Genomic DNA, 72,089 nt, shown 5'->3' on the forward strand with positions numbered 1-72,089 from the left:
CCCTAATGTATAAAAGTTCAAAGCGTGATTTTGAGTGACGGAAATCTTTATTTGGACCTTCACGCGTACTATTGCTTGTCTGTTTGTATATTTCAGCTGTAAAGTGCCACAAGTGTCAAATATGACTGAAATATGATGCCATTTACAAAAATTGTAAATCTTCCGACTAATTTTGGGCCACCTTGTACTATACTTATATATAAAAATTAGGTTTCTGCAGGCGCTGTGAGAAATGGCTTTCCATAAATTGACGCGTTGTCCCGCTTCTGAACCAAAATTGGTGTTGGTGGAAAATATTTTCACTTCGATAATTCACTTTGAAATTTTTAATGGTGTATGGTTTTTTAAAAAGTTTAGTTTGATTTACACATACAAAAATTACATGCAGTCACTTTTTATTGAAAAATTTTATAAAATTAAAAACATAAAAATCATTGGCCGAGCTCTTCCTCCAACTCGTGTCATGCGTCCTGTTGTTGTTCCACAAATAAGGGGATCTACAGTTTTTAGGCGCCTCCGAACGACAAATGGTTTTTATGAGCAGCTTTTTCATGGCAGAAATACACTGGAAGGTTTGCCATTGCCTGCCTGAAAAATTATATTCATATTCATATTTCACTTTGTAAAGCCATCTAAAAATAAATAAATAAATAAATACAAAAAAGTTCTTCGGGCTAAAAAATCACCAAGTACAATACAAGTTTAATTTGAAATTTTAGAAGAAATTTAAATTTTTCTATTAATAAGTAAAAAAAAAAATGTCAGAGATGTATATAAATATCATATAAATATGTATAGACCCTTATTGCTCGAGAGCATAAGCTGCTCAAATGCTTTTTAACTCAAGTCAGGCGGTTACTGATTGTGGCCACAAATGTATGAGAATATTGAAATCTCATTAAGCAATAAAAAAAAGAAAAAAAATAGAAAAACAATTGTTTGTAATCAGTTCGACAGAATCAATTATCAATATAAATTAAATGCTCTGAATGTCCGATTTGTTCAGCAATTGCTTCAATTACTATATTGATTTTTCAGAGTAATTTTCAGAGTTAAAATAATGCTCTCACCTGTTTTAATTACAATAAAATAAAAAGTAAACTAACTTTGTATTAATATATTTAATTACAAATTCAAAAGTACATGCAATAGTTTATTTCATTTGTAGTTTGGCCTTAATTATACCATAAGCACACACACACAAATATTTTCTGCCATTCAAAGTCCAAGCTACATGCGAGTACATACTTATATACATATCGCACCCTAAATACAAAAAGGTCACAACTCAAAATGTACTTCTGCTCAAATATGAACGACACGTTATCAATAAAACTGTCCGCGGAGGACATATGGCAAAAATAAATTTATTGTTTTTTGGTAGGACTGTTATAATCTTACATGACAAATTTCAGCGTGATATATCACATAGTTTGTTTTCTGTGCTACTGTAAAGAAGTCAAGCTCGAGTGTGGAAAATTTTGAGTTGTGCCCCTTTTGTATTTAGGGTGCGATATGTAAAGCGACAAAAATAAATGTCGGATATGAGATTTGTTGTTTAGAAAATCTCCAATAACAATTTAGACTCAAATTCACTTTGTTTACTTTTTTAATATAATCTTTTTCTGACATATTTATACAAGGGGGGCCTTTTATATTTCGGGATTTGGCAACCCTAGTGTTGCAATCTGGCAACTGACAGCTGTATCGCAAAGTTTGACATTTTTTGGCTTTTACGTACTCAGAACGTTTTGAAATACCAGCGCTATTTGTGTTGTTTACAGTAACTTAAAAGATTCATCTCGGTCCAAAAATGGAATTAAATCGTGAACATTTTCGTGCGATTATTTTTTACAACTTTCGACGTGGATTAACTCAGCAACATTGCATGGATGAACTTAATTCATTTTTTGGCGATGAAGCTCCATCAAGGACCAGTGTTTATCGATGGTATGGTGAATTCAATCGTGGTCGTAGTTCACTCCAAGACGAATTTCGTGAAGGTCGTCCAAAATCAGTTGTTGTTCCGAAAACCATTGATGCTGTGCGCGAATTGATATTGCAAGATCGTCATGTGACCTATCGTGAGATTGAGACAATCTTAGGCATTAGTGGGACCAGCATACATTGCAAACATTTGACTGTCAAAAAAATTTGTTCGCGTTGGATCCCACACAATTTGTCAATCGCTCAAAAAAAGGCTCGTGTCGATTGGTCGAAGGAAATGCTCAAAAAATACGATCGTGGGGCTTCGAAACATGGATTTACGCGTATGAGCCCGAAAGTAAACAGCAGTCGACTGTATGGGTGTTTCAAGATGAGCCAAATCCAACAAAAGTTGTTCGCACACGAAGCACTTCCAAGCAAATGGTCGCCTGTTTTTTCGGAAAAATTGGACATGTCGCAACCGTACCACTATAACAACGCAGAACAGCAAATTCTGAGTGGTACACAACCATTTGTTTGCCAGTTGTCTTCCAAGAAATTAGGAAAACCAATCGCCAAAGACGGATCACTCTTCACTAGGACAATGCGAGCTCTCACACATCGGCTCAAACAACTGCATTTTTGAGCACCCAAAACATCGAATTAATGGGTCATCCGCCGTATAGTCCTGACTTGGCACCGAATGACTTCTTTTTATTCCCGTACGTAAAAAGCAAACTGAGAGGTCAACGTTTTTCGACACCTGAAGAAGCGGTTGCGGCATTCAGAATACATGTTTTGGAGGTACCTCATTCAGAGTGGTAAAAGTGCTTCGACAATTGGTTCAAACGCATGCAAAAGTGTATATATCTTCATTTTGAAAAACAATGAAGTGATTTTCGATGATTAAAATTTGTTTTTGTTCTCTAATCCCGACATATAAAAGGCACCCCTCGTATACTAAAAGTAATGATGCTTAACCCTTAAATACTTTACTTAGTTCAAGTTCGTCTTATGCTATAAAGGTTATCCTGAAACGGATACCCACTGTTCTGAGCTTCAAAATAAAACTCAGTTAGTCCCAACTGTAGAGAATCATGGTGAATAAATGAAGAAAAAGAATGATGACAGCGGTTTGCTTATGAAGAAACTAAAACTGTGTTGTTGATATACAAATAAAATCTTCGCTCATTATGCTTCATTGCTGTCTGAACAACGATTGAATGGACGAGAGCAGCCGAATCCCCAATGACGTAGCAACCGAAGTTACTCGCTCAATTTCTTGTCCTTGTTGGAAATCGAAGTTCAGAAACAAACATACTTCATAGCATATGAGGATCAGCGTGAACTTCAAAAGAGGTTTTTATGTACGTTAAGTTATTTCTCTACACTGATAGCTGCAAGTTGCGCTACCGTATAGGTGCAGGATTATATTAATTTCGGGAAAAAGAAATAAATTATTTTCTCGATAGATCGATAGAGGGGTGTATCTCGTAAAGTATCGATCAAACAATGTAAAGTTTATGCCCGTTGCCAAGGTGGCAGTTTAAACTAAAAAAATTCTTTTGCTGTTTTTGTGGTTGTTCCATTCAGTTGTGGATGTTAACAATGGAAGACTACAAAGAGAAAAATCGGTACATTTTATAGTTTTTCTCTAATAAAGGCGAAAATATAAGCCAGATCGCTGAAATTGTGAATAGTATTTATGGTGCCGATACTGTAACAGCAACTCACATGCAAATTTGGTTTCGTCGATTCCGTTCAGTATTTTTGATGTTAAAGAAAATGTCGATAAAATCGCAGAAATAACCGAAGGTAACTGGCATGTGAATAGTCGTAGCAGCGCCCTGGAGTTAAAGATCGACCACAATACATGTTTCAACCATTTGCGCAAAAATTTTATGCAAAAATTATGGATTTCTTTTTAGAACATCCTGGCAGGCTCTAGCAGTTCATGCAAACACTAATTAACAAGCCGATATAAAACCATAACTACAAAATCTTTAGGGAGCAATAAAATGTATACTCAAACATTGTTGCCTGCATTAGAAAATGTGTTCTAGGTTGTAGGGAGTGTAAAGGAGCCCGCTTAGACCTGGAGACCCATTTTGATATCCACAACTTGAATTCCAGTTCCGTCTTTAATTCCCAATGCATCTCTCTAATAAATGATAAAATATTGTAGATGGTTGCGTATACTACTGACATCCAAAGAAGTGAAAAAGTTTAGATGTTACGTTTTGCTTAGAGTGAGACAGTGGCAGAGGAACTGATCAATGCCCTCCACCTGCTCCTCGTGCTTGCAGTTGCAACAGAAGTCATTACAGGGAAACCCCATATGTTTCCCATAAGCGCCCGGTGATGATACCAACTACTTTACTAATGAAAAGCGCCCCTAGATTGATGAGGGACCTAGTTCCACGTCTGCTCCTTCTATGCCAGATCTTTATAGTTACTGCATAAGTAGGCTCTGTGGGTCATCTACTGTTGGCTTGCGCGAGGTAGACCGACCTGAACCAGGACTTGCTTGAGAATGAGGAATGCCCACATATTAGACAGAATTGATTGATTTAAGATTAATTCCCTTCCAGGTATGTCTCTGTATCCAGCCGCTAAAAATTTCAACTTTGCATTTATCAGAATGACGAGCCGTATATTATTATGCCTGGCTTCTTCTCTTCGCCTTAACGAAAAGCTTTTTTCTATATCGCTCATCGTACCGATTTGAGAGTGATGTAGTTTTAGGCACTCTTTTATTTTTTGGTATTAAGTCGTAACGATCATTATAATTAAGTCATCAGAGATCTATCCTTCTTTACATAGCTTCTGAGGTCACAAAATCATCCTTATCATTAGCTTTAAAATTCTACTGATCTTTAAAATCTCAGAACAACAAAAGCAAAAAAACAAAAAGGCTCTCGACATTCCATAAACGATCTATAAAACCCATATTTGGGCTTCAATCACTGCTGAATTTTAGGTTCACAAGAATTTTACTTAGCTTGCTTTTTAAATTGAGAAACTTGAGGGACACCAAGAACTTCAGCTTTCTCAGAAGGGAGTCTTAAAAGGCAGGAGGAATTATTCAGAAAGTAGAAAACCATTTTTTTTTATTTTACTCACCCATAAAAATGAAACAACTCTTCCAAGAACTTGCCACATTTGGTTTATTCAGCATAAAATTTAATTTAATATGTAAGAGTGTAATTTTAAATAACTTAAAATAATATTTACATGCTTAGTTTACTTATTAGAGTTTTATGAAAAGAAAAATTGATGCAATCGAAAAATGATTTTGAATGTACCTAAGGAGTGCAGCAATAAATTATAATGACGCACTATAAATTAATTATAAATTACCGTTAAGTGAAACACTTAAGGAATATTAAAGCAGCTCACTAATACAGAAATGATTTAAAGAGTTAGGTGTATGACTCGAATAGTTCTATCTTCTATTTAAAAAAAACTAATTAAACAACATTTTGTGTGCATTTTTCTGTAGTAGTGAAATATTTTCTATGTAAGATGGCATTTCTCGGCATCAAACCAGAAACACCACCCCTCGATGGCACCGCTTGCGGTTTATAGTAAAGCTTACGTACGCCCCTGATTTCTGGTCCCACATGCACTGGCGGCCCAACAGCCAAAACCCCCAACAATACTACGAATTGTGACCGAATTCATCATCTATAGTTTTGCTAACTCTTAGGTGCTGCTGCTCGGTACTGCGGATTCCGTTGCCAATCCTCCTTGATGAGATCGGCACCCTTTTCGCCAATCATAATGACCGGCGCATTTGTATTGCCACTGCTAATGGTCGGCATAATACTGGCGTCGATTACACGCAACCCTCTAACGCCATAAACGCGTAAACGTGGATCGACGACTGCCTCGGGATCCCAAGCCGGTCCCATTTTGGCGGTACCACATGGATGATAAATCGTCATAGAGATGGTGCGCGCTTGACACTCCAAATATTCATCAGAGTATATTTTATATTTACTGCAATTCGGCAAAGGTCGCTGATATAAGCGAGAACCGAATTGCTTGAAGACTTTAGCATTGGCAACCCTTAGCGCAATCTTTCCTCCTTCGACAATTGTTTTCACATCCAACGGATCATCAAAGTAGTTCGCATTAATGAGCGGATAGTGGAAAGGATTCGCTGAGGCGAGACGCACCCAGCCACGTGAGCGGGGGCGCAGCAGTAACGGCATGATAGTCCAAGTATCTTTATTGGCGATGGGCTTGAAAACCTCCTGATATATCGACTCCTTGAGGCCGAGTACTTGCTTAACGCGCGCGCCATTGTCCGAATTAATGGAAGCTGGTGCCATGTGGAACTGTATATCGGGCCAATCGATGGATCTGTTGGAGTAGGGCGTGTGCACAAAAGCCAAACCTTCTACGCCGCCAAGCGTTGTCATGGGACCACGTTCACGCAATACATACTGCATGGTGAGCGCTGTGGGATTGAAGCGATCTTGCACGATAGCCACGGGTTTATCAACCAGAAATGAAAGACCGCCCATGCCAACGTGATCCTGCATATTCTCACCAACTGGGAGGTCTTGTAGTACGCGTATGCCGTGTTTCTCTAATTGTGCCCGCGGTCCAATGCCTGAGAGCATCAGTATTTGTGGGGTATTGATGGCACCAGCCGACATAATGATCTCACGTTTGGCGCGTATGCGAAATACCTTACCATTTTTGACGAACTCCACAGTATGCGCGCGCATTGTGCTTGGCTCTATCACCACTTTGGTGACATGTGAGTTCATGGAAAGATGGAAGTTTTTGCGCAATCTAATGGGACGCAAGAATGCTTTTGCGGTGCTGCAACGTGAGCCGCGTCTTATGGTGCCCTGTGCAATCATAAAGCCGGTCTGTTTCTCGCCATTGATATCGCGGTTTTCATAGCCAATCTCCCGACCACCCTCGACAAAAGCCGCTACCAGCGGTGAGTGCCAAGGTGATTCCTGTACAGTCAATAACCCACCGCGACCATGATAAGGGCTATTCGCCAAATAGGGATTGCGATTATCCTCCGATTTTTTGAAATAATGTAACACGTTATCATAACCCCAACCGGTATTCCCCAGCGATTCCCAGTGATCATAGTCATGACGATTACCACGCACATAGAGCATATAGTTGAGCACACTGGAGCCGCCAAGCACCTTACCACGCGGCCAGTTGCACTGATTATTCTTCATGCCCAGACAGGCTTTGTTTGAGGGCTGCGTCTTGTACTGCCAATCGAGTTTGCTCAACTGCAGATACGCCGCCAAAGAAGGCACATCTGAGATTTCATTTTCATCTGGTCCCGCTTCAATGAGTAGCACGCGCCATTTGCGTATTTCCGTGAGACGATTGGCCACTACTGCACCAGCCGAACCAGCGCCCACTATAATGAAATCATAGTCGGGACTTAGATTCAATTGATCGATGGGTCTGGACTCCGGATCAACACTGTCGTAGCGGTAGTAGGTGATGGCAGCGAGGAGCAGTGGTATAAGCCAGAGACCGGTGGTGACTACGCCAAACGTGGACTTTATCACAGTTGTTATGAAGAGTAGATTGAGTACCATTTTCTTTGGATTGTGAGAGTTATGCGAATGCGCAAAGTGCTTTGTGGCTTAACTTAGTGTTAATGATGTAGCTGTTGATTTTTTTTGTTGTTTGAATATCACGCGGTAAATCGTTGCAGCAGTTTTTTGCGCTTGCTCATTGTAAATATGTGCGCGTATGTGCTGTAAGGCAGACGAGATGGCTTCTGGCTGGAGAGCTGTAAAGAAGTAATAAAAAGAGAAATACAAATTGATTAGCTTACGAACGGAGAGCCTGGAGCAGCAGGCAAGCGTTGAAAGTAGAATAAGTAGGTAATAAACGGCTTGGGAAATAATTTATGTGTAGTTAATGAATGCCAGATAATATTTTTATTGCCATTAAAAATAAATAATAGATAAATAATTATCGCATCTAAATGAGTTTGATATGAAATAATTTTATTTGCATAGAAACTGTTAAACTGTAATTAATGTGCTTACAATTAATTTCTCAATCTATAATTGCTGTTTTTATTTTTCTTTCAGGTGAGATAATTTAATCGATTACTACGGCTGATAAAACTGGAGTTGCTGCTTGAACGGATTCGCTTGAATGCGGATTAGAACTCTTAGCTGCGTCAATACTTGTGTACATCAATTTTTGATCCATGTCATAGGTGACAATTAAAATATTTATTATATGCAATTACTTTAAATTATAGTTCACTTGAAATCTAACATACCAATTTCGCTGTTTTAGAAAAATAAGTATGTAGATTCAGTGGCAGATGCCGCCACTGATTGCTGATTTGTTTAGTGCCATTTTTTGTATTACGAGGGGTGCCTTTTATATGTCGGGATTAGAGAACAAAAACAAATTTTAATCATCGAAAATCACTTTATTGGTTTTCAAAATATTCTCCATGAAGATCTATACACTTTTGTATGCGTTTGAATCAATTGTCGAAACACGTTTGCCACTCTGAATGAGGTACCTCCAAAACATGCATTCTGAATGCCGCAACCGCTTCTTCAGGTGTCGAAAAACGTTGACCTCTCAGTTTGTTTTTTACGTACGGGAATAAAAAGAAGTCATTCGGTGCCAAGTCAGGACTATTCGGCGGATGTGACCCATTAATTCGCTGTTTTGGGTGCTCAAAAATGCAGTTGTTTGAGCCGATGTGTGAGAGCTCGCATTGTCCTGGTGAAGAGTGATCCGTCTTTGGCGATTGATTTTCCTAATTTCTTGGAAGACAACTGGCAAACAAATGATTGTGTACCACTCAGAATCTACTGTTCTGCGTTGTTCTAGTGGTACGGTTGCGACATGTCCAGTTTTTCCGAAAAAACAGGCGACCATTTGCTTGGAAGTGCTTCGTGCGCGAACAACTTTTGTTGGATTTGGCTCATCTTGAAACACCCATACAGTCGACTGCTGTTTACTTTCGGGCTCATACGGGTAAATCCACGATTCATCACCTGTCACGATGTCATAGACGTGTTTCGAAGCCCCACGATCGTATTTTTTGAGCATTTCCTTCGACCAATCGACACGAGCCTTCTTTTGAGCGATTGACAAATTGTGTGGGATCCAACACGAACAAATTTTTTTAACAGTCAAATGTCTATGCAATATTGAATGTCTGCTGGTCCCACTAATGCCTAAAATTGTTTCAATCTCACGATAGGTCACATGACGATCTTGCAATACGAGTATCAGTTCGCGCACAGCATCAATGGTTTTCGGAACAACAACTGATTTTGGACGACCTTCACGAAATTCGTCTTGGAGTGAAATACGACCACGATTGAATTCACCATACCATCGATAAACACTGGTCCTTGATGGAGCTTCATCGCCAAAAAATGAATCAAGTTCATCCATGCAATGTTGCTGAGTTAATCCACGTCGAAAGTTGTAAAAAATAATCGCACGAAAATGTTCACGATTTAATTCCATTTTTGGACCGAGATGAATCTTTTAAGTTACTGTAAACAACACAAATAGCGCTGGTATTTCAAAACGTTCTGAGTACGTAAAAGCCAAAAAATGTCAAACTTTGCGATACAGCTGTCAGTTGCCAGATTGCAATACCAGGGTTGCCAAATCCCGACATATACAAGGCACCCCTCGTATATACATTTCAGACATTTTGCTAAAATTTTAATCGTAGTTTCATTAAAATATAATCGTTTCTTAAAAATTCTAAGACAAAAGTATTTTTTTTACGTTAGCGGTTAAAATTTTTCGTGGAAAAACATAAGTTGGTTTAATTTTCAAATATGTTTTTTAATTACTTAAGAAAATTTTTTTACCGTCTACCACCGACTTTATTTCAGAATGTAATTTTCAGATTACATTTTCAAATTTTAATGCAAATTTTTAAAGTATGTTGCATATTAGAAGCTGAAACCTTTTTATTGAAGGTGATATTAAACACTTTATCACACATTTGATTTTGATCAAAAGATGGTTTACAAGCTGGTTATAATTTTTCTTTACTATCATACATTCATTCCTCTTACTTTTGCCAAAAAATGTATGATGTCCACTGCGTGGCGTTCTACAAATTTCCAAGCAAATGTTTTTATATGTTGAAACATGCGAACAATTTTGTAGAGCTTAATTATTTTTTCCCCTCTCAAAAAATATTTTATTCTACTTTTTGTGTTTCATGCCTATAAAATAAAAGATCTTAATAAAATTTCTGCGTCAAGCTGATGTTCCGCATACAGTCTGTCATGAGCCAACTAATCACTGTTTTGTATTTTTTCTTACCTGCATAGGAAAGTATTGATGTTGATGCATTACAAAAATCTAAAAATATCAGATGCGTGTTCAATTCATTCAGGCTCCTCAAATTTAGCAAAATGATGTCACATTTGATTGTTTTGCATGAAAAAGCCTAATTGACAAATGCAATAACAATTAGAAATATGAAAAACAAGTCTAAAGCTATGACAAAAATTACATAAATACACAAAAAAAAAAAAATGCACAATAGAAAAATTGCAAAAGCTTTGCAACCGGCGTACGCAGTAGAGATGGCGGGGTTGCCAGTAGAACACAACACAAAAAGAAGTAATGAAGTAAATGAACAACAATGAAATTAGAAGGCAAAGTATAACAAAGCCAAAGAAGTAATCAAACCAACGAAAATGCAGAGGCAAAATACAAAAGTGCAATTATCGAAAATAGTGGACAACATAGCGAAAATAATCAAATTTTGTAATAAACAATATTCTATTTTCACTAATCAATATTTAAAATTTTTTGGGATCTCGAGTTGAATACAAGCTAATCCCGAAATTTTCGATGTCTGAAACCTCCATTACTATCCACGTATTTTTCAAAATACTGCACTGCCTATTGCCCAGAACCAATGGCTAATCTTTTTTAATTGCCCAAAAACTGATTTCTAGATACTTCTACGACGATAGTAAAGTATGCAAGCATTGTTCAGGTAATTCAATACAGTTATTGAAGCGGATTCTCTTGGCCATTGCTATTAACTTTTTCGAATGGACAAATTCAAATAACAAAGCGAAGCCGCACAAAGCGAGACGAAAAATCAAATACAATTTTTTTTGTGCTTTGTTTTTTTAAATAAATGATTATGAATAGCCGTAAAATCGCGACTACGTGACTTCAAATGTGTTGCGCGTGCAAAAAAAACCAAATTCAATTAAATGCTTAAAGCATGACTATTAAAAGTTGAAGGGGATGATAGAGAAATTAATGTGAGATCCGTTCAAAATGAAAATCATTTATAAGTGTTGCAGTGAGGTAGAGATTACACGCACTTTGCAAATTTTTGTAATCCACTAAGTAAAGACTAGCAGTAAACATATTTGTTGGTGGCAGCGAAGTGCTAGGTAATTGACAAATAACACCAAAAAGAAAAACAAATAATGAAAAAAGTTAGTAATTCATGCATTCATAGTATTCGTTGGGTAGGCGGCAAGATCAGCATAAATATACATAGTACTTTTTTTCTATTGAATTTTCACAACTTCACTGTTTCTAGTCTCCCTCTCATGATTTCTATTTGTGTTTATTTTTTTTTTTATTTCTTTTATTTATTTTTTTATTTTTTTTTTTATTTTTTTTATTTTGTTTTTTGATTTTTTATTCTTTTTTGTTTGTTTTTCTTTGCTATTGTCGCAAGTTTTGCTGCTCTAGAAACTGGGTCAATAACTATAGGAAATGAAACAGCGAATCACGCGTAAAAAAACGAAAGACTTAAGCAACAAACCCATTGCTCGCACTCGTATTAGCAATTGCCGCTGCTTATATGCAAATTCAATAATATTTTACTTAGTTACGCATGCGATGATCCCGTGAGGTTAATAAACTTAATTATGCGCTTATAAATATCGAAAAACTATTTTTGTTAGACATTTGACATGCAACTCGAATGATTCGTGTAACGAGTCAACAGAAAATCAACAATCTACGCGCTTTCGCACTTCTTCGCTTACTAACGAAAAACGATATAGAAATAACTTGAGACTTTAAAATGTTCGCTGGTTATTTTATAATTCAATAAAAAATAAATCGGATATATTTTAACATGCAAAGCAATAAGCGTGTGTTGGTTCATATTGAAATTTTGATGTGCTGTTTTGCGCGTGCCCTTGCAGATTTGCATTTACGTTGCGATTTGGCTCACATTTAGAATAATTATGACTTAAGAAGACACGTCGGGTGGAGTCGTGGTTAAAATATTTCGAAAAATTGTATTACATTTTTGCCCATTCCAAGACAAGTAGGTTGATTGTAGTCGGTGACTGAAGGCAACGACACTTTTATGTCAAAAACAAAAGTTCTTTGTTCCACTACCCTCTTGCTAAGGTCATTGTTATTACTATTATTTTTATTAAATAGAATAAACAAATATAGAATTAAAAAAAAATTTTTTTTTGTCGCGACAACTACCAAGTACAGCACTCAGACAACATTAAGTCCATTGTATTGCACTCGGTTTCCCTTTTTAATTTCCATTAAATCTACCCCAGCTCCGAAGAAATCTGAGTAGATCTTGTGGTGCCAACGAGCCTTGTGGTCGCTTCTTACAACATCACATCCAAAGACCTCAAGCCTGCTACGAGCGAAAGCCGGGCAGACGAACAGAAAGTGGTACACCTTCTCATCCTCTTCTCCACATGCTGGACAGAGTTGCCTACCTTTTCCATGTGCTTCGCCCATAGAAAGTGGGCCGTCATCAGTCCAACCATCTGCCTGTACTCCCTTTTGCTTAATGACAGGAGGATCTGCGACAGTTGGTCGGGCATGACAGGTGAAATCAGTTTTGTCCATGTACAGCCTCTCTCAACCTGCCAAGCTAACTTGTGGGTTGAAGTAAACCATTTGTTAACCGTGGCTTTGTTGGCTGCATAAGGGAATGGTCAGAGTCAGAGGTCTCATTACCCACGATACCCACGTGACTCGGGACCCATGTTAGCACCAGGATATTATGTCTACCGACATAGCTAGGTTTACAAGACTCAACTACCCTTGAAGTGGTTGGAGGACTGTCTAAGGTCATGAGGGCAGCTTTGCTGTAGCCAATTCTCTCTTATTCCAAAAGAATATAGCCTGAAAAGTCCATTGAGGTGGAGACTGTTCCATTTAACAATCACACTCAGAGGTCGGTGGTAATCCAGCGCAGCCTAGATATCTCTTTTTATATATTCAGTTCCAGTTCCAGTTCCCATAGTCACTTTATTTCGGCAATTAATTTGGTATAGTCACAATTGACAAATAGAAATCATCATAAAAATCCATATACAAATGATTTTAAATAGTTTTCTGACTAATATTTAATTCCTGAGCAATGGAATAAGTCGAAGGTTTGGGGCCGTTCAAGTATTACGTAAGCAGATTTATTACAATTATTTACCCCCCCCCCCCCCCCCCCCCCCCCCCCATCCCCCTTGTCAGCAAAAGTAAGCAAAGCTTTTACCTCCTCCCCTCATGCTTACGTAAACATTTTTCAATTAAAAAATGTATTTTTTTTATATTATAATTACAATATAATGTTATAATTATAATTTTAAAAATAAGAAAATAGATTTAGAATAGAGATTAGATTTTACTGATGCAGTATTCAACATAGAGTAAGGGATAAACATATTATAATCTTACGAACATAACAAACTTATTTTAAATTTTGGGTACACATATTAAATTCAAGTTAACAGTCTTCAGTCCATGAAACCCGAATCCATGATTCTAAGTTTTCGATGACATTGGATTGCTTGGATTGCTGCTCAGTGTTGTGAACCGCTCACTTTCATCCGATTTTGGAATGTCTACGTCGTTCTCATCGAGCCATTCAACATCATGGTGCTCTAAATTTTGAATAATGCACATCAGTTCATTAGCACGACGAGCAGCGACTCTTACAGGTCTAACTTTCCTATCAGTGTGCGTGTTTGCTTTTTTATGGATCTTCTCGATGTGACGATTTAGTGACTTGATGGAAGCATGATAAAGACCACACGTTTTGCATGTTCGACTTGATAGCCTCAATTTTACCGTCGGACAAAAATAATCGTAGGGCATTTGCAGGAAATCTTTGAGTGAAACACTTAAGCGTAGAGCTAAATTGACTGGAAGATCAAGAAATTGCCCTCCTTCATCCAAAACCAAGTCATCAACTGTTTGTTTTACTTTTACAGGTGGTGGAAGAAACCTGTTATCTAGTAATCTGAATAGGCCACTTCTTGGCCCACAGCATTCTGTATTTCTACATTTTACAATTTGAAGCAAGTATTGGCTTTCACGCACATGTTCTGAATACCATTTAATGTCTGGAAAATCAGGAACATCTTGTTGACCTGCCCCAACATATTTTGCAGTAACATTATAGCCATCAATTTCCATTGAACTCCATACTTCAGCTAATACATTTCCTGCAAATTCGAAATTAGATCTTTCTAAATGTTCATCAATTGTAACGCCACGTTCATCCAAATGAGACCCAAAATGGTCATGAGGCAATATTAAACCAGCCAGTTCCCGACTAAGAGGAGCCATTCTGGGCTCTACTCTGTTGTACGCACTTCTTCCAGGAGCATTGGTAGCTAAAAACAATGCATCGAGATCATGTCGCTTAAAGTGTTGTATAGCAAACCCTATGACTTTTTCATAACGCGGATTTTCATCTGGCCCTCCATGAACCGTCATGATTACCACAGGTTTTACTAGTCCATGGTCAGTTTTAGCTAATGGTCGAAACTCTTCAAGTTCGAGTAGGGTCTCGAAATCCTGAGCATGAGTATTAGCAGTAGATGAACTATGCTTTCCACTTCGAATAGCGATGTATGTTGGTTCAGAATATCCAACGGCTTGCCCTAGCATACTGGAAGTGATTTTGATACCAGCGTAAACAGATGGTATTAATTTATGACGCTCAGCGATTACCCAATCGTGGTCAGGTAATTTGATTCTATATTCCATGTGCATTAGAAGAGGTGCTTGCTTATTTGCCGCAGTTACGCCAATAGGGACTCGAGCTTTATCATCTTGAGATATGAAAAATACTTGATCTGGTCCAAGTATGGATGCTATGTTCTCTAAATAATGGATTGATGTTTCAGCGAACTTCATATCTAAGTGGCTCTTGTGGTGATCAGTTTGAGCCCGAATGAGCTTAATAGGGACTGTCGATACATGTCTTCTGCAGAATTAGACTTTCTGGCAATCAAACGAAGATATGTCCCACTGCGACTAATGTCAAATCCTATTTTACGTAATTCTTGTGTGAGTTCATCAAGAGTTTTTACGCTGCGAATAGATTCCGTTCGTCTTCTATCATCTGCTGCACTCCCAAATAAAGCTATATCCGCAATTGTTTTCAATAGTGATGGTTGATTGCTTTCAAGATTAGGACGTCCCACTGAATCCCTCAGAGATAGTCTTTTTTTATTTCTGGATTTTCATGACAAATATCTTCTAACTTTCTTTTCATACCATCCCTGTGTTTCTTCTGGGCATCTGCGTTTTGAATCTTCCTGGTTAAAGACTGTTTTGCTGTTTTTATTTCCTCACGCAACTTAATGATCTGTTTATCAACTTCAGGACGGCTTGGCATAGTATCTCTGGTAGAATACAAAGCGTTCAGATTTTTTTCGAGTAGAGCAATCTTATTTTTCATAGCTTCCTGAGAAGGTTTTGCTCTCTGTTTATCTGTTGTGATTCATTACCGGGTTTTATTTTCTCTTCTTCCTGTTTTTTAATATTTGAAGCTGGCTGTATAATTTGTGTTTTTTCTGCAGGTTTACAGGTAGTCGTTGCCTAAAAGTACAAATTTTCCATTGGTTCTGCTAAAGATTATCTTATTAAGCTACATAGGTAAATACAAAGTATGCAATAAAAACTGCGTTTAAAGATTATTTAAAGCCATAGTTCGACATTTACGTGTATCACCTTCCCCCAGAGGGAAATTGCAAAATTCGCATAAATTTTTAATATTTCTAGTACTCATAGGTACCTAAAATGATTTCGTCACTCACCTTGGAAAAAAAAATTTAGTAGATTGGATTTATTCTTAGTCGCCGCTTGCAATTCTTCTTCAATTCTCTTAGATACAATGATATCTAGTTCCTTGTCGGACTTTGCTTGTAATTTATAATTTCGCCACACTTCGTTAACTAACTTTTGTACATTTTGTACTTTCGTACTTGTATGAGATTTTTTAAAACTTTCGAACAATTTTTGGTATAATTTGGATTTGTCTATTTGAAACGACATCTTATTTAAACGTTAAACTTTGGCTAATGGAATCAACGGTAACACAAATATTGAGTTGCGTGGTATCCGAACAAAACAAAATTTAGACAAGTGAACAGCGCGCGGCAATTCCCCGAATCGCGTATGCGTGTATATTTGCGGGAATCCCCGAAAATGCGTTTCGTTTTCAAGCATAGATAATGTGAGGGTTGCCATTCGTGTAAAAAAGTAAATAACTACTGATGACGTAATCATCATCTAGACTCCCCAACCCCCCATGTCATCCAAAATAAGCAAAACAAAGAACCCCCCACCCCCCCATAGTGCTTACGTAATACTTGAACGGCCCCTTTTCGACAAAAGCGACACAACTCAAAATTAACTCAAATTCGTAGTTTTGCCGTTAAAAGCAAAAATCAACTACAGAGTTTATATATTTTTATCTGGAAAAGCGTCATAAGCGAATCTTGAAGCAATTCTGAGAGATGGCGTTAGTGTCGTTTTGTCAGGTGATCGAATTGGCGTGTCACTTATCTAGAAAACTGACCCAACTCAGTATTTTTTATTTTTGAATTATGTCACTTTTCTCAAAAACCATCAAAGTGCTCGCATGCCGGTCCTACTCGACGAATTCCATGATTTGATCAAATATTTTCGTTGATTGGCATACCAAAACGGAATCGTTGGATTCACCGATTTGCTGTTGCATTCGTTACAGCATTGGGACCATAAACAGCACTTAAGAATGAAAAAAAACTTACAAAACATATTTACAACAACTGTAATGTCCGAAGTGACGGACGCAACCATGATTAGGTGCAAACGGAAAACGATGCTCGACAATGTTCTAAGTAACATTTCTTATTAAAAAATCTCAACTCACAAAATAATCATTATTTCAGAGCGCAAGTTTTATTTTGAAACCAAAATTATATTGTAGTTCGCTATGTGACTCCATTTTTTAAGCGATTAATTAAAACTCGAAATGGAATTCTTAGTAATATTTTTTGTGGATTTCGCTCAACAGAAACTTTTCTACGATACTTAGAAGCTTTTGATTTTGTTCATTTAAAATTTGATCTCGGTCTCTCGATCCAGTACGCCTGGTATTTGCGCTCAATGTAAACAATTGGCAATTCAGTGACTTCGTGTTGCTAAATAGGACATTTAAATAAATTCAGATTTAAATGAATAAAAAAAATGACTTTGAGCTGTGGTTGAGGTGCGTATAGTCATATGCCATTCATTACATCGTTACGTAAGTTGTAGTACAAACAAATTTCGAACATTAAAACTTAGTGTGCAATGAACTGTGAGTTAATAATTGTTGTTTTTGTTTTTGTTTGTAATTACTGGATTTACTTTTTCACAACCATATACTTGGCAGGCAATTATTTATTATACTTTTCACCTCTTATTAGAATTGTTAGGAAAATTTCTAACGATTCTGAACTCTTGAAACTTAGTCAAGTAAATGACTATGAATTACACAAATAAACATGGTTTTGGACCTGAGCAACTAAACGTGTTTTCTAAGGTAGTTTTATTTTTGCTTTGTCGAAATGCAGCATTACAGAGTAATTAGTAATCAAAAATGAAGTTGAATTGAATCGTTTATATGAGACATATTCCAACTCACAATGCGCCAACCGTGATCTCTAGGAGTTTTAATAGCGAGAATCCGGGATCCCGTACTATTTGCCATCAATCCCAGGGCTTTTGAGACTTGAAATTTCTTATGAAGTACGTGCTGCGCCATCTTTTATGTCGGTATGAAAACATTGAATAACTTTGAAAAAAAAAAAACAACTGATTTGTATAAGTGAGGTATTTTTAATTGGTTTGGTTATTTACAATTTATTAAAACTATTTTTTGAATAAAATATCAATCAAGTGGCCACCATATTAGCAATCACAAACTGCGATCTTTTTTCTGCTTTCTTCACCACCTTGTCAGGAATTTCGGGTTTTATAGCGTCGATTTCAGTTGCTTCGGTGTAAAGCGATCCATGGTTGAAATTGCACTGAATTGACGTATCGAAAACGTGTATGTTGAAGTCGATCGGTTGGTAAATGACGAAGTTATTCAGCGTTTACCTACCGACACAAAAATACATGTGAAATGGAAATGAAAAAGATCCCCTTCATAGCAAAAAAAGAAAAAAACATTTAAAAGCACTTTGCATTTAAAACACTTTTGTGGTAAAAATCAGCTGGGTTTTTTGTGTTCAATGCTCAGCTGTTCAATTCATTGAAATATGTATTAGTATTCATATTGTATCAAATGGTTGGTTAAAGTGGTGATTCATCCAGAATCCAACTAGGTCTTCCGCGCCATTTTGTTTCCACGTCCTCGCTACCAACTTGTTTGATGGGTGCATGACTATATCCAGTTTGTGCGCTTTAAGAACCTAATTAGGTTGTTGACGTCTAAACCAGACAGTTGTTCGGGACTCTCGAACAGATGTTTGCCCAGGGTTGACATTCTTTCCTTCCATAAGGCAGAATATTCACGATTTTTCTTTCCAGCGGCCCGCTTCATTTAGCCTCAATGTAGTCATAGTTGCCATCTTCTTGATATTATCTACGTGCATTAAGAGCCTAAATAAGACATGATCTCATTATCTCATTGCACAGACTGATCTTTGTATTCTGCCGAGTAATTTCATGTTGTAATCTCTCCCTAGAGCTTTCCACCAAACTCCATACAAATACGATAAAATAGGTCGTATAACCGCCTTCTTCGTCTTCTTAATTGGCGCGATAACCGCTTACGCGATTTTTGCCGAGTCGTTTCTTTCTCGTGCTAACCGGCGCCAGTTGGACACACCAAGCATACGTTTACAGGCGTATAAAGCAATTTCTGCTTTCCGTACCCGGTTTCAATGTTTAATTTCGAGCTAAGTTTGGAGTACAGAATTACTCCTAAGTACTTTGCACTGGGTGAAAGTTAGAGACTTTGTCCATTGTCCTGGTGGTGAAAAGCATAACTTCTGCTTTACGCGGGTTTAAACTTAGGCTACAGCCTGTGGCCCAGCTGGTAAGCTCGTCTAGCGCCCTTCGAATGATTTCGCTGATCGTATTAAGACACAGTTCTGATGCCATTAACACCACATCATCAGCGTACGCAATCACTTTTACCCCACCTATATTAAGTTTTATTAAGATTTTGCTAATCACACATAATCAAAGAAGTGGAGATAATTCTCTCCCGTGTGGAGTGCCCCTATGGACGGTCCGTCTTAGTTATGTTGATATTACCCATATTAGCTTTGATGATCCTGTTTTCTAGCATAGAGATTATACAATTGTCCACCCCGTACGTCTATCAACGCCCGTTGGATGGCATCAGTACTAATATAATTAATCCATGGTATACTGTTTCTTCTCTAGAGAGTTCTCTATTGTTCGAATTACCTCGTGAAGCGCTGTCTCCATACATGCGTACCTTCATGTTGTGCAGTTGATATACCACAGCTCTCCAATGAACTGCTGAGGTGTATATCCACAAGCCTTTCAAAAGTTTTTAAAAAAAATGACGGAGGATTGATTAGTATAAAACCCTTGGCGGATTCATGCCTCTCCCACCTATTTTTGGTATGGAGACGGCCTTAACTAGTTTTGAACTATCTGGAATATGACCTAAGGTTGAACACGATTTGAAAATTTCCACTAGCCATGGTAGGATACAGTTCAGGGTTTCCTGTAACATCTTTGGGATGATCCCATCAAGGCCCGGAGATTTAAATGGTCAAAAGGTCGTAATTGTTGCATCTGCAAGATGATTTGAATCATATTGGCTCCGCCAAATATTTCCACTTTCGTGGGCGCTGCATCCCGGGAAATTACTGTTTAACAGAAGATCTAGCTATTTTTTGTCATAACACTCCAAGTGTCATTTGGTTTTTTGACCCAAGAAGCCATTGAGTGATCCTTGGAAGTTCAGTTTTCCCAATTTCCCGTCGAGTAGCTGAGGTTAAAGCTTGATCTAGAGTTTTCTCTTAGTTTTAAGAGCTCACTGCTCCACCAAGGAGGGTGTGTTTTTTTGCTGTATTTTATAGGACAGGACGTTTTGTCTTCTCTAATGCTGTAACCTTACTCTCAAGGTTTTCCGAATCTTTGAAATTGAAAACATTGGCAAACACAGTGGTCACCCAACATACCCTCGTACCGAAATCCTTCCTATCGTTGTTTTCATTTTAAAATTTTTGAGTTAGTCCCTCTCATTGTTCATCGTTAGTCTAGTTGGGAATGCAGGAAATGTAAAAGGTTCTCCATTTAAAGTGGAAGCATCGAGCCACCTTATAACTCTATTATGCCACGAAAGTAAAAAAAAAACAAGTTGCAACAGCGCAAAATATGGCAGGCAATCCTCGAATCGTTCTCATATGTGAGGGCCAAAAAGTTGAGCAGAGTTTGTTGACTTGTGTCATTCTGTACATAAATTGTTGAGATTTATAGGCGATAAAAAATCAATAAATAACTTGGTCAGTGAAATGTAATTTGTTGTAATGAACTTCAGTTAATAACATATTTGGACCACAACAATTCCAATTCCTCGAAACGATTTAACTGATAATGACAGCACGCGCTTTGAACCCAACGGGTTCGGGCCGAATTCCTTACCCTGATTGTTATCTTGTTTTTTTCGATGACTGCTGAAAACTATCAGGTCAGTCCATAAGTTCGTGCGTATTTTACCCATAATTTCACTTTTGTACGATTTTTGCATACAAAAAATTATTCGCGGAATATAACGCAACTATTTATATTTTCTTTGATATATTGTGGATAAAATGGAATCTTCGAAGGCGTATAAGAAGCATATTTTGTATTTTTTTTATAAAAGTGGTAAAAATGCAACAACTGCTGCTGCAGAAATAAACACTGTTCACGGAGAGGATACCGTGAGTGTAGGGACTGCGCAAAAGTGGTTTTCAAAATTCCGAAGTGGTAACTGCGACGTGAAGGATGCCCCGCGCGCTGGTCGTGCTGAAGTCTTTAACTCCGACGCCTTGCTCGAACTCGTGGAAGCTGAGCCAAACTTCACAGTCGATATGATAGCTCAGAGGTTAAATTCATCGCATGGAACCGTTCACAGGCACGTGGTTCATTTGGGAAAGCTTGGTTCAAAGCTGGGAAAATGGGTTCCGCATAGACTTTCCGTCGGCAACCTTCAGCAGAGAGTGAATGTGTGTTCTCAGCTGCTGCAACGGCTTGAAAATGAAAGTTTTTTGAACCGTATCGTTACTGGTGATGAAAATTGGTTCCTTTACAATAAACCCGTACGCAAACGCCAATGGTTAGATAAAGGTGAAACACCAGAACCGACTCCTAGAGATGGCCTTCACCCCAAGAAGATTCTCCTGTCTATTTGGTGCGATATGGCCGGTATTGTTTATTATGAACTTCTGGAACCAAACCAGACGATAACTGCTGAGTATTATTCCCATCAGCTAGCAAACCTGAATGAGGCACTTAAATAAAAATCGACCGTCTTTAGTGAATAGATGCAAAGTTTTGTTTCACTACGACAACGCAGGACCGCATACCGCAAGGCAAATATTAGGCAAGCTGAACGAGCTCGGATGGGAGCTACTGCCGCATCCACCATACCCTCCGGATATTGCACCTTGTGATTATCACCCTTTCCTTGGACTTCAATCCCATATGTGCAACAAGAACTACTCCCCAAAAGAAGCTATAAAAAGGGATATCGAAGCGTATTGTGGCTCCAAGGACAAACAATTTTTTTTGGGAAGACATAGTAAATAATGAGGGAAAATATATTATTGATTAATAAATACTGTAAACATCCTTTTTATTAATTTTAAAACCACCTTTAAAAAACGCACAAGCTTAGGGACCGTCCTGGTATTTTAAAGCGTGTTCCATTTTGGCTGCCTATTGCGAAGTTTGGAAAAAAACGCATTTTTTTTTTTAACTTTCATGTTTTGTATTAAAGAGTGTACGTTTTGAGGTTATGTCTGAGGCGTACAATATTCGATAAGTGGTCGCATTGGTTCTTTTGCGACAATGTTTGGATGTCGTTTTGGCCAAGTGCCAAAGTCAATTCCATGAATGATGTTTTGAAAATTACCTTTGAGTTCAGGATCTTGAGTTTCAAAACTCCAAAAAGACAAAAATTACAGCTTGCAATCATATGGTTCTGCTGGAAAATTCACAACGCCAGAGTTCGATTCTTATTATCTTATTACTTCGGTAGTGGAAAAGTTGTTGTATCTTCGATGACTAAACCTCGATATTCACATTTGATAGCTGTGAAATAATAATACTGTGTGTTCTACAAAAAAATCCGTTAAATCCTAAATAGACGGTCCTAAAGGAACATAGAATATTTTATAAGTGCATTGAGGTGCCTATTAATTTTATTGCTTTGTTATTAGTTCGAACTTAAATTGACTGTTATCTGCTCAGCCGACTGTACAATGTGAAAATTATACATATTTCAACAGCCTTTTCCTTTCCACTTCACACACGACGAGAGAGTTAATAATTAGTATTCTTTGTGAAATCTGATATTGTATGGCGGTGCTTCAATATGTGATCTAAGTTTCATGCGAAGGGGAAGAAAATATGGATGAGTCTATGCACATTCACCCATAATCTATAATTGTAGATAGGTCGAATGAAAATAGCCGGTGGGTGGGAAGGATGAAGAAATATATATATATATATATGTATGTGTGTAGAAAAAATACAGATATTTATGTACGAGTAAACTATGGATCGGATTGACAACTTGTGCTGTGCGAATGGGCTATCGGCAAATCCCGCCAAGACTGGTATTGTCCTCTTTACCAGAAGGATGAAGCTTGATGGACTCGTTCTGCCAAAGCTAAAAGGAGTCACAATCCAGCTATCCAAGGAAATTAAATATCTTGGAGTAATCCTCGATAGTAAGCTCCTATGGAAATCACACGTTGAAACAAAGGCATCCAAAGCACTGACAGCTTTCTGGCAGTGCAAATGTGTCTTTAGGAAAACGTGGGGTATCTCTCCTAGCAAGGTCCTATGGATCTACACGGCTATGATAAGACCCATTATCACCTATGCATCAGTGGTCTGGATGAGTAGACTCTCTCTAGTGGGAGTCAGGAGGACCTTATCGAGACTACAACGCACTGTGGCCATATGTGGCCCGGAACTTTTCCGACTACTTCAGGCCCGGCATTAGATGCTCTGATTGGTTTACCACCACTTGATGCTTTCATCCAAGGAGAGGCCTTGAAGGCCATCTGCAGACTGAAACACAGTGGGAACTGGTACGGCCCTTGTCCGGCATTGGAACACAGAGAAGGCATGGACATCGATCCAACGATTCTCTCCATGCCCCTTGACTCCATGCCATCAAGAGTCGTACTTGAAAAGAGATACAGTGTTGTGCTACCAGAGACTCAGTTGTGGGAAGACTCAGAAAATGAGCCCGGCAAACACTGTTTTTGCATTTTTACGGATGGCTCCAGAACCGAGCATGGCTCCGGCTCTGGGGTCTACGTGGAATCCAGCGGGACAAAACTGCACTTTGCTCTTGGAATGCATGCAATTGCAATTCAAGAAGCGATGAACTTTGTTGTGGAAAAGCGATGGAGAGGCAGATCTATATGTGTCTGCAGCGATAGCCAAGCTGCGCTTATGGCCTTAGGCAGCCCTCCAACCACATCAGGGGTAGTCAAGTCCTGTAGATCCATGCTGAACTATGTCGGTAGATATAATAGCCTGATGCTAACATGGGTCTCGGGACACGTGGGTATCGCGGGTAACGAGACCTCTGACTCCTTAGCTAAGATGGGCTCTGAGGCCAACTTCTTTGGCCCGGAGCCCGTTTTGCCACTCCCTTCTGAGGCCATCACGGCCACGGTTAGCAAATGGGTAACTACCACCCACAAGCGAGCTTGGCAGGCTGAGAGAGGCTGCAGATGGACAAAACTGATGTTACCTGTCATGTCCGATCGACTGTCGCAAACCCTTCTGTCATTAGGCAGAGGGGAGTGTAGACGGCTGGTTGGACTGATGACGGGCCACTTTCTGTGGGCAAATCACATGGAAAGGTTGGGCATCTCCGACAGTGTACTCTGCCCAGCTTGTCAAGAGGAGGATGAGACGGCGGACCACTTCCTGTGTGTCTGCCCCGCCTTCGCCCGAATCAGGTTTGAGGTCTTTGGCACTTATGTGTTAAGAAGCGACCATCTTGGCTCCTTGGCACCACAAGATCTACTCAGATTTCTTCGGAGATCGGGTAGATTTAAAGAAAATTAAAAGGGAATCCAAGTGTAGTACAATGGACTCAATTAATGTCTGAGTGCTGCACTTGCTAGTTGTCCCGACAAAAAAAAAAAAAGAAAGCCAAGCCGCCGTGATTCTTCCTTCCCTCATTGTGGGATATCGCTGATTAGAGGTCTACTAAAGCTTTCGAAATAGTGGATCACAAGTAAGAAGTGAAGCCTACGCCTCCCGTGAGGTCATTGTTGGTCAGCCAAGGTATTCTAAAATAACAAACTAACCTGTTGAACCTCTACACGAGCATCGAATAGCATAGTGTAGATGTTCATTATTTGTGGAGCTAATATATTTGCAGAGGTTGGTCTAGACGTCTAATATTCTGTCGAAAAGTGCTTGCAGATAGTGCTACATGGAAGTCAGCTCGTTTTACATCACTAATGTCATAAAACTGCCCAACGATCGAAAACATGTATTTTATTCTCCAAAAAATATTGATTTTTATTCAACTTATCAAATTAGAAAAAAAACCTTTACCCTTGAAAAATTCTGATGCGGATTTTACCTTCAGAGCCTACAAATTTAATTAGAAAATATGTATAAATGAAGTTCAAATTTATATAATACTATATAATCGAAGCGAACTTGATGTGTGGAGCAAATTCATATCTTACGAACTCAAGCAAATGCGAAAAACACAAATTCGAATTGAAGAGTAAACAAATTAACAACTAATGGGTATTTTTTTAATTTAAAATTTATTAACGCTGCAAGTCGCACAAATTCTAGTTTAGCTCTGCAAAATTATTGTATTTTTAATATACGAGGTGTGTTCAAAAATTAAGGTGACTTTTCATCTTGATTTGTTTTTTATTTTTTTGTTGTATTGGTACGCGTGTGAGCGATTTCATGTTGATTCAAGTAATTTGGTTTATTTTTATGCTTGAGTATAACACAGGGTGGGCCATATAGGGTTTGCTTTTTGAACCACCTATTTTTTTGAGAATGGTAACACAAATGACATGTTAAATGTGTTCATAATTTACTTAAAGGTTTGACAAAATGTGTTCATAATTTACTTAAAGGTTTGACCTATTTCCAAAGTGGTGAGTATTCAACTCAAACTGTGAAAAACGAAAAATCATCTTTTCTGATGAAGCTCATTTTCACATCGGTGGCTACGTCAATAAGCAAAATTGTCGGATTTGGGGCTCAGAAAATCCACACGTTACTGTAGAGAAGCAAATGCATCCACAACGAGTCACTGTTTGGTGCGGTTTTTGGTCTGGCGGCATCATCGGGCCATTTTTTTTTCGAAAATGAGTGAGGAGCCGAGGTTAAAGTAAATGGTGAGCGTTACCGTGACATGCTCAACGAGTTTTTGTTTCTAAAAATTGAAGAAGATGACATGGACGACATTTGGTTTCAACAGGACAGTGCAACTTGTCACACTGCCAAAGTTACACTCGAACTTTTGGCTAGCGTTTTTGAAAACCGAATTATCAGCCGAAATTCCGATATCAATTGGCCGCCTCGGAGCTGTGATTTAAGCCCGTTGGACTATTTTTTGTGGTAGCCGTTAAGGACAAATGCTATGCGAACCATCCAGAGACGATTGCGACAATGCTTTAAAATACGAAATCGAAGTTGGCATTCATGAAATTGGAGCCCAAACAATCGAAAATGTGCTTAAAAATTTAGTTGATCGAATGGCCTACTGTAAAGCCAGTCGTGGCAGTCATTTGAACGATGTTATTTTTCATTCATAAATGAACATGTTCAATCTTCAAAAGAAAAAAGAAGTTTGAAAAAATATTGATTAGCTTTTTTATAGCCGATTCAAAAAGCAAATTTTACATGGCCGCCCACCCTGTATATATAGCAAGAACTAAGCTAAAGTAATAATAAGCTGAAAAAGTTAAAAAAAAAAAAATTAAAACTTTTGAGAATCATTGAATGCTGAACATTTTGGTATGAAGGTTTTTCAAGGCAAATATTTTCGCTTCATTTTTAATTTTTAGTTTTTTATTGTTTAATATAAAATATATTTAAAAAAAATTATTTGAACAGAATTTAGTTTTTTTGTTCAAAATGTTTGGGAGAAAATTATTTATTTTTGGGGAACAAGTTATATTAGCAGAAAAAATTAAAGCTTTTGAGAATCATTGAATGCTGAACATTTTGGTATGAATGTTTTTCAAGGCAAATATTTTCGCTTCATTTTTAATTTTCTTAGTTTTTTATTGTTTAGTATAAAATATATTTAAAAAAAAATAATTTGAACAGAATTTAATTTTTTTGTTCAAAACTTTTTGGGGGAATATTATTTATTTTTGGGGAAAAAGTTATATTAGCAGAAAAAATTAAAACTTTTGAGAATTGTTGAGTGTCGAAACTTTTAGTAGGAGGTTTTTTAAAATCAAATATTTTCGCTTCATTTTTAATTTTCTTAGTTTTTTATTGTTTAGTATAAAATATATTTAAAAAAAATTATTTGAACAGAATTTAATTTTTTTGTTCAAAATTTTTGGGAGAAAATTATTTATTTTTGGGGAAAAAGTTATATTAGCAGAAAAAATTAAAACTTTTGAGAATTATCGAGTGTCGAAAATTTTAGTAGGAGGTTTTTTGAAATCAAATATTTTCGCTTCATTTTTAATTTTCTTAGTTTTTTATTGTTTAGTATAAAATATATTTAAAAAAAATTATTTGAACAGAATTTAATGTTTTTGTTCAAAATTTTTGGGAGAAAATTATTTATTTTTGGGGAAAAAGTTATATTAGTAGAAAAAATTAAAACTTTTGAGAATTATTGAGTGCCGAAAATTTTAGTCGGAGGTTTTTTAAAATCAAATATTTTCGGTTAATTAAAAAATATATTGTATTATTTTTTTATTGCTTAGTATAAAATATACTATAGCATCAACTGTAATTTTTTTGTCCAACATGTGTGGGAAAAAACTATTTTCCTTCATTTGGGGAAAACCTGTCCGCTCAGATATTTTTTCCGTTGATGAGCAAATCAGAGTTGGCAGTAATTTTGAGATTTATTCAGTGTTGCCGGATCTGTAAACATTTTGTTTGCATATACAATTAATTTTTTTGTGTGCAAAATTTCTCATCATTTTAATTTAATTTTTGAAAAAGAACATCCTCAGACTTTTATTTTATTTTTTCATTAATAGCTGATGCTATGGACAGTAGACCCTGAAAGGTTCATGATGGAACTTTTCGTTATAAGTATTCAAATACGTAACCGAACCCGCGGTGAAGAGAACTTATCCTTGAAGTGAACCAGTGAAAAATCGGTGCAAAATACTGCTCTAAGGAAACGCTACATATTACGTCTATTAACAAATCGATCTACGTATATTATTAATCAGATGCTCGGTATTTTTCAATTTTGTTATTTTTTATTTCGCTGTACGTGCAATCGTTTAACTCGAAAAGTTAATGGAATCTCACTGTGACACTTCCAGAGATTACGGAGCATAGACTAAGCTATTAATGAAAAAAATAAGAAAAAAGTCTGAGGGTTGTTTTTTAAAAATTGAAAACAAAAGAAAAAAAATTGTAAGAAATAAAAAGTTTTTCTCCAAAAATTTTTTTTGTCACCAAATTAATAATCCTTGCAAAAAAATTATTTTTAAAAGTATATTAAAAAATTACAAAAAAAAAAAATATAAATGTGGTAAAAGGATCCGACAACATTGAAAAAATCTCAAACATGAAAGAAGGCGTTACAAAGGCGCTCTTGTTAGCCTCTATCAACTACGGGACGGGTATGTGGCTAACATATACGACCTCAAGCTGCTAGCGTCTCTTTACGTTACTGCCGTCCGACGATCCTTACGTGCATTTCTTACTTCGCCAATAAAGTACATCCAGGCAGAATCAAGTCTACCGTCGCTAGTTGACAACGTGGAGGGAGCAGCAAAGAAAAGTTTTAGCCTATGCTTGGTCTCATTTCTAATGTTTTTCTAAAAAAAAATATGATACTTTCATTCGGCTGCTGTGCGTAGAAGACCTTCTAAGACAGCTTCTTCAATTTACAAATGCGCCTCTTTTGTAGAGAACAATGGATTACACTTAAGATTATTATCCACGAGACATGGTTATCATTCGTCATGGAGGCTGAAAACATCATACTTTGTAAATGTTTTAAGTTACCTGCCAAAATCTACTAAACGACATCGGCAGAGTGCCTAAGCGCACGTTTCTTGGAAATTTCTTCTCACCTTAAAAGCTCTTGTTTGAAGCTAACCTTCAACGTCGTTGCCAAAGCGAATTACACTTCCTTCGCTGTCGTGATAGAAAGTGGAGAGCCTACATCGTTCGGAGTACTATTTCCGTAAAAACAACACCAGTTCTTTATGCAATGCAGTATGCATTGAAATCGAAAGAAAAGTTCACCATATGCACAGACAGCATGCCTTTTTCTTAGGCCATAAAAAACTACAATAACTCTAATCACATGAAGCCATGAGAAATATCCTGAGTTTTCAAGCCCATAAATTAATTCAGCATCATGTGGGTACCAGTAAATTCATGCATCAACGTCAATACAATCACTGATACTACTGCCCAAGGATATGAGTACGATATTACTCCCACCACCACATCAAATTTCATTTGAAAAAGTGATGTTTAGCGACTCATGGAGCAGCAGAGACAAGCCACTATAGCCATCACTACTTCATGATTAATTCTAATCGTACTAAACCAAGCTACCTATCATCCCTCCCATCTAACTGTACTACGGCCTACACGCACGGAATAATCACTATTGCACACCTACTACAAGGGAGGCAACCAATCCTGATCCCATTTTGAAATGCTACAGCCAATATATTGCACTTATTAGTATTTAACCCTGGACTAGATGGACAAAGATGTCAGTATTTTGACGATCATGATACACTATCATCCTCTTCTTCTCCGTCCTCGCATGGTCCGTTAGTTGGGGTCGTCCCTCCTCGTATGCAATATTTAGGTTACTCGATTTGAAGGTTCGGTCACGTCCCATTGATGGTAGCCACTGTGTGTTACGAATTTCTTTGTTGCATGCTGTGCCAGTCTTCTCATAATGCGCCCATACCAACGCAAGCGATTTGCTTTCAATTTCTCAGTTATAGGAGCCACCTACCTCTAATGTGTTTCTTGTCTTATCAAGTTTTGCTACGCACGATGCACATCGCAGCATTCTTATCTTCGCCACACGGATTCTTTGTTCCTGTTTAGCAGACAGCGGCCAGCATTCTGAGGTATACGCCATTGCAGGTCTAACCGCAGCTTTATAAATTTTGCCACTTAACTTCATTGGCATCTTTATGTCACACAAGACTATTGACACTGCGCGCCAACTTTGCCACTCGGCTTGTATGCGGTTCGTCACTTCGCGGTCTAGTAAGCAATGGGGTCAAGCTATTTGAAACTCTCAGACGCGGATACCGTTTCAGCATCGATATGAAATTTTAGAATCTGATCACAATCATTAAAAGCGAAAGTGATGTGACGTGCTCTGTTTTCTGTCTGCTTATGTGTAAGCCATTTGTTTCCAAGACTTCTGCCCACTGTGACAATTTATTTTGTAAAGCATCAGCAGCCTCAGATAGTAGCGCGAGTTTATGTGTTAGAGCATCTATAACCAGGTTGAAGATAAGAGGACTGAAAGCCGAGCTTTGATGTACCCCTACGTTTATGTAGAACTTCTCAGATACACCGCTAGCACATAAAACTTGTGATATCGTCTCCTGGAATATGCTTTTCTCTTCTTTCTTGTACGACTAATTAATACATCTGATTCCAACATTTCCAAAATCTATAAATTTCTGCAGAATTCCCATCTTCTACGACGTACACAAATCAGCAATTCTTCTTCAGCCAGCTGAAAGCCTCAAGCAATGGCGGTGTGTTTCGTTTTGTTTATTTAACAATTTTATTTTTATTTAAGCTTAAAAAAAACGAAAAAAAAGTATGAAAAAAGTAAAAGTTTGATATGCTCTGCGATTTTCTGCTATCGAATTTTTTAAATTTTTTTTTTTCAAAAAATTTTAAAATTTGTGGCCAAAAATAACACCGTAACCTTGCCTCGCCTCAATCCCTTTACTCACCGAAGTTGGCCATTTGTAGTTCCCAAAAAATATAATACCTATCAAAGGCCAGAGATTTGCCGCATCGTTCAGGTGTGGGAAAAAGCGTTGGCACCAGTGTAATATATCTGAGGCGGATTACTTTCGAGCAAGCGAAATAAATATTTTCGAGAAAAATACTTTTGGAACACACCTCGTATTCTTAGAAAATTCATAACATTCCAGGTAGCGCAGGTTGGTCTACTCTCGACATTCTACATACATAAATGCAATATTCTTGAATGAATTCTATTTGAAGTAAACTCACCTTGAACTTGTACCCATTTTTTAATTAATTTAGTATACATATTTTTGCATAAGAATCAAGTTTTTTTTTTTTCATTTCAATAATTAGCTAAGCGAAAAGTTTCCAATGATCCTCACACGTATGTGTATATGTGTGTGTATTTTGATTAGCAACAATGACTTGTTTGAAATTAATGCCTTTGAAGTTCAAATTAGTTTTGATTGGTGGGTTTATGTTTGTGTGCAGATGTGGCTTAAGAATTAGTTGCCTAAAAGAAAAACCAAAACCAGTAGTAAAAGGCCATTTATTAGTCGGCTGCAGAACTCGACGCTTGCGACAACGCGCCATCAATAGATTAGCATTATTTTTGTATATATATTAGTATGCGCGAGAATTATGCTTGCACATTGAGCAGAACTGAACTTGACTTCTGTTTCCGGATAGTTAAAATCGCTTGGTAAGGTCGATTGTGTTTATTTATTTCTTTGTTGCATTTTTCTATTTAGTAATTTCAAAGTGTTAAAGCCCCATTGAAGTGTGCGTGCTTGGCTTGGCTAATGCCGATCATTTGCTGAGAATTGTTGCTGTTATTTATTTTATTTTATATTGATTTATTACTGCGATTTATACTTGAGTTAACATTTTTTAGTTCTTTCCATTTATTTTTAAAATTTTCGAAAAAAAAAAACAAAAATTTAATCAAATGGAATAAAACCAAAATTAGAATTACTTAACCCTTTCACTGCCGCAGCTAGTCTACAAATTTTACTGTGGGCAAAAAGTAAGGTGAATTTATTTGTCAAACTTCGCAGGATTTAAATTTCGCTCTAGTTATTTTTTTCATGAGTTGGCAGCACTGTTAATAACATCTGGGCCAACTTTCATGTGAATGTCATTATCAGTAATATATTTACGCTTTTGTTTACCAAACGACTAAGAGTGTATTTTTCGATTTTTACAATGTCCGATTTGATTGAGCAGAGAAGTGCCATCAAATTTTGTTTGCGGAATGAAATTTCGGCTGCGGAAACGTTTAGCATGTTGCAGAAGGCATTTGGTGATTCGACCATGTCGCAGAAAAATGTTTATAAGTGGTACAAAGACTTCAAAGAGGGTCGAGAACGTGTTGATGACTTGGAGCGCTCCGGACGACCATCGACGTCAACAGATGACCAACACGTCAATAAAGTGAAGGAGTTAGTGCTCAAAAATCGTCGGTTGACTGCTAAAGACCTTACTGATATGATCGGAATATCAGAAGGATCTGTGAAAACCATTTTGAAAGACCATTTGGGTCTACGAAAAGTCAAATCTCATTTGGTACCGAAAACTCTCAATTTCTTGGAAAAAAGTCGTCGCGTTGATGTGTGTGAAACAATGCTTTCAGACTATCAGGACAAGCTCAAATGCATCATTACGAGAGATGAGACTTGGATTTATGCTTACGACCCTGAAACAACCGATCAATCAAGCGAATATCGTGCTAAAGGCGTGGTCAGACCGAAAAGAGCACGTCAAAGTCGTTCAAAAATAAAGGTCATGATGACAGTTTTTTTCGATTTTCGTGGTGTGGTGCACTATGAATTCCTTCCACCTGGCCAAACTGTTAATAAGGAATATTCGGCCAGACCGAAAAGAGCACGTCAAAGTCGTTCAAAAATAAAGGTCATGATGACAGTTTTTTTCGATTTTCGTGGTGTGGTGCACTATGAATTCCTTCCACCTGGCCAAACTGTTAATAAGGAATATTATTTGAGCGTTATGCGTCGTTTGCGTGAAGCAATTCGTCTAAAAAGACCAGAATTATGGGCCAACAACTCTTGGTTTTTGCATCACGATAATGCACCGTCTCACACTGCACTCGTTCTTCGTGACCATTTCGCCAAAAATTCCACGCATATCGTTCCGCAACCACCGTATTCGACTGATTTGGCTCCGTGTGACTTCTGGCTATTTCCAAAACTCAAGAGACCACTCCGGGGAACGAAGAAGGTGCTGATGGCTATACCGGAAATGGACTATTTGGCATGTTTCGGGGATTGGAAAAATCGTTGGCATAAGTGTATTTCATCAAAAGGGGATTATTTTGAAGGGGATGAAATTGATTTACAAGAATAAATAAAAATTTTTCATTTTACAACCAAATTCACCTTACTTTTTGCCCACAGTATTAAATGGAAAAAATTTTCTAAAATGGCAAAAAACATTTTGTTTTCATAAAAATTTTTAACAAAAAAGTAATGAAAATTTTTTTCCTCCACAAAATTGTAACAAAAAAGGAGTTAAAACGAATTTATTTTCGTAAAATTGTGTTATAAATAGATAACAAATGCTATAAATAACAAAAGTAAGAAAAATTTGTTTGAAAAATGATAAAAAAATTCTTTTTACAAAAAAGTAATCCGAAAAATTTTTTTTCACAAAAGTAATGAAAAGAATTTGTTTTTATAAAAATTTGTTTAATAAAAATGTAGCTAAACAGTAAATTTTTTTAAAGATTACTGAGCCTAATATCAGCTATAAATGACAAAAGTAAGAAAAATTTGTTTGAAAAATGATGAAAAAATTCTTTTTACAAAACAGTAATTGAAAATAAATTTTTTTCACAAACATTATAATAAAAAAGTAATTAAAAGGAATTTGTTTTGATAACAATTTTTTAACAAAACAGTAATTAAAAATATTTTTTACAAAATTTTTTAATCAAAAAGTAATTAAAATTTTTTTTATTTTAATTAGAAAGAAAACAAAAAAAATTGCAAAAACTGAATATTGTGCACTTTAGAGAACTCTATACACAAATTTTCAATATCAATTCATATTATTAAATAGTTTTGAAAATTCTTTCAGTTCAATAAATTTGAACAAAATTTTAACAAAAAAGTAAAAACAAATTGTTTTTTAGGGATTACTGTGCCTAATCTGAGCTATAAATGGCAAAACTAAGAAACAAATTGGCAAAAATTTAACAAAAAAGTAATAAAAAAACTTTTAAAAATAATCGAATTTATTTTCACAAACATTTAAAAAAAAATAAATAAATAATTGGCGCGTACACTTCTGTTAGGTGTTTGGCCGAGCTCCTCCTCCTATTTGTGGTGTGCGTCTTGATGTTTTTCCACAAATGGAGGGACCTACAGTTTCAAGCCGACTGCGAACGGCAGATATTTTTATGAGGAGCTTTTTCATGGCAGAATATTCCATATTCCGAATATTCCATAAAATCGGTTGTGGTACAAGAACATTGACTCAAATATTATTTGTTTTTTAAAACATAAATGATTTTAAGTGGAATTTTTTTTGAAGAAATTTAATTTTTCTTCTGGGGTTTTAATCAATTACTAAAAATAAAATCAATTCTGAGGAAAGCTAGTCAAGCCCCACATGGGCTGTTGTTGTATCAACGTTTTTCACAAAACCAAACGAGGGTTAATATAAATGTACTGTGTGTGCTACATAAACTGATTGTATTGGTAGGCGAATAAAGTAACCTAAATATAAGTCTCCCATTGTTTGGTTTTTTTAATTTAATTTTATCTCTTCTTCTGTCGGTAGACATTGTTTTGTTTGCGTCAAGTGTGCGCAAATTTATTATCTGAATATTTATAGCATTGGCTATTCTGAAAAATTTATATCTATAATTGATGAGGTCCATATATTGAATATTCAGTTTATCGGCTCAAGTCGCTGCCTGGTATTTTTGGCATCAAAAATATTGACTTGCTAATTACTTTAATTTGTATTTACTTTTTATGCAAAAATTAGAATCACATCTAAATATATTTATTTTTATTAATATTTTTAAATGCCGAAATAAATGGCAACTGCTTTACGGTGGCGAGTTAGCCGATGAAATTTTTTGTCAAAGCAAAAATTAATGATTGAGACTTCACCAAGCAGTGCAGACTATCACAAAGGGGTAACCAATGCAGATATGATGTTTTTTTAACACACACAAAAAATCAAATTTCCACAACGAAACTAATCTTTAGGGGAGGGCGAAAAGTAAAAGTGAGTGTGAAAGACTTGTTTTTCCAGTACAGTTCTAGGTGGTGGTATCAGTGTGTTGGAAGGCATTTGATAGCAAAATCTTTTCTATAGCAAGGATTTAAAGACCATGAACGCTTTAAAGATGTAATAAGAATCATACCCATGTGGAGTTTACTGATTCTGCTATGGTGAGCTCCATATACTGACTATAATTGATGGGCGAAGCGACCTAGCAGGTGTTTGATATGCAGGCAAACCAACACAAGCCTTTTTTCTCTACCTGTTGGCTGTTGCTGATTACAAAGGATTTATCTCGGAAAACTGGCATGCGGAAAACAGGATGCAATTTCAATTCCAATTTGTAATTTGGGCTGAGCTAAATAAATATTTCTTTTCGTGCTGCAATTTGGAAGAGGTTATGATTGAAAAGAATGATTAGTGCAAGGACTTTCTGGCAGTGTGACTGTATTACTAATATTGCTGGCAGAAAAACTGCTGGAAAAACTGCGGTTCAATGATCCTTCAAAGGGATGAGTAAATCGCTTAGCCTACCAAGGCTGCAGTGTCTTTTGGCGGTTAAAACAGTCAGTTGAATTACCAGATAATAATAGCGCTATTCACTCAAGGACGGGGTCAACTATATAGTGACAGCCAGTTTGATGTAAAATCACTAAATTTGCACTTCTTTTTCTACTAAGTGTAGGATGGGATTTTTGTATTTTAATGAGAAGATATGCTTAGGCAAGCAACGAACGAATCTTTAGAGGGCAGAGTAAAGAGTGGAGGATTTATCAGTAATTTATTCGTAGCCACATACATACATCCACGTACCGATGCTTCGAGCGATTGGCAAGCAGGCGTAATATACATATGTGTACGTATGCTAACGCTTCACTAAAGCCGTATTTTGCACTGGTTTTTCACCGGTTCACGGCAAGGATGAATTCTATTCACCTGGTTTCGCTGTACGCATTTCAATATAACGAAAAGTTTAAATAAACGAAAAGTTAGCATATTCTCATCTACAAATGACAAAAATAAAGCTTTTTTTTTTTAAATGTGAAGAAAAGTGTTATCACAAAGCTTTTTAACAAAAAATAATAGTAAATTTTTTAACAAAAAAATTAACAAAAAGTAATTAAAAACAATTTGTTTTTACAAAATTTTTTAACAAAAAAGTAAATTTTTTTAGGGATTACTCAGTCTAATCTCACCAATAAATGACAAAAATAACAGAGAAAATTTTTCAAAAAAAGCAAAGCAGAATTTTCTCACAAAATTTTTTAACAAAAAGGTAATCAAAAAGAATTTGTTTTCATTCAATTTTTTAACAAAAAAGTAATTGAGAAAAACAAAAATTTCACAAAAATTGTAACAAAAAATTAAAAGGAATTTGTTTTCATAAAATTTTTAACAAAAAAGTAATTGAAAACCAAAATTCTACAAAAATTGTAACAAGAAAAAATTAAAGAAGAATTTGTTTTTTAACCAAAAAGTAATTGAAAATAAAATTTTGTTAGCGTTACTGAGCCTTGTCCCTGCTATAAATGGAAAAAAATTTCTAAAATGGCAAAAAACATTTTTTTTTTCGTAAAAATGTTTAACAAAAGAGTAATTGAGAAAAACAAAAATGTTCACAAAAATTGTACCAAAAAATTAAATAAAAACAATTTGTTTTCATAAAATTTTTAACAAAAAAGTAATTGAAAAAAAAAATTCTACAAAAATTGTAACAAAAAAAAAAAAATAAAGAAGAATTTGTTTTTTTGTTTTTTAACCAAAAAGCAATTGAAAATAAAATTTTGTTAGCGTTACTGAGCCTAGTCCCTGCTATAAATGGCAAAAATAGCAAAGAAAAATGTTCATAAATGGAAAAAAAACTTTTTTTTTATAAAAATGTTTAACAAAAAAGTAATGAAATTTTTTTCCCCCACAAAATTATAACAAAAAAGGAGTTAAAAAGAATTTATTTTCGTAAAATTGTGTTATAAATAACAAATGCTATAAATAACAAAAGTAAGAAAAATTTTGTTTGAAAAATTATAAAAAAATCTTTTTACAAAAGAGTAATTCGAAATTTTTTTTTTCACAAAAGTAATTAAAAGAATTGTTTAATAAAAATGTAGCTAAGCAGTAAATTTTTTTTAAAGATTACTGAGCCTAATATCAGCTATAAATGACAAAAGTAAGAAAAATTTGTTTGAAAAATGATTAAAAAATTCTTTTTACAGAAAAGTAATTGAAAATAAATTTTTTTTCACAAGCATTATAATAAAAAAGTAATTAAAAAGAATTTGTTTTGATAACAATTTTTTAACAAAACAGTAATTAAAAATATTTTTTACAAAATTTTTTAATCAAAAAGTAAATAAAAATTTTTTTATATTATTTTAATTAGAAACAAAACAAAAAAATTGTAAAACTTAATATGTTGCACTTTAGAGAACTCTATACACAAATTTTCAATATCAATTCATATTATTAAATAGTTTTGAAAATTCTTTCAGTTCAATCAATTTGAACAAAATTTTAACAAAAAAGTAAGAACAAATTGTTTTTTAGGGATTACTGTGCCTAATCTGAGCTATAAATGGCAAAACTAAGAAACAAATTTCGAAACTGGCAAAAATTTAACAAAAAAGTAATAAAAAAGTTTTTAAAAATAATCGAATTTATTTTCATAAACATTTAAAAAAAAAATAAATAAATAATTGGCGCGTACACTTCTGTTAGGTGTTTGGCCGAGCTCCTCTTCCTATTTGTGGTGTGCGTCTTGATGTTTTTCCACAAATGGAGGGACCTACAGTTTCAAGCCGACTCCGAACGGCAGATATTTTTATGAGGAGCTTTTTCATGGCAGAAATACACTCGGAAATACACAAACATTTTTTAACACTAATTAAAAAGAATTTGTTTTCATACCACTTTTTAACAAAGGTTATTAAAAAGCAATTTTTTTTCACAACATTTTTTAACCAAACAGTAATTAAAAAAATATTTTTTAAATCTATTTTAATTAAAAAAAAATGATAAAATAGGTTTCAATTATAAATAAATCTCTAATTATAAATTTTTTCCACATTTTTTTAGTTTATTTCTTACTATCCTAAAGTCTTGCAAATAAGCCAATTTTCAGAAATTTTTTTAACAGGGTTCACAATAATTGAATTATTTTAATATTAACTTTTTATTTTCACAAATAATAACTCAAGTGCCATTTCTTAGCCATCCAGTGTAACCAAAATCTGAGCCTACTATCCAGAAATTCTCCGTATACCTTTTACCTCCACTTTTTAGAGTTAAAAAAGCAAGCCTCGCAAATTTTACGTGTCCATTTTCACCCAGGTAACCCTATTGCTCTGAACTTCGCGCTAGACTCGTAGTAGCTGTACTAAGAATTTTGTAGTTTTCTATACTTTTTTCAAAACAAATAATTTAAAAAAAATTTAAATAAAACTGTATACTTGTATTTTGGTGTTTTTGTTTTTTTAGAGTTTTATATTTTTTCTAATTTTGTTTTTTTTGTAGGTTAGTGAGTAGCGGTAGAATTTACTACGTTTGCTTATAACGCAAGTTTTAAGGGAAGGGGTTTAATTTTATATATTCTCCTGCAGTGTTCATATCCGTATTCAGTAAAATACTATATTTTAAGCCCGCATATATGTTTGTGTGTTTCATTAATGAGATAGCCTCTATCTGTATCTCATTCAGCCTCAAAATAGGCAACAAATTTTTCCCCACACTGCGATATAGCTCCGCACTTATCTGTTGCCTGATTTTAGGCGTTTTGGTTTGTGGCCTTAACTTTAGCTAAAATAAGAAATTGGTTTGTTTGCAATTATGAATTTGTATTCATTTTAATAGGCCGATAGCCTCCGCTGCTAGTGCCTTGATTTTGTAATGTGATTATTTATAATTACTATATTTCAAGTAAATGAAAAAATAAATATGTGTATATGTAGAAGAGAATGGCATATTTAAGCGCCTAAAGTGAAATTTTAAGAACGCCACCTTGTATTTTATTCTTTTAAATTATTTTATATATTTTTGTAATGAATTTTATATCTAATTTTTATACGGAGTTTACTTCAATTTAATTTTTAAATTTATTTTATTTACTTAATTTTTATTTTGTAATTGTATTTTTGTACTTGTACCGTTTTTTTTTTTTTAATTTTTATTTTATTTTATTTTTTTATGTGCATATTTCATACAGACTAATTAACAATTATACTTAAATTAGGGCATCGAATTCAGAATATCTGTAAAAATTGTGTTAAGAAAAGAAATCTCAAGATCAATCAATTTTTTATTTTGCCTCTTTTGATTTTATTGTTTTTATTATTTCTGTTAAATTATATTTTAATCAATTAATTAATTAATTTTATTTTAATCAATTTTTCATGTTTGCTAAATTTCATTTTTTGTTTTATTTTTCAGTATATTTTTGATTTATTTATTTAATTTTTAATTTATTTTTACTTATTTTATAATTTTGTTTTGTTTGCTTTATTTAATTTGTTTTATTTCGTCCTTTTTTCGTAATTTTATTTAAATTTGTTGTATTTTATTTACTTTGTTTTATTTTATTTTTATTATTTAATTTTTTTCTTTTATTGTGTTGTTTTTAATTTTATTTTAATTATGCTTTTTGTTGGCTTTACTTAATTTGTTTTTATTTTTTAATTTATTTTGTATAATTTTACTGCATTTTAATATATTTTGGAATCGAGAAAAAAAACACTCCTCTCAAAAAGACATATCAAACACCGACTTGCCTTTGCAAAGCCCACAAGGGCAAATCTTTTGGAAAAACGTACTTTGGACCGACGAAAACAAAATAAATAAGATGGGACCAGATGGGAAAACTATTGTACGTCGTCCAAAAAATCAAGCGCTAAATCCTAGGTTCACAAAAAAGACGATTAGCACGGCGGCGAAAGCATCATGGTTTGGGGAGCTTTTTCGTGGCATGGTGTTGGGCCGATTGTTCGCATGGTTGGTAAAATTGATAGATTTCAGTATCTGGATATACTCCAGAATAAAATGGAGCCATTTTTGTTTGAGTTCATGCTTTTAAATTGGGCATTTATGCAGGACAATGATCCAAAGCATACTGCAAAGACAGTGAAGCAATGGCTCAGAAGAGAAAAAATTGATGTCCAATAGAAAATTTGTGAAATGACGTTAAGGTCAAAATCGCTAACAAAATGTTTTTAAAATTTTGATGATTTGTGGGCCGCAGTTGAGGAGGTTTGGTACTCGATTTCAAAGGAAAGATGCCATAAGCTTGTATAAAGCATGGTGCGACGGCTTGAAGAAGTAATCAAAAACGGTGAATATAGTACAAAATACTAATCTGGTAAAACAATATTACAACTTAACCTATCTGATTTGTTTACTATTTTTGCTTTTATTTGAAATTTTTTAGGATGTGCTTTTTATGTGTCCAGGAGGTTTCGTGAGTTATCAACGATCTCCCAAATTAAATCAGACTGAAATTCTTTTTGACCATTTTTTTGTTTTAAAGTGGAAGTGAATAAGTTTTTTATTTTTTATGTTGCTTTTTCCCCAATAAAAAATAATTATATAAAAACATAGTCAACTCTTTGCTTTCAAAGTCTAAATGTGGTATTTATGTATATCACCATGACAGTATTATTATTATTATTTTTTTGTTTTTGTTTTTATTGTTTTATTTTAGTTCATTTTATTATTTCTTAATTTAAAATAATAACATTTGATTAAATGTTTATTTTATTGTCGTTTTACAATAAATTCCGCTCCACTTTATTTCATTAGTTAAGTGCTTGTCTAAATAATCCTTCCCCTATGTATGCAGATATCTACAAACACATGCTATGCACAGGGAAGAAGACAATTTGAGTGCAACCGTTGTAGTAATTCATGGTATGCATTGTAAAAATGCGTGCATGTATATGTAAACAACTAATTACTCATACCATTGAACCGGCTTTTTGACCCACTTCCACTAACCACTTACCACTTTAGCAACTAAAACCACTACAACTTCAATTGGAATAGCTCGCGTGTCAACAACTTTGGCAATTGTTGTGCTTCTTTTATTTTCCCACCGCTTTTTTCCCCCTCGCTCTCTCTTTCTCTCCCTCTCTCCATCTCCCCACACCTGTTCATACTATTTTTTCTTCTCTCTTCTTATATTCATCTGGCGCATTGCCAAATCCACTCTCGGCTATTTGAAAAAAGACTAACAGATAAAGAGCCAAGTTAACATTGTAAGTGGTCCATTTCAATGCGATTGCAGTTAACAGTTTGTTACAATATAATAGGAAATTTCATAAATATTTTGGAATTACCGTTAAAGCGATTTATTTGGCAAGACATTTTGAAGCTGGCGTCAGAGCGCCACTATTATCAGACGTCTGCGAAGACAAAAATGCATAGGCCGGTGAGTGACGATTGCCGAAATGCTCGTCAGCTGCTACAGCGATGATGTTAAAAGTGTCCGTGTGTGTGTGTTGCTGTCGCTTTGCCTCCGACTCTTCGTAGTCAACAGTTATGTCATCGCTTATCGACAGTGAAATGATTTTTTATTTATATTTTTTATTAACATTCATGCTGTGCTTGTATGCGTGTTTACGTGTGTATATCTCTCTTTGCTTGTTGTTTTGGTCAGTCTGTCAAGGTCGTTTCGGTCGATCATTGGTGCTTTGCGTATACATACATTTGTAAATACAATATAGCGTCATGTGTGTGGTGTGTGCAGCACATTGCGTGCCTTAAATACATTCACATGTGTGGTGATAGTTCCCCTTATAAATGGTGGCCAATTAAGAAATGTAAATGAAATGGGGAATTTTAATATGGTAAAATGGAGAGCGTATACAATTTACAGTAGGATGAATTCAGGTTTTTGATTTGTTGATGGCTGACCCACTTTCTGATGCGATTGAGAGTGTATGGAAAAAGTATAAGTTAATGAATATATGAATTTCATTATATCTGCACAATTTGTATCACATTTCGTTTTTATATGTGGAAGGGAAAAAATCGATAACCCTACAGTTTTTAATAAACTGTAAAAATATTACCTTTAAATAAGCTGCTTGCTCTATAAATTTTGTATACATTTTTAATATTTTTGTTTTTCATTACTTAGTTCAGCTTAATAGTAGCTACTGTAGATATAAAATTATTTTTAACGACACATAAGCGCAGTTAATCGCAGTAGACTGCCTTTGAATAGTGATATAGACTTGAAGGGGTGTGCTGCTATATTTTTTCCTCAAGATAGCAGAACCGAATGGAGTTGTTGCGCACGCTAAATACTTTTCAATTGTTTGAAGAGTTCCATTTGTTCAAAAAATCGAATACCAAGCCAGACTCCCTGAGACTGAAGTCACCCGGCTTTAATGCATCCAAGTGTCCTTAAAGACCTTAGATGGTTGATGTAGCAATGAATAAAGACCTCATCTAGAGGGTCCGCTTTCCCATTATTCGATTTTAAGTACGTTACCGGAACAAGCAGGATTAGTTAGTTAGTTTTTCAAAATTAAGCATTTCGCATCCAATACGGCGGACGACTTGTAAATATAACCATCCGATGTGAGAGTTTTTGTTGTCACTGATTATGAATCTGAGGTTAGTTTTTCAAAATTCAAAACGGAATTTGTCAAAATGTTTCAATAAATTCTGATTTCGAGGACAACTATTTTAGCGATGCCGAAGACCGTCCGAGTTTCCTGTAAGGACCATTAAATTGAAATTGAATTATTAAGCAGTGGATGACAATCAATCTCAGAAATGATACAACAACAAGAGAAAACAGGATGGATGTTCTGCTTTGAGGTGTTTTTAAGTTCATCTTGCACCCTACGATGGCAAAGGTTCTGAAAAGAGGAGTGAACGGAGTGCAATGGTCGAGACTCTTTCTAAGCGCGCCTAAGCCGATTAGAGATGCCTGTTGTATATAAGACATTCAGTAAGATTTAAAATTTCCTATTAGTAATAATCTCAACTCGCTAAAACCGCCACTGCGCAAATAAAATTGTCAAAGTTATTCAGTAATTCCATATCAGATTCAGTTGCCCCTCCTTTTATGAACATCAATTCTCTTTTAATTCAAATTAATTTACAAATTTCTTCTAATCTCATAGTAATAATGCCGCTCCTCATGGCATTTGTGTTTTTTTTTAGCTTTTTTTTTGTTTTCGCTTTCACAAACAGGACTTTGTTTTGTTTAAATTGTAAATTAAACCATATACTCGTATACTCGTATGTATGTATAGCACCTGCAAATATTTTTTGCTTTTAAGGTGTGTTTGCGTATAAAATTTCAGGGCTTGCCACAGGAAAATTTACTTTTATAAAAATTAAAAAGCAAGCGGGACATTTCCCATCAATGCTTATTCGTCGAAAATTGTTTATTTATTTTTATTTTTTATCATGCTGAAACGCGCAATTTATTGGTTCTGTGAGTCTACAAACTAAAGTAAAGGAAAAACATGTACGAGCAGTTGGGCGTGGAAGAAGTAAATGTTCAGGTATGAGATCTTTGTGTTGGCGGAGAAAATAGTCATATAATTTTTTCATTTCTTATGGAAATAAATAAAGTGTAAAAAACGGTTTTTGATTGCACATCTTTGCATTGATCTGCTTGAAATATTTGTTTAAGACGGCCCAGCTTTCATTTCCAGACTTTTTCATTGACGAGCGATTATTAATTTATTATGATAAAAATGCCAATAGCTATAGAACAACGTGTTATTTTTTTGAAAAATTGATTTTTTGATAAACTGCGGGTAAACATTTTTTTTTACAATTTTCAAAAAAGAGCAGCCGAAAATTGTTTGTAAAAAAAGCCAAAAATCCTACCGTACTTCCTTGCAGAATGTAATTATGAATATGCAATTCAAAAGATGAGTCCCACTTCGATATGCGTGTTTTCCTCTGAACAGCCAGCACTTCTATATTTATATATGTAGTTGTATGTATCCATTGTGCTTCCAATATAAGTGTGTAACGTGTTCGGGGGGGTTGTGCTCATGTAAAATAAAAATTGTGAGAACCAAAAAAATGAGCCTCTTTTAAAGAAATTGTCAAAAATATAGCATTTCACCACGATGGAGAGAATAATGAGAAGGCGTCTATCGTGGTCCCGTTACTTTGCTCTCAGCGAATTTGACAACTAGTTACGTGATTTTAGCTCCAATATGGCCAGATTACCATTTTCGTAACTTGATTTAGCTTTTTTTTTTTTGTTATTTAGTCTCGGAGTTTTAGTTCTTTCTTCATGACATTTTTCTGGCCTGTTCTAATTAAAATGTAATGTTTATAATTTTGTAAAATATACATTTTTTAATAATTATTTAAATAATTCACTCAGTTTTATTTAGCTTTACTTCTTTTTAACATCTGGTGGCATTGCCGGCGATTGCAGGTGTTGTTGGTGTTCTTCTGCTTTCGGCAGTCAAATCTCTCTCTCGCTATTGCAGAGTTGCCTAGCTTTGGATATAAAAACGCACTAAAATGCCCATTTAAAGAAAATACAATTATAATTTTTTGTTAAATTACTTCAAGAAATTTGAATGCGTGACAAACTGTGTTTAAATTGTGCGTTTTTTCAAATAAATGGTTTATAGTTATGTACAATTTAATTTATGAGTTTTTTGTTAAGAGAAACTCTTTTGTTAAGAGAACGACTTTTTTGATATATTTGAGGTTATGTAACAATATAAGGTACTCTTTTTGTAAAAATGTTATCATGAATACCCTGATGCTCTATACCCCATTAAGAATTAAGGACCGGAAGAAATGATAACACCTCTTTGGTTTTAATTCGCATTTAGTAAATTTAGACGCCTTTTAAAATGTGTAAAAAGGTTTTCAATCTTAAGAAGAGTTGAGAGAGGGACATTTAATATTCTTGCATAACTTTAAAAAGAGCAAACAATTAAATTCACACTTTCAAAATATCAAATTTTATAAGAATATAATTTTCATTAGCACTAAAATCTTCTTAGAGTGGCTTTTTTTAACCTTCTTTTGTACTATATAATAATACAGTTTCTTTTAACTTAAAGTTTCGGTAGCTTTAAATTAAAAAAAAAGAAACAAACACAATACTTCAGAATTTTCGCATTTTCGCATTTTCGGTATGAAAAAGCACTAAATTTATTGCGAAGAGCAAATGGTTGGCAATACTGCATAACTTGGGAAAACGTGACGTCACGCACTCTTGATGGGCGCAATCTTCTTTCTATCATTCTTGGCATTTCACATTATGAAAGAGAAAGCAAATGGTTATGGAAGCCATCGGTCATAATTTGTTTGAGTTATGAGTCTGGTCAGCTTGAAAAATTTAGTTTCGAGAAAGGCTAGTTTCATATTTTTTTGTTTAATAAGCATCAGATTGCCCATTGGACTTGCCTGCGCCAAAATTCAAAGTGAAACTATTTAGACATTTTTCCTACCTTAACCCGTTTAAGTAATCAAAAAATTGTAATTTTAATTTCTAAGTGGCCACCTTAATTTTTCTTTTAGAAATTTTTGGCTTAAAAGTATCTTTTTTTTAACAAAGAAAACATATATTTTGGAATTTTTACAGTGGGTGAAATCCCTTAAGTATTTTTTGACTTAGTGCCATTTATTTTAATTGAATGTTACTTAAAATTAATTTTATTAATATAGTTTGACTGTTAGTTATTAAGCAAATAAATGCAAAAAGATGATTTGTCACAATCAACCCGAACGCATTTGACGGAAGCTAAAGACGCCATACCTTTGTTAGGTCAAATTTATTTATTTATTTTTTGTTGTTACTTTATTTTGTTTATATATTTATTTATTACTATTATTGTTTTATTTATGTATTTTTTTTTATTCTTTTTTTTAATTTTTTTTTTGAGATAGAAAGAAATAAAATGAATTCATTTTTTATTGGGTTTTCTTGTTTTATTTATTTTATGTATTTTTATTTATTGTATTATTTTATTTATTTATTTTATGTGTTATTGTTCTATGTATTTATTTATTTTATTAATTTTTTTCTATTTTTTTTTAAATAATTAATTTATTTTTTGTTGTTATTTTATTTAATTTATTTATTATTATTATTTGGTTTTAGTTTTTTTTTTGAGAAAGAAAGAAATAAATAAAATAAATTCCGCTTTGTTTTTATTTATTTTTATTTGTTTTATTTTTCTAATTTGTTTTTTCTATTTATTTATTTACTTTTTGTTTTTATTTTATTTACTTATTTATTTATTATTATTATTATCGTCACACGCCACACGGCGATTTCGATTTAATCGATTTTTGATTTAATTTTTTTTTTTTGGAAAATAAATCCATGTCTGTTTACAATTTCAACAATTAACTTGTCGAAGTAGTCATTTATGTAAAACTTAAAATGAACTCATCAGTAGTGCAAACAGACAGTTTCAGGTCACTGTATTAATTTGTGTTTTATTTTTGGTAGGTTAATAGAGAATGCTAACTTAAATGACATTTGATATGTGATTGATATGAGTTGACAGCAGCAGTCATACATACACCCATACTTATGTGCATAACTAGAAACCCTGCAGGAAAAACCTGAACTAGTGAAGACAATTTGTGGAACAACATCAAGACGCACACCACAAATAGGAGGAGGAGTTTGGCTAAACACCTAACAGAAGTGTAACAGGGCAATTATTGTTTTTTGTTTTTTAATGAAACCAATTTCTGTTTTTGGTTTGATCAATTTTTATCAAAAGTTCAAAGTTTGTAATCCGAAAATCTTAAAAAAGTCTGGGTACGTAGTTCTATAACTCATTATATTTGAGTGTAACAAAGTGCAAATTTGAAGTCCCTTCAAATTTTCGTTGAGTTTTGATACTTTTTTTCCTTGACGATGTTTTGTATTTTCTCCGCATAAAAAATGTTGCAAATTTGAAAGCAACTTTCAACTTTCATGCGAATCAAACTAATGATCCCTTGACGGAAGTATGGGAACTTAGCTGTTCCATGTCAAGTGATCTAAATATGTGGGCCATGGTATTTAATTTTTCTGAAAATTGTTTTATTTGAAGTTTAAGTACAAAAAGAAGTAAACGAAAAAGTTTGAAAAGAAAATTTACAATTTTGAGAGTTTTTCAATTTTTTAACATATTTATAAATGTTGTTTTGTATTTAAAATTTTTTTTTATTTAAAATTTTTTTTTTTTTAATTTTTTTATATATTTTAATTTGGTTATTTATTTATTTTTATTACCAACTTTTTTTATTTCTTCTTTTTTATTTTTTTAGCATTGCATTTTACTAAGTTCGCGTTCCACGTAAAATGACTGTCAAAATCTATACGAAATGGATTGCGTGAAAGCTCACGCCGTGAAAACACTGTGCAACATGCCAATAACATGATGCGAGCAGCATTTTCTCACACCTATTTAAAATGCAGAAAATGCTATTTAAAATTGAGCGAAAACTGCCATTTCGTTTGCCAGTAAAGTGCCTGAGTTTGAGTACTCTGAAGGTATGACATTTTGAAGCGAAATGTCTTCTCAAAGAGTGCATGTAAATCTTCTTTATATTCTTACGCCAAGATACATATACGGGTATGTATGTATGTGTATTAATTTTTTTTAAATCCTTTCTTAACCAAAACTAACCAATTGCTTCTGGCGCGTTGCTCATAAATTTGACGTTTCTTCTCATTGGACAGTCAATGTTGCCAGCAATATTTCACGGGAAGCCAAATGCATATTGTTGGCGAAATTTTATGGCAGTGAAGTTAGTACTAGCCTTTAGGATAAAATACATGTGCGTATTAAATTTTTTTTTTAATTTTCACAAAAAAAAAAATTTGTTCAAAATTCCTGTGTAATATTTTTTTGTCTTTTGTGAAAAATTTTCCCCTCGGAGCTTTTGCCCATTTTAATGACTATGCTCAGATCAGACTATGCTCAGTGCACCCTGAAAGTTTCATAGTGGAATTCCATAAACTTTTGGAGTTATATTAGTAGAAAATCCCGTTAAAGTTATAAAATTTTATAAATTTTATTTCATATTTTTTAACAATATAATTGAAGCCGTGAAAATTGGATGAAAATGTTATGAAATTCCCCTAATTTTTGTCCAAAATTAGAAAATTAGATTCATAGTGCCTTTTTGTTAAATAATTATACTTTTATAAAAAAATAATAAAATAATAACATTCAAGGAAAAAATAAAAATGGCCAAAATTAGTCAAACTGTTGATGCGCTATTGTTTTGTCGCGGGGTATACGTATAAATCGCACCCAATTTTATATTCTAAATAAGCAGCAAGGAAATTCACGCATACCGAATGGTGACCCTTTAGTGGCTTCAGTACTTCGGTTTTTCTTTCTTTTCGACGCATTCAACTGGTGGATTGTGCTTCTGATTGTTCTAGAGAATGCAAATTTTCCTCGCTAGAACCGAACTGGTGCTTGATTCGTGCAATTTTATCCAGTATCAATTGTGGCTGATGGCCAAACTACTACTTATTTTGACTATTCTACTAAAATTACAACTTTACTTGGGATTGCTCTACACAACTTTCGTTCGTTGCTGCGTTTTTATGGAAACCACATTATAAATTTGCTTTGATAGAATCGGGCGAACTCATAATTTCACTTCAATCATTTGCCCCAGAATTTCAATTTACTTCAATTATATCTGCAATGAAGTAGACAATTTCACTATCCCCAGTTTTTCCTAAAGGGTATACTTGATTATGTTTATGGATTATGATCGATTTCATGGCAATTTAACAACCTAAAACGCTCTGCAAATGTTTACTTTAATGAGTGGCATCGAATGTGTTGGTTGGCAGGTATATATTCGGGCGAACAAATATTCACGCGTGCTGCGTAATTTGTTTATTTAAAATTGTCGAAAAACGCAGGTAAAATCTCACACAAAAGTGCTTTGGTGACACTAATAGCCGTTGCCATGGCAATTAACTTTAAACTTGAACCCTGAATTACAGGAGGGGGCTCAAGGTATCGTAAGTGGCTGAAATTACCACGATTTACTGGTGGCAAGATGTCAGTGACACTTACACTGGGTGTCAAATAGAATATATTCATGAAAAAAGGCTGCTCAGCGTTTATAGTTTTAAAGACGTCCGGAGTAGACGATGGGATTTGTGTGTGTCTATCATTCGATTAGTTCTGAATTAGGTGTCCATCGAAACATCAAATTATAGCAGTCCGCCTATTGGCAGACAATTGGTAATGCTCCGAGCACATTTTTGACAGGAAAAATACTTCAAGCCCGTCTGCCGCCCTGAAGTGGCTTAAAGTCACCGGTGCCGTAACCATCTTTGGTTAGATGATTGGCCGATCTTCTTCTCCAATTTGTGTTGTGCATGTTGTTGCTGTTCTACAAATGGAGGCACCTTCAGCCTTACAGTGTCGGAAATCGTTAGAAGCAAATTGATAATAGAAATTGTGTTCGATAAATAATGGAATGATTTTTCTATCTAACAAGATCATAATATGTGAAAATAGGGTATTTTTGTGAATTTTCTTTCATCTCAAAAAAATAATTTTTTTTTTTTTATCAAGAGTTTAGGATGGTACATCGGACCTAGAATATTATTGTCGTACTTTATCTTTCATATAAAAAGTTAGAATATCAATTTTAGCTATTCGGTTGGTAGATGTCGAGGCGCTTACCCTCAAGGTTGATAGATTTACTAGGCTTGCTCTTTGACCATGGTGAGAAAGGAAATTGTGAAGGGAACGCTTTACCCTACGTTTTCTCTGAACTCTGAATGGTAGTCACGCACCAACACATTCAGCTACGGGGCCGTTTTTATAAGGTTAAATAAGTAAATTAATTAATAAAGTATTTAAGTATTAATTAAAGTAAAAATAATAATTAGTTTAAAAAAATTTAATAAATTAATAAATAAATTAATTAAATACAAATTTTTTTTAATTAATTATTTTTTTTACTTTATTTAATTTATTTGTGTTTTATTTGCATATTCAAATTGGCTTGAGCTTTTTTATTGTAAGTAGATAATTAAAAAAAATCAGATATTTTAGTTTATTTGTTCAAATCTGAAATTCTGGAAAAACTTTATCTTGTACTACATATGAGGTAATTTAAAAAGAAAACCGCTTGTCTCAAAACATTAATTAACAGTTAAAACTTTGAATCTGGCAACAGTGAATACCTATAATACACCGAATGCTTTCAGCTGGGAAATTTGTTTGAAATCCGTACTGAGCTCACTCAATGCACTGAGCTCTGATATGAATTATAATATTATTTTATTTCAATTGATGGGATTTATTTTATATTATTATTCTTTTTTTCTTTGTGAAATGCTTTTGCCATATTGTACTAATTTTTTTCTCCATTATGTTAGTTACGACTGCTTGGCTTCGCGGCAATTAACTAAACAATTTCCTTTCATTTTCACTTCGCACACGCAGCGTGATTAAGTATTTTTACCCATTGCCGCTGGCGTCAATGAATCGTGTGCAATTCTTATATGGCTCAGTATCGATGCAAATTGGCGCAAAAATAGTCGATATTGCAGGCAAATATGGGCATAATAAACGCTAGAGTAATGAGATAAATTTAGCGGCCGCCGTAACCGAATGGGTTGGTGCATGACTACTATTCGCAATTCACAGAGAGGTCGTTGGTTCGAAAACCTCCGAGTGTATATCTGCCATGAAAAAGCTCCTCATAAAATTATCTGCCGTTCGGAGTCGGCTTAAAACTCTACTATATGTCGCTCCAATTATTGGAACAACATCAAGACGCACACCACAAATAGGAGGAGGAGCTCGGCCAAATACCCAAAAAGAGTGTACGCGCCAATTATATATATATTATATATATTATATATAGTATACAGTCATATGAAAAATAATAGGGACACGACCTTTGAAGTTTGAAGTCCAAGTCTTGAAAACAATATAGTGAGATTTGTTAAAAAGAACCCCTTTGCAACTTCAAAGTGAATTTTCCTTAAATGTCGACACATCTACTATTCGCAAAAGACTAATTTAAAAAATCTAGAGTCAAAAAGACCACGTAAAGTACCTCTTCTGTCGAAAAACAATATTACTAAGAGGTTATTTTTTGCGAACAAGCATATCAACTGGTCAGTGCAGAAATGACGGAATATCCTGTGGTCGGATGAGTCTAAATTTAATATGTTTTATCCTGACTGTGGTTCCAAACACGTTCGCAGGCCAGTGAACACCGCTTTCACACCGCAATATACAATTAAAACCATTAAACATGGTGGAGGCTCAATTACGGTATAGGGATGTTTCTCCTACTAAGGTGTTGGTCCGGTATACCGAATCGAGGAGAAAGTGACAGCTGCGACTTATTGTACTATTTTAAATGAGGTAATGCTGCCTTTTACTGAGGATAATATGCCACTTCGATGGGTGTTTCAGCAAGACAACATTCCGAAGCACACATCGAAGCTGGCCAAGAAATGGTTCACCAATAACAAAATAAACACAATCACCGGATCTAAATCCCATTGAGAACTTGTGGCAACATGTAAAGGTAGCTTTGAGAGGGAAAAAAGCGACCAACGAAGGCCAACTCTGGTCAATAATAAAGGAAGCTTGTGAAAGTATTCCTCAAGCCGCATGCCAGAAGTTGGTTGACTCCATGCCTCGACGGTGCATGGATGTTATACAAAGCAAAGGCTGTGCAACAAAATATTAAAAAGCGAAAATAATTTAATTTATAAAGAATTTATATATTAAATGTTGAACTTTTGTAGCTGTCCCTATTTTTTTTTCACAGCGTGAAATAACTTCAGCTTTTAAAATTTCGTTTATTTTTATTGTTTGCAAAGAATTTGAGTATTTTATTTTATTATTTTTAAGCTATATTATTGGCCTATTTAAAAATATAACACTAACCTGAGATAACTGAAAATGCTGGTTTTAATTGTATTCGTCTGGAATATTTCTGTGTGTCCCTATTATTTTTCACATGACTGTATATTGGGATAAATTTCTGCAAGCTTGTCGGTATGTTTCTTAAGTCTTTTGTTTGGAATGGAATGGAGTACCGCTGTGGAGTTCAAAAAGTTTCCCCCCTTTAAGCGGCGTATTTCATGACTGTAACTGCGGCTTGAGATGGTTGGATGGATGAAAATATATGCAAATTTAAGTAAACGTATGTGAATATGTGTGCATGTATGTTTGCAAATGCATAGACGTAGTAAGTTTATGTAAAAGCAGGCAACCTAAACACATAGCCAATGCATGCCCGTCTCTGAACTGCACGATTCCCAACTTACAAAGAAATTGTAGGTATTTGTAACTAAGTGTATGTTTACACATTTACATAGCACAAATATGTACGAGTGTATATGCGCCTACCCATTTGATTACTGCATGTTTTTATGCGCAAGATTTACTATGCGTTCAACAGCTCAGTGGGCCAAAGCAAGGAGTGGAAAATAATGCATGTAAATGAAAATGAATGAAAATTGAAAATGCAATGAAAAATTTGCACAATCACAAGAAAAATGTTACAGAGTATATACAAATATTTGATTTCCTTCAGTAATTTCTGAGCTGAGCCACGCAAATGCTGAGACTGAGACTAAATATTGTCATTGCTGATACAGTAAAGCGAAAGGAATGTTTTGAAAAACTTATTTAGAAAAAACAATAACCTGCAACAGTTGCCGATTGAGAAATTTTCGCGTGCCTATGGGAAATATTACAAAATTGCAAATTCATGAGATTTTACAAGGTTTTTAGCAATCATAAATATAATTTTATATGTATTAGTATTTACTGTGTGTGAGTGCTGCCCAGCGGCGTGCGTTAGTTCGAGTTTGAGGTAGGTTTCAACTAGCTTTGCTAAAGACTTACTGTTTGGTATAGACGTTTTTGCTGTTGTTGCTTCTATTTTCTTTGTCGCTTTTTGGTTTAACACATTTGTTGCTTATTTTCGATATTCTCTGGACAGTGTTCACACATACAAGTGGCGGCTGCTTGGCTATGAACACAAGCAAGTGGCACACAAAACTCGTCCTGAGCGAGGTTAGTTTTTTTGTTTTTGTTGTAATGTTGTACTTGCTGCTGATGCACAAACGAGTTCAACACCGAAGATGGACTTGCCAGCCGGAACGTTGCTGAATGAGAATACGGTTTAGCTGCTTTAAAGACGCAATGGCGGATGTAGGTCACACTTGAATATTTGTAGGTTTTGTTTTGTAAACTTTGTTTTTTTTTTATATTTTCACTGCATTTATTTATGAATATTTTGCAATTTCTCTTTTAAAATACATTCTTAAGCTGTAATAGGGAAGAATATTGTTTGATTCAAAATGACGCACAGCACTCGAAAACATTTTTAAATCGAAAAAAATTAATAGATTTTTTTTAATTTAGTGAACTCGTCATTGTCACAATTTTAAAATTAAAAAGCGCGCTAAGTATTTGTAACAATATATTTGTTAGTATAATTTAAAAATATTTTCAATTTACTTCACACAAAATGGGATTTTCGGTTTTTTTTAGGTTATTTAATTAAAAAAAAATTTATTTTTAAATTATTTTATTTGATTTTTATATATTATACATTTTTGTTTAATGTTATAATTTTTTTTTGTTTTTTTCTAAAATTTTTTGTGGTTTATATTTATATTATTTTTTGTAATTTATTTTATTATTATTTATTTTATTTTGTATTTATTTTTGTATTTGTATTAATATTTTTATTTGTGTGATAGTTATTGATATTTTTTTTTTAATTTTTAACTGGTTTAATTGAATTAACTCTTGAATAGTCGCTAAATCTTATTATTCTTATCCAGTCGTTTTTTTAATTTTTCAATTGACAAATAAAACAAACTCGCTGTTTTCTTCAATTTTTTTAAGACATGATGGTTTATTTATATAAATAAAGTATTACCTAATAAACTAAAAAAAAAATGAACTTCAACGAGGAATTTTATTTGAATTAAGCAACAATTTTCTCATAATAATTAAATTAAAAAAGTACAATTTACTCTTGGAAAAAATTAAAAATTAATTTAATTTAGGTCAAATTTAATTTTAATTTTATTTTTACTATATTTCCATTTCAATTAATTTTCAATTTAATTTATTTTCAATGTAATTAATTTTCAATGTAATTAATTTTATTTTTACTTAATTTTTAATTTAATTAATTTTATTTTTACTTAATTTTCAATTTAATTAATTTTATTTTTACTTAATTTTTAATTTAATTAATTTTATTTTTACTTAATTTTCAATTTAATTAATTTTATTTTTACTTAATTTTCAATTTAATCAAATTTCAGTTTAATTAATTTTATTTTAATTTAATAAACTAATTAAACTTTCCTTTGCATCTTCTAATAATCTTTTAAATTTGAAAAATCGCAAAAATTAGGCTCAGCGAGCTATTTTATTACTCTTTTAATATTTTACTTATTTAATTGCAACAAAAAACTACAATATAATTTTTAATTAAAAAATATCAGTCACAACAATGATATAGCAAATGTAAAAAAAGGAAAATAATTAAATTTTTTGTCCTAAAATTGTGAATCTAAATAACATCTAAAACATCACAAAATTTTCTTCAATAAGTTATTTTAGTATTTTTATTCAATTGAAGCAAACGGGTACAAGCTTTCCATTAAAAAAATTCTCATTACAATTATATTTTTTAACAATTTTAAACAATAAAAAATTCAAGACTTTTTATTCGGAAAATATTTTGAAAAATTACAAAAATGATTTCAACATTTTTCTTTATATTTTATTTCATTTTTTTATTTTAATATTTTTTTTCATTTCATTTTTATATTATTGTATTTTTTCATTTTTATTTTTAATTTTGTTGAAACTGACTTGAAACACAGGAATTATTATAAAAATATTATAATTTTGTGAAATAAAAAAAATTAATATATTATATTTATTTAATTTTTAGTTTTTTTATAGTTATAGTTTTTATTTAAATTTTTTTTTATATTTAAATTCTAAAAGTTTTTGATTCAATTACAGTCGCATTTGAAACGGAATTTCAATTAATTTTAATAAGTATATTTATTCTTTTATAATTTTAATTTATGTTTTTAATATTTTTAATTTATGTTTTTAATATTTTTAATGTATTTTTTTAATATTTATAATTTAATTAGCGCACTAAAGCCAATTCTTTAAAAATATAATATATTTAAAATCCTCAAACACTTTTATTGTTAATTTTTAATAAACTATCTCACGCACTAAGTCAAATTTGAGGCATTTATTAGCGATTTTTAACGAAATTTCCTCTTATTGTAAACAAACAAATTTATAAAAATTACTATCTTATCTTATCTTATCTTTTAAAATTGCTTAAAATTTTGAATATTTATAATTTAATTCACGAATCAAGACGAGGTCTCTCTTGGCTTTGAAATTTTCTTGTACTTTTTAGCGACGCTTGAAAATGAAAAATTGAAGTCGAACTATTTTTATTAAATTTTGTATGTAATTATTGCAATTATTTCATAATTTAATTACAGGTATAGGTATATTTCTTCAAAAATAATAATTATTTCGCAATAATCATTTTAGCGCACCTAAGAATTCATAACCTTTTTTTTATCACAAAAATTTATTTTATTTTAAACATACACATCCTATCAACCAATTCGCAGCACTTACAAAGAATGCAAAAAAAAATTACTCCCGAACACCGTTAAATCCCTTTTCGCTACCGCTGTCTTGTGCGCGTTGAGACCATCCACGTGCGCCTGTTCGTTTCGAACTGTCGTCAGCGCACAGCTTTAACGCTCCAACTTGCCCACCAGCTGTAGCACAGCAAAACTCCAATCAGCTGGTGGCGCATGCGCTATGCGCACAATCGAACCTGCACTCAAACGAAGTAGAAAACATCAACAAAGCAAGTTCGATGGCGGCTTGTCGTACAAAATCCCGCCGAAACTGCTGCTGCTGCTGCTTGTTTGAAGCGTTGCACTGTTTGTGGTTTTTGTTTTTGAATAATCAGTTTACAAAACATTTCTTCTTTTTTCTCTACTTCTTTGCGTTGCATTTCGCACACCTAGCAAAACAAAACGAAAGCGCAAAATGAACAACTCAACGGCACCAGCTATGGAGTTTGCGTTCAAAGTCTGCAAAATATTTGCAATGTGGAATTTAGCGACGGCGTTTGTGCTTTCTGCGCGATATGTACTATTGTTGTTGTTATGGTGTATCTTGCCTCATTTTTTACAAGCGATCGATGACGACACGCAACAATCACTCCACTGCCCAGGCAGTGATTCGTTGATTGCACGTATAAAAATCGTATGCTTCATGATCCCATATTGCGTCTAAAAATTCGTGCATATGTATATGTGTGTGTATGTGTATGTATGTATGTATGTATGTATGTATGTATGTATGTATACTCATAGCATGATTTGCTTGTTTGATCCAAATGTACAACTCGTTTCGCCACATTCCATATGAAATTTGGCACATTTGACGGCATTTTTATTGGTCATTTCTGGAATAAGTTAACAATTAGGGACAAATTTTGATATGAGCGAACATTTAAGTTTACGGAAACGTTTACATGTCTTACAATAGGTTTTGTTATTAAACCAGATTTATGGAGCCATTTTAATACAGAGCCACTGTCAGGGCTACAGTAATATTTCGAGTATTCGACAGTAACATTTGCAATCAACTTAAAATACTGGATAACAGAAGATTTTTTTTGTTTATAACAATCTATGTTATAGATAATATCACCGAGTCACCGAGGCTCTTAAAGATACTGCGGGTTTTTCTTTATGTAAACAAATTTTTCTGAACTAATCTTTTCAATAGAAAAAAATACTTGCTCAGCATCAAGACGTAGAGAACACAAAATTGTGCAGAGTGAAGTGAAAAAATTAATGCAAAAGTTCTGTTAGACAATACTTAGATTTTACTTAGTTTTCATAGAGACTTAAATATTTTCCATCGTCAATGTTTGCGTTGTTTTGTTTTGCTTACTTGTTTGCTTTGCCTCTATTTTCTCTTTCAAGGGTTTCCTTATCCTTAACATTTATACGAAATATTCAAAATGGGTAGAAAAATTATATGACAGTATGATTCTCTCTCTCTCTCGCCTCTCAATTTACTTAAAATACATATGTTAGAAAGTGGAAATCTACACTTCTCTAAGTTAAGTGGCATTTTAAGCTAACCAGATGCTGGTATACCAGGTTAGTCTAAGTTAAGTGAAATAAGGCGCCTTCGATTCGCCAAGCGTTAGCAAGTGGCGAATAGATGAAGCAACTGGCATAACTAAACATATGTTGGTAGCGCTCAAAAAGAGCTGTCAAAATTTCTTTGGCAGCATTTAATGAGTATTAGTAAGGCCGCGTTCACACAGGTAAACATTTGTTGCTCGTTACTTGTCATGATCGTACTTTGTCAACACCCTTTGTGTTCTCGTTCTTCTCAATGCTGTTATTAACTGTATACCAAAAATTTCAAGACATATGAACACGACGGACAACGTCAAAAGAGAATTCGCAAAGTTGATGCACTAAAAGTCTCCCTGTATAAATGCAGTCTAATGAAATTCTCTAGAGAGTTGGGAGCATTGAAAATAGTGAGTTATACCCGCTACCTGCGAATCTTGCTCGATAACTTTGTTGTTGCTTTTACATGCTAATTTTTCGTCAAGTGAGTAGAGTCTAGAGAAAAAGCGAGAAGAGAAGTGGCGTATTGAAAAAATATAAACATTAGGCCGGGTCGATTTGTGGGGAGGCAAAAAAATCGCCCATTGCTCTGTAAAAATCATATTCTAGGGATCAAAATAAGAAACTTTGCCGAAGGAGCCATACCTCTTAAACGAATTCTGATGTCCCCAATTTGGGTCGAACTTTTAGTGTCTTTTGTGGGGAGGCAAAAAATCGCCCATTGTTCTGTGAAAATCATATTCTAGTGATTAAAATAAGAAACTTTGCCGAAGGAACCATACCTTTAAAACGAATTCTGATGTCCCCCAATTTGGGTCGAACTTTTTAATTTCTTTTCTCATGTAAAGGCCAAAAATGGTAATATTTTGAAATGATTGTATGGGGAACCCCCCAGGGGAGTTCCAGGGGGTGTGCCACTGGCATGGGTGGATCGGCCGTCCAAAGTTAGTGGGGGTCGGTCATACTTTTGGACTCGATTGGAGCACTCTAAATGGGTCAAAGTGGGATTTTTCAAAATTTGCCTCTACCCAAAAGTTCGACCGAAATTGGGGGACATCAGAATTCGTTGTAGAGGTATAGTTCCTTCGGCAAAGTTTCTTATTTTGATCCGTAGAATACGATTTTCACAGAGCAATGAGCGATTTTTAAATCGACCCGTCCTAATAAACATACATAATCATCACCATAAATTCCTATAGTTCCAGTGTGGAACATAGGGTCACAACGAATTTCTTCCATTCGGAACTGTTATGCGCCAATCTCTTCACTTCATTCTAGCTAAGCTGCATGGCGCGGGTTTTTGACTACAGCAGTCGTCTCCAGATATTCACTGGTCTTCCACGTCTGCGGCTTCCTTGGGCGTTCCAATGAATGGCGTCCCTTGTTAAATCAGCCCCATTTTCTCTTTCGGATCTCTAATAGTATTGGCTTTTGCTGATTCTAGCCCACAAGCCAGCATTTGAGACAATATTTGGCAAAAATATTTTAAGAATTTTTCGAAGGCATCTGTTTACAAAAACTTGTAATGAACTTGTGTGAGCTGACGTCGCATTCCACGTTTCGCAACCATAAAGTGGAGTCGACTTTACATTGGAGTTGAAAATTCGCAGTTTTGTGCGCCGTGAAATGTGTGATGCGTTCCAAATTGCTTGCAGAGAACCAATTACCGCAACAGCTTTGGCTATTCGGCTTTTGATATCATCAACAAATGATTCTGTCAAATTCAATGAACGCCAAGTAGAGGTATCGTGCGTTTACGGAACCTTCTGTATTCTCTCAACTCTCGGTCAGCATCAATCACATTGCATGATGTTTAACACCTGCACTTGTATGTCTATTTCTGATTAGCAGCTAACCAATGCAATTTTAATGCACAACGTTGGATTTTACAAAATATTTCGTGATAGTTACTTGGCAGCGGTATTTCGTACTCTACTCATAAGGTAAGCGTTGGTTATATATAACTGCTTCTCCATTGTATTTTATATTGAGTCGAAAGCGTATGAAAAGCAAAGAGTAAAAATAAATAAAACACAACTCAGCTTGCTCGAATGTAACAAAGCAACAAGTCTGACACACAAGTCCAAACAACCGGCAAGCACATTTTCTCATTGCGTTGTAGTGTAATTAGCAAAATTAGCACTTGTAATCATTTTGTAATACCACTGCGGCTACACTAAATTGCCAACCGGGCCCGGCTGCACTCGCTCACAGTTTTCCTTAGAAAAATTGTTTAAATTTTCACTTTTCTGTGCATGAAAACCTCAACGAAACTGCTACGACCTTTGATTACGTCAACAGCTGCTGCTTTTGGCCAGCTTTAAGCTCGTACATAGTGCACTGCAGCGTGTCTTTATGTTAGGCACATAGAGTTGCTTCTTATCTGTGGTAGTGGTATGAGGTAGGTCGGTCGAGGAATGGACCAAACCATGGGCGAGTAATAGCCGTTTCCATCAGCAGCGAAATTTAAAATCATTAAAGTACTTTTGATATTTTTCAAGGAAATACGCAGGTCTGCATAATCGGCACAGTCATGGTGCCAATTTGTGCTGGACTGCAGTGGCTCATATGCAATTTGCAATGATTTTCAGATTATAATACCACCAAAAATATATGGAACGCTGTATTGTACTGAGATTTGTGATAAAAAAAACAGACAGAAAGAAATTCAGGTAGCGTCGTCGTGACGCGACACACAAACCCTTAATAATTATTTCACCTTTACAATTTAAGAAAAATAAATTATGTAATCTGCGGGAAATGCGAGAAATGCATATTTACTGGGCTGGCAAATCCTAGCTTGCAAAGTTGATCTTCTCAACAAACACATAAAGCCCATTGCGTGTGACCCACTTCATCGGTATCGAAAATCATTCATTATTTACATATATGCGCATTCATTAATTTGATCCAAGCGTGAGGATTTTCGCAACTTCGTTTACAATAAATTTTCTTGCGGGTGAAAATACCCAAGTACGCAGGCGCATTGGTTAGTTGGGCGCTCCGACGGCAGACTGTTTGACGTTGTTAGCATAAAGTGTTCAGCTTGGTGAACCTTATATTGGGTAATCGAAAAAGTCTTTTCGTATTTCTAATCAAACTTCAACTCATTTTTTTATATTTATAATGAACTTTATTAAACCAAATATGTACCATTTTTTGGTCGACCACCTTTTGCCATCTTTCTTCTAGAGACATTATTCCATCAGTGTAAAACTTTAGTGGTTTCTCGGCGAAAAACTGCGACAAGTAGTTTTCACAGGCTTCTCTTGAAGCCAACTTTACTCCATTAAGGGAGTTCTGCATTGACCGAAACAAATGGTAGTCCGACGGTGCAAAGTCAGGGCTAGATGGTGGATGCATCAAAACTTCCCAGCCAAGCTCTCCCAGTTTTTGCCGAATCATCAAAGATGTGTGTGGCCTAGCGTTGTCCTGATGGAAGACGACGCCCTTTCTGCTGATCAGTTCTGGCCGTTTTTATCGATTGCTTGCTTCAATCTCATCAGTTGTTGACAGTAAAGTGTAGAATCAATCGTTCGAGCAGGCTGGAGCAGCTCATAGTGGATGATTCCTTTCCAATCCCACCAAACACACAGCATAACCTTTCGAGATGTCAATACTGGCTTTGCGACCATTTGTTGAGCTTCACCACCCTTGCACCATGATCTTTTTCGCACATTATTGTCGTATTTGATCCACTTTTCGTCTCCTGTTACCATTCGCTTCAGAAATGGTTCGATTTCATTTCGTTTCAGCAAAGAATCGCAGATGTTAATTCGGTCCATTAAATTTTTCACGGACAATTCACGTGGTACCCAAACATCAACCAGCCTTTTTTAAATGGTTCAAAACTGTTTGATGATGAATGTTTAGTGCCTTGGCGATGTCATGGCAGCTTATGCGACTTTTTCAACGATAGATCGACCGGAGCGAGGTGCATCTTTCACATCGAAATTTCCAGAACGGAAGCGAGTGAACCTTTGTTGTGCTACACGAACTGATACAGCATCGTCTCCGTAAACTTCACAAATTTCATTGGTGGCTTGCGTGGCATTCTTCCCTTTTTTATACAAAAGTTTCAAAATATAGCGAATTTCTTCATTATTTTCACTCATTTTTGAACAGCTATAACTTTTTTTCAACTTCTCCGAATTAAATTTTTTTTTTTGGTTAAATGAAGCTTAAAATGTCACCTTTCTAACACCATACGATATGACACAATGTGATTGGTAGCACTGGAGATATATGAATCCAACAACATCTATTGACAAAATACGAAAAGACTATTTCGACTACCCAATATGTTTCGAAAATGATTAATTTGGTTGGCGTGAAAAGTTGTTGTAAGTAGTGCGCATTTGCTCGAGGTAAATAAATTGTAAATTTTTACAATTATTTTTTAAAATTTAATTTCAACTAATTTTCAATGAAAATATAGTTAATTCATTAACGAAGTCCATATGAATGAAGATTCCAAACTTTGTACGAATTACACAAAAATTCATGAAAATTTCCAGCTTTTTAATCATTATTAAAAAAAATGTTGTGTATCCATATAAGAAATGTGTCTTATACAGGAGAATATGCATTACACCATCAATAATTATTTTTTTAATCAACACAAGTTTTACCGCCTTTTCTTCTTCTTCGTGATTGGCGCGGTAACCGCTTATCCGATTTTAGTCGAGTTTAACAAACCGCGCCAATCGTTTCTTTCTCGTGCTAACCAGCGCCAGTTGGACACACCAAGTGAAGCCAAGTCCTTCACCATCAGATCTTTCCAACGCAGAGGAGGCCTTCCTCTTCCTCTGCTACTACCTGCTGGTACAGCATCAAATACCTTCAGAGCCGGAGCGTCCATTCAGATGACGTTACCCACTCAACGAAGCCGCTGGAGCTTCCGAACACCGGTTCGAGAGCGAGCTAATGTGAAAAGGCAAAGCAACCCAGGATAGCTGGTTGTGTGCTGAGTTTGGGACCCGCAACGTAAAAATCCCGCGAAATAAAAACGAGTACAAGGCCACGGATGAAAAAAGCGTTCACTTTATTACAGTAATATTGAATGAGCTATAAAGTTGCATACTGAAAAGCTTTCTAAAAATTCTGATTAAAATTATGCTGAAAATTTTATACATTTTTCTGAGCTTCGTACAAAGTTTGAAACTTTACTTCAACTAGGTTTTTTAAAGAATACAATTTTTTTTATTGAAAATTAATTTTAGTTAAATTAAAAGAATATCATATTACAAAATTTTTAATCATTAGCTGTACATGAATATTTTTGGTTACAAGCAGACAGAAATGTCCAAGACTTTAATAAAGTTTTCGTTACTGCTACTTTAGGCACTGCGACCTAGAAGAGCGTTCAAGTCGCGATATTATGACACTCGCTACTAAAAGACTCCCTCTTTAAGACTCAGCAGAGTTCCTTGATAAACGTAATTTTAACAGTTTCAGAACCAGCTATACATTTTTTTTAAAGAATAACGATATAGATCCCAACAAAGCCGCACATTCGCATAAAATGTATTGAGAGTTCTAATCGTCGCACTCTTGCAGTAGACAGACTCATACGTCGCAGATGCTAACCGAATTGGGTCAGTGAGATAATCTGTAGTCAGTGAGATAATTATTCAACTGATCTAAGTTCTTTATACTGAAATTGATCGAACAAAGTTTGCTTGTCTAAAGCGCTCAACGCATTCCAATACTTAAACCGTCCTGAATATGACCACTAGTACGTAGCTTTCTGGAAGTGTACCAGCTGAGATCACAAAATGGTTGCGGTCTTGGCGAATCAGCTGATGCACCTTTTACCTCGCTGTTGGGGCTGGTGAGTGAGACTATACATTTTCTAAAGAGCAATAGTGGAATACTTAACAATACTGCAATAGCACCAGTAAATTAAATATTTAGAAAAGTTGACCCGATGTTCGACAATGGCAAAGAAAATACGAAAGTTGTTATCGAAGTAGCTGCATGACCCGACGAAAATTCTATTTTTGTAAATAGATCATAATAAATGTTGTATGTTGATCGTGGCTGCCGCTCTCTGCGCGGTGATCACTCAGAGGCTCTAAAAGAAGTTGTGAGGTCTTGATGGTGGTAGTCGGGGAGGTGTTGCCTGAGTGACACAGCCCAGACACAATTAGCATGATGCAAAATGTTATTTGGAGTGATGTACTTGTAGAACCGTGCTTTTTATTAGTCGAACCATCTTGATTTGACTATGATCTACCTATGCCGTCTATTTTCTTTTCTGTAAATTCTTTCAAGTTAACCATTGAGAATTCTCCCACCATTCTATGTCATAGAGCACCCAGAACTGGCCCTAACACAGGTAGTGACAGACTGTTTCCTTACATTCTTCTTGTTTGCAGCTTCCGCATCTATCGTTGTACGGCCATCCGATCTTTCTGGCACGGTCTCGCAAAGGCCAGTGGCCGGTTATTGTTGACGTAATTTTGAATATGTGTGATCGTGGTTTTCTCAACAACTCGTCAGTTCTGTATTTGTTGAAATTGGGCCACGTTTGTTTAGTTATTTAGCAGATATCCGTGTTAGTCCATCGGGCAACGGTCTGCTTCTGGAATAGCGAGAAGATCTGCCCTTTGCACACTCCCTGGTGATAGCTTCTACTAACTGCTAAAAATGCTCTCTCTTACACATCTCTACTGATACTATCAATGTACAATTCTCGAAGTCCTCTTAGCTCCTTTCTGCACCGAAAACTTGTGAGATTCAATATGTTTGCTCAAAATCATTACCTACAAACGGCTACGAGACACAGTGTGGATTTTAGGTAGTCTCCTAGCTGATTTCGCGAGTATTTTCCAGGCATAAGAATGTTTTATAACCAAAGGTACAGTTTAGGTAACATAGACGACCCACATTATTTTATAGACTCTCAGAATTAAGACTTTGACTACAATTTTCCGAAAGCTCCTTACGTGAGAAATCCGAATCTGACAACAGCACGTAAATTTTTCAGATATTCTGGCTCAAAAACAAACACGATTTTTGTCTATATTTGAGGATATTTAAAAGTAGAATTTTTTATAGACCCTAAAGAGTACAACATCAATCCAAATAAAATCTCGGTGGTTGGTCACGAAAACACATTAAATAAATCAGATCCGTCTAGCCCCGCGTGCCTACTCATATTTTTGACTTTGGGCACTTCGAAAGTTTGATATATTTTGTCATAAACTCACTCACTTTTTTATGTATAAGTTTGGTTTACAGTGGCTTTAAAAACCATCTGAACTGCAAAGCCTCGGATGAGAACTGCCTTTACTGATGACGACCCCTGCAAACGAAATAAGGAATATGATTTGAGGGCATGCACCTAGAATGTCCGGTCCCTTAATGGGGAAGGTGCCTCTGCCCGGTTGGTTGATGTCCTCGTGAGAGTAAAGGCTGACATCACTGCCATCCAAGAGATGCGATGGACGGGGCAAGGTAAGAAAACCATGGGACCTTGCGACGTCTACTACAGCTGCCATGTAAAGGAGCGCAAATTCGGTGTCGGATTGTTGTACATCAAAGCGCGGGTTTTTAATATCTCGCTAATTTGCGCCCACGCCCCGACGGAAGAGAAAGACGATGCGACCAAAGATTCCTTCTATGAGCGCTTGGAACGTTCCTATGAGCGCTGCCCCCGCCACGACATAAAAATCGTGCTTGGCGACTTCAACGGCAGGGTGGGCAAGGACTGAATTTTTGGTCGCACAATCGGAAAATTCAGCCTGCACAACGAAACATCCGGTAACGGACAGAGGCTGATCGACTTCGCCGGGGCCCGAAACATGGTAGTCTGCAGCACCAGATTCCAGCATAAAAAGATACACCAAGCTACCTGGCTGTCTCTTGATCGAAAAACGCGAAACCAGACCGATCATGTTGTGATAGTGTATTAGACTCGGATTATTACGTTGTTGCAGCCAAACTGCACACCCGTCTCTGGGCAGCAAAAAACGTACACCGGCGAGTCCGAAAAAATAGTTAGTACGACGAGGGTTGTCATGTTGCCGCTGAAAGAAAGGATGCCGCCTATAGAGCCACGCTGCGATCGGGCGCGACGCGAGCCATGTGGGATCGCTACAGAGAGCTAAAAAAGGAAGAGAGGCGTATTATCCGCAAGAAGAAACGAGGGGCCGAAATACGTGAGTGCGAAGAGCTTGAGATGCTGGCCAACAGAAACAACGCCCGAAAATTCTACCAAAAAATTCGGCGGCTTACAGAAGGTGTCGACCGGGGCGTTTTCCTGTAAGAACAAAGACGGCGAACTAGTAACTGACATCCAGAGCAATCTTAAATTATCGAGGGAACACTTCTCGAACCTGATAAACACTGAAAGCTGCGCATGTCACATAGAATGTGAAGATCCCGATACCCCAATCGACGACGACGGAATTGTCGTTCCGCTACCCGACCATTACGAGGTGAGAATAGCAATATCACGGCTAAAGAACAACATAGCCGCGGGCGCCGACGGACTGCCGGCTGAGCAATACGCCAAATCTTGGAAAAGACCCACGAAAGGAGAATCGACACACACCATCTTTTCGTCGATTTGAAAGCTGCATTCGACAGTACGGAAAGGAGTTACTTGTATGCCGCGATGTCTGAATTTGGTATCCCCACCAGCAGCGCCGTCAGAATTGGGAAGGACCTCTCCGAGCCGTTTGATACCAAACGAGGTTGCAGACAAGGTGACTCGCTGTCGTGTGACTTCTTTAACCTGATGTTGGACAGCATCGTACGAGCCGCAGAACTTAATCGCTCAGGCACAATATTTTATAAGAGCGTACAATTGTTGGCATATGCCGATGATATCGATATCATCGGCCTTAACAACCGCACTGTTAGTTCTGCCTTCTCCAAACTGGATAAAGAGGCAAAGCGAATGGGACTGGTGGTGAACGAGGACAAAACGAAGTACCTCCTGTCTTCAAACAAACAGTCGGCGCACTTGCGTATCGGCACCCGCGTCACTGTAGACAGTTATAATTTCGAGGTTGTAAAAGACTTCGTTTATTTAGGAACCAGCATTAACACCAATAACAATGTCAGCCTTGAAATCCAACGTAGAATCTCTCTGGCCAACAAGTGCTACTTTAGACTAAGTAGACAACTGAGCAGTAAAGTCCTCCCTCGACGAACAAAACTAACACTCTACAAGACTCTCATCATGCCCGTCCTAACGTATGGCGCAGAAGCGTGGACGATGACAACATCCGATGAAGCGACGCTTGGAGTGTTCGAGAGAAAGATTCTGCGTAAGATTTTTGGACCTTTGCACGTTGGCAACGGCGAATATCGCAGACGATGAAACGATGAGCTGTATGAGCTTTACGACGACATAGACATAGCGCAGCGTATGTAGATCCAGCGGCTACGTTGGCTGGGTCATATCGTCGGAATGGATACAAACGCTTCGGCTTTGAAAGTATTCGATGCGGTACCAGCTGGTGGTAGCAGAGGAAGAGAAAGGCCTCCTCTGCGTTGGAAAGATCAGGTGGAGAAAGACTTGGCTTCACTTGGTGAAGCGACTGGCGCGCTTTGTTAAACTCGGCCAAATCGCGTAAGCCGTTACCGCGCCAATTAAGAAGAAGAAGAAATATGCATTAATGAGCTTAAATCATTATACATCGAGCAAGCACTTTCTTTAGCAACATAGAAAACTCGTAGAATGAATTTTCTCATGATCGCTGTTCGCTCATCGACGAATTTCGGGATGGTCATCCAAAATCAGTTATTGTGCCAGAAAATATCAATGCAGTGCGTGAATTGATTGAGAGACATCGTTATGTCACGTATCGTATGACTAAGACATTCTTGAGCATTAGTAGGACGATCCTCAATAAGATTTTGCATAATCACCTTGCGGTAAAAAAAAACACCCTGGAAACGCGACTGGGCAAAGTGCTTCGAAAATTGGTTCAAACGAATGCAAAAGTGTATTGAACATCAAGGAGAATAATTTGAAAAGGAATAAACCCGTTTTCAGCCACCGATGTTTATTTCTCCACTATAAAATCAGAAATATAAATAGCAACCATCACAGCATCAAGTGTATGACAGGCTCCATCTCCTTTGAAAAAAAGGAAGTTTGTTGTCACTACTCCCAACAATCCGCTATAGGTGATGTAAAGCCAAACATCCTTGGCTAAATTGAACGTACTTTAAAAAAATTATGTTTAATTAAAATTAACTGCATTTAAATTATTTCAAACCTGATTAAATTTTATTGATTATATAAAAAAAAAGATTTAATTAACTCAATGAGATTAACTTGATTAATTTAAATCAAGCCGCTGAACTAAATCCATGGAAAATCTCGATTTTTCTTATGTGAAAAATTGGCGTTTTTATTTCCACCGTCTCTAATGCTCTCGGTGACGCGTCTTTGCAAGCAATACAAATTTACTAACGTAATAACTGAAAGCAATAAGAAAGGTACGCTTATACAGTATTTGCCTAAAAACAGCACAGAAGCACGGCAAGCAGATAATATCAAAAACAACGATGCAAGCAATCGGCACTCACTGAAAGTAAAATCAACAGAAAAACTCCTAAAACAAATGAAAGAAGCATACGAGCACTAGGGATGTGGCGCTGCGAAGGCCCAGTCTCACAGTGAGCCAGTCAGTCAGTCAGGCAGCGAAGAGAAGCAGTCATCACCACATGAAGATGCAAATGAAAATTGAAAGTACAGGCATGCATACATGATACAAACATACATACATACTCACAGATATGTTTGTGTACGCTACATACGTAAGCACACTGGGCCACTGACTTGCCGTACTCGTAAAAGCAGGCAATGAAATGAAAAATGAATAGTTGCTTCATACATTCAGCTGCGTTGAAAATTGGGCTGAAGCATCTCGCTTTGGCTGCGTGGAAATGAATACTTTAGTTAGGTGCCGTAAGCCGTACAGCGACAGAAGTAGTGACGTAATGAGCGCCGTTGCCCTAGTTGCGTATACATTACATATGTATTTTGTGTGCTTTCCTCAAGTGCGAAAGTTGACTTCTGTATAGTTGGTGGCAGTCAATATAAATATTTCTGCACATACTATGACACCTGCGGCTTATCCGGGTATAATTGTTAGTTTATGGTAATTATTTAAGTTTTATATCTCCTAATGCCAACACTCCAGTTTTTTAATCCCATTTGGTTAAGAGATTAGACTACTGCAGAAATTGCGAAAAATCAATTTGCTTTGGTTAAAAGATGTCCTAATATTTCTTTTTCTTTACTATAGGAGTAGATCCCGTTACTCAACCATTTTAACGTAAAAGATACCATTTGTTTCACTTACATGAACAATAAAAAAATATAAAATTAGTTGTCAGTAGAGTTGGATAACAAACACTCATTCCAGCGTTTGGTAGCGCGCCAGAATGGCCTCGTAATCGTCGGTTTTCCCATCAGTACAGATTTAGCCAACAAATAGGCCGGTCAGGTGTACCACGTGGTTTCTATTTTGCACTCAAATGTGATTTTCATTCAACAAATTTTTATTTAAAAAAACATCAATACAAATATCCATTTTTTCCGATTTGAAGTACTTCGTCTTTTTTAATCATTAGTTTCATTTAATGTCTTAATGATGTGACGCTTATTATTAACATACACCGCATGCCATGCAAGTATACATTGTAAGGGGAGTTTGACTGGGCACATTAATTATGAGAGGTGTAGACACTTAGAGCTGACAAGAGAACAGATTTGTTTCCGGTACTGTAAATATTTTTAATAAATACTTAAAATCTTTTAATGCAATCTAGGTCCGCGTGAAGCACGATTTTGATGTGGTTCCGTTTCAGCCGCACTTTTGAATTGCCATTGATGCTTTCCATTTCAATTCAACCGGGCTATTCGGGTCATGTTCTTCGATTTCGATGTAACTGAAATATGTTGCTTTCTGGTCAAAATAATGGGACACGTATTTTTTTGTTCGCCCGAAAAAATTTTTTTTCAACAGTTATCGGCAATTTTGTTTTTCGGCTCAAACTCGCTTTTTTTAATTATATAAGAAAAAATTTTTTTTAAATGCCCATAACTTAGTCAAAAATGAACCGATTTTAATAATTCTGGGTTCAAAATGATCGTAATTACTTACACGAGCGACTTCATATAGAAACAATTGCAAAAAAGTAGTTGAAAATTTTTTATTTAGCAATAAAGAAAAAAAAATTGAAATTTTTTCGAAATTCAATATTTCAAAAAGTGTATTTTTGTTTTTTTTTTTTAACTTTTTCCAAATCAAGAGGACCCCTCAAACTTCAATTAAGCTGAATGCCCAGTAGCTAAAATGAGTTGTTTTTGAGTAATGAATTTTTGAGTAAAAACCCTGTTTCGCACTTTTTGTTTTTTGCAAAATAAAACATTTTCAACTACTTTTTTGCAATTGTTTCTGCACGAAGTCGCTCATGTAAGTAATTACGATTATTTTGAACCCAGAATCATTCAAATCGGCTTTTTTTTGACTAAGTTATGAGTAATTAAAAAAAAATTTCTTATATAGATTCTTTCCATTTCAATTCAAAAGGGCTATTCGGGACATGTTCTTTGATTTCGATATAACTCAAATATGTTGCTCTCTGGTCAAAATAATGAGACACGTATTTTTTTTTTTCGCCCGAAAAATTTTTTTTTCAAGCTTTATCGGCAATTTTGTTTTTCGGCTCAAAATCGATTTTTTTTAATAATATAATATAAGAAAATTTTTTTTTAAATGCTCATAACTTAGTCAAAAATGAACCGATATTAATAATTCTGGGTTCCAAAATGATCGTCATTACTTACACGAGCGATTTCATGTAGAAACAGTTGCAAAAAAGTAGTTAAACATTTTTTATTTTGCAAAAAACAAAAAGTGCGAAACAGGTTTTCTACTCAAAAATTCAGTACTCAAAAACAACTCATTTTAGCTACTGGACATTCAGCTTTATTGAAGTTTGAGGTGTCCTCTTGATTTGGAAAAAGTTATAAAAAAAACAAAAATACACTTTTTGAAATATTGAATTTCGAAAAAACTTCAATTTTTTTCTTTTTTGCTAAATAAAAAATTTTTAACTACTTTTTTGCAATTGTTTCTATATGAAGTCGCTCGTATAAGTAATTACGATCATTTTGAACCCAGAATTATTAAAATCGGTTCATTTTTTGACTAAGTTATGGGCATTTAAAAAAAATTTTTCTTATATAATTAAAAAAAAGCGAGTTTGAGCCGAAAAACAAAATTGCCGATAACTCTTGAAAAAAAATTTTTTCGGGCGAACAAAAAAATACGTGTCTCATTATTTTGACCAGAAAGCAACATATTTCAGTTACATCGAAATCGAAGAACATGACCCGAATAGCCCGGTTGAATTGAAATGGAAAGCATCCATTACAAGTCTCTTTTAATTAATCTTTTTAAACAGCGCAGTATGCCAGATTCGGATTCACTAAAAACAACTCCAGCTTTGCTCAGTTCGCCCTCTCGTTACCTTGTATATTTCTCTGGCGTGAACGTTGAGATGTTTATTGATTCCTGCACTGATTTCAACATAACTTTCCATCATTGGCTAGCGATAAGAGTACTGAAAAGCACGCATACTTTTTGTACTACTTCGCAGTTTTTTCTGCGTACTCAATAGATTTTCTTATTCCAAGTAATCTTCGCTTGGAAGTTGCTGGGAAAGTTAAGTACCAGAGAGATACTTTGAATACTTTAGGGAAAGCCCTAGTCCTATTCCACTGTTGATTTAGTAGTCGATGATCTACCCTGTCTCTCTTCTACGCCTATCTAAAAGGAAACTCCACCAGAAAGTTTTTCTAGAAATATAATATAACAATGAAGGAACATAATTGCTAATCTTAAAATCTATCGACAATACAACTAAGGACAAATTGCTTCCGATTCTAATTGGCAGCCACTCGAATCCTCATTGTAGAGTTTGCTGCGATTTTGCGAATTTGGATTTGTATGTGTATTTAATTCAGTAACGCGTTTAGCAACCATTGGACATGAATGAACCTAGAACTTCACACTAAACTTTCATGGCTTTGCAGCTTTCAGCACTTTATTCAGTTGAAATTTTATGGCTGAGCAAAACGCTGAAATCCATGGAGTCGGGAACGCAAAGTTGAAGTTCCAACATTGATGACCCGCATAACACACGTTGAATACTGCTTAGTTTCTGGGCGCATTTAGAGTTTATTAGCTTCCAAATTTTGAAGTATTTAGGTATGGGAATAAGTTTCGTCCTTTCTTAGCCAAAGTTACGAAATTCTTAAACAATTAATGATATTATGTGAAGTATGTGCCATTGGAATCTACAACCTTACTCCACCTTTCAGGGAGCACACGGATCCCTCTGACAAAAAATTCTAGTTCTTTTGACTTGATCCATTCATTGAGCCAGTCCAGATCTTCCATAAGGGCTGACTGCGTTGATCGGAACAGATCAGTTCCTCTAAATATTTGTGGACCGATTTAGCAACGTGTGACACTGTCATGCAGCACAATCAGTTTGTCATGTCTACCGTCCCATTCCGGCCGCTTTGCTTTGAGGGCTCGATTCAAACGCATGAGCTGCAGTCGGTAACGATCGCCAATGATGGTTTAAGTAGTTCATAATGATAAACAACATAATCTTTGAAGCATGAATATTGCTTTTTCGCTGTCGATGGACCCTCTCCTTCAATTGATGTGGCGCCCCGTTACCTTCTTTCTGGACCATTCCAATAGGGGGCAAACGTTTACCGACGGTCTGTCAACATCCAATGAATAATCAAAACATTAACATTAAATCTGATAACATAATAAACCTTCCGCAAATCAAAACAAGAAAGACCACCGTAAGCGAAATTAAAAATCAAATAAGACAGCTAAACGATAAAAAAGCTCCAGGATATGATCTAATAAATGGAAAAATTTTAAAAGAGTTACCTGAAATAGCATTGCAACTCATAAGAAATATATTTAATTGTATGTTAGAGACTAAATACTTCTGACGACTATGGAAAATTGCTCAAATTACCGCCATACCCAAACCAGAAAAAGATGTC

At 35.2% G+C, this 72,089-nt stretch overlaps 1 protein-coding gene across 1 annotated transcript; it reads right to left on the reverse strand.

Moving 5' to 3' along the window:
• Positions 1 to 5,624: 5,624 nt before the first annotated feature.
• LOC129239066 (glucose dehydrogenase [FAD, quinone]) lies at positions 5,625 to 52,815 on the reverse strand. Its single transcript, XM_054874347.1, has 2 exons — positions 52,689 to 52,815; positions 5,625 to 7,714 (listed from the first exon to the last, which is right to left on the reverse strand). Exon 2 carries the CDS (start codon positions 7,515 to 7,517, stop codon positions 5,625 to 5,627), a length of 1,893 nt encoding a protein of 630 aa, XP_054730322.1. The 5' UTR covers positions 7,518 to 7,714; positions 52,689 to 52,815.
• Between the last annotated feature and the right edge of the window lie 19,274 nt (positions 52,816 to 72,089).

Source organism: Anastrepha obliqua, chromosome 2 (assembly GCF_027943255.1).
Source record: "Anastrepha obliqua isolate idAnaObli1 chromosome 2, idAnaObli1_1.0, whole genome shotgun sequence".
Lineage (NCBI taxonomy): Eukaryota > Metazoa > Arthropoda > Insecta > Diptera > Tephritidae > Anastrepha > Anastrepha obliqua.

What these genes read in the sequence shown, in the direction of transcription:
- LOC129239066 (XM_054874347.1), bottom strand. Translation starts at nt 7,517, where the DNA reads ATGGTACTCAATCTACTCTTCATAACAACTGTGATAAAGTCCACGTTT.